General features: G+C 39.9%; 5 protein-coding genes and 2 pseudogenes across 5 annotated transcripts; 6 read left to right on the top strand and 1 right to left on the bottom strand.

The window, feature by feature from the left end:
* LOC125314875 overlaps positions 1–2,133 on the bottom strand; it is a 2,764-nt pseudogene extending 631 nt beyond the window's left edge.
* Positions 2,134–12,060: 9,927 nt separating this feature from the next.
* LOC125314871 (disease resistance protein RPM1-like) lies at positions 12,061–14,925 on the top strand. Its single transcript, XM_048278128.1, has one exon. It carries the CDS (start codon positions 12,061–12,063, stop codon positions 14,923–14,925), a length of 2,865 nt encoding a protein of 954 aa, XP_048134085.1.
* Positions 14,926–21,878: 6,953 nt separating this feature from the next.
* LOC125314870 (disease resistance protein RPM1-like) lies at positions 21,879–24,069 on the top strand. The gene is made up of 3 exons (XM_048278121.1): positions 21,879–22,206; positions 22,305–23,012; positions 23,101–24,069. Exons 1-3 carry the CDS (start codon positions 22,000–22,002, stop codon positions 24,067–24,069), a joined length of 1,884 nt encoding a protein of 627 aa, XP_048134078.1. The 5' UTR covers positions 21,879–21,999.
* Positions 24,070–26,204: 2,135 nt separating this feature from the next.
* Positions 26,205–27,004, top strand: LOC125314867 (serine/threonine-protein kinase CDG1-like). The gene is made up of 4 exons (XM_048278116.1): positions 26,205–26,405; positions 26,522–26,595; positions 26,705–26,852; positions 26,978–27,004. The coding sequence occupies exons 1-4, from the start codon at positions 26,205–26,207 to the stop codon at positions 27,002–27,004; spliced, it is 450 nt and encodes a 149-aa protein (XP_048134073.1).
* Positions 27,005–30,972: 3,968 nt separating this feature from the next.
* Positions 30,973–33,869, top strand: LOC115734065 (disease resistance protein RPM1-like). Its single transcript, XM_030664652.2, has one exon. It carries the CDS (start codon positions 30,973–30,975, stop codon positions 33,835–33,837), a length of 2,865 nt encoding a protein of 954 aa, XP_030520512.2. The 3' UTR covers positions 33,838–33,869.
* Positions 33,870–45,166: 11,297 nt separating this feature from the next.
* LOC125314862 (disease resistance protein RPM1-like) lies at positions 45,167–47,169 on the top strand. Its single transcript, XM_048278103.1, has 5 exons — positions 45,167–45,324; positions 45,513–45,648; positions 45,736–46,313; positions 46,767–46,843; positions 46,895–47,169. The coding sequence occupies exons 1-5, from the start codon at positions 45,167–45,169 to the stop codon at positions 47,167–47,169; spliced, it is 1,224 nt and encodes a 407-aa protein (XP_048134060.1).
* Positions 47,170–47,535: 366 nt separating this feature from the next.
* LOC125314861 lies at positions 47,536–50,377 on the top strand (annotated as a pseudogene).
* Positions 50,378–61,512: the final 11,135 nt, after the last annotated feature.

The following is a 61,512-nucleotide window of genomic DNA, read 5'->3' as shown; positions in this document are numbered from 1 at the left end:
GTTGCTAATTAGTGACAAACTTTTGTTTTCGTCGCAAAATTAGCACTATGAATAAAAATAACAAAGAAAATATTAAAATTAGCGACGATTCATTATTTTCGTCACTAATTTAGCGACGAAATGTATTATTCGTCGCTAATATGAAGGAAATAAAAAAAAAAGAAAATGTTCAATTTATTTAATTTGCGACGAAAAAACAGTGTTCGTCGCTAAATTTGCAACGAAATAATACATTTCGTAGCAATTTTTTTTAATTTATTCTAGAAATTAGTGACGAAATTATTTTTTCGTCGCTAATTATTTTTTTTCTTTTTTATTTAATTTATACCAGCAATTTGCGACGAAATGAGAATTTGTCGCAAATTTTGCGACGAATTTCATCTTTCGTCGCAAATTTTTTTTTTAAATTAGCGACGAAATTATGTGTTTCGTCGCTAATTAGCGACGGATGACTTTATTTCGTCGCTAAATTTTTGAGGAAACTTTTGAAATTTTGCGATTCCCACTCTCTCCTCCCGCCTAATCCCATTCTATAAACTCTCCCGCCCCCTTTCTATCATTCCGCTCTCCACAACATTCAATTTTCCCCACCTAACCCCACTCACCTTCTCTCTCTTCGTCCTTCTCTCTCTTCCCCCCACTCACCTTCTCTCTCTTCGTCCTCTTGGTGTGAACAGACCCCCCTTCCCCCTATTCATCATCTTCTTCGTCGTCTTCTTCTTCTTCTTCATTCGGCAGCCTCCCCCTCACCTTCTCTCTCTTCCCCCCACTCACCTTCTCTCTCTTCCACCTCTTGGTGCGAACAGACCCCCCTTCCCCCTTGTTCATCATCTTCTTCTTCTTCTTCTTCTTCTTCATTCGGCAGCCTCCCTAGCCAATGCCAGCCTCCAGCTGACCACCACCCGCCTTCGTCGTCACCCCGCCGTTGCGGCCATCGCCGGTCGCCCGCCAGCCCCGCGTAGCCGTCGTCGACCTCCACCCTATCGCCTCTCTGTTCCCCACAACTCAGGCCACGACGCCCATAGCCTGCAGCCGTCCCTCCAGCCGTCCGCCCCCGAGCCCGAGCCCGAGCCCCCGACCTCCATCTCCATCTCTCGGTCTCTCTCCCTCTCCTTGTCCCGGCACCCCGACTACCCTCCTGCTCTGCTCCTCCTTTGCCCGCGACGCTCCCTGCTCCAGCTGAGACCCACCCCTCCGCCACCGTCCAGCTTGCCAGCCCCGTCGCCATCCACCTCAGCCCGGGGACTCCCTCGACCTGCTGTCATCCAAGACTCCCTCACCCCTATGCCATTGAATAAAAAGGAACACTAAAAAAAGAAATGCGCTTTTTGCGACAAACATTTGCAACGAATAAAAATTTGTAGCAAATTTGTGACGAATTTTGCGACGAATAAAAATTCGTAGCAAATTTTGCCACGAAAAATTCTGTAAAATTCGTCGCTAATTGGGTTTTACGATGAATTTTGCCACGAAAAAAAATTCGTGGCTAATCTAGTGTCGCAAAATTTAGCAACGAAAAATTATTTTTTCGTCGCTAAATTTAGCGATGAACAGAAAATTCGTCTCTAAATTTAGTGACAACATTTTTTTTTGTGGCTAATTAGCGACGAATAAGTTTCGTCGCTAATTTGCCACGGAGAGTAATTAGTTGCAAAATTCGTGGCTAATTTGCGACGAAACTTATTCGCCGCTAATTAGCCACGAATAAATAGTCGTTGCAAAATTCGTCGCTAATTAGCGACGAACTTTATTTTTTCGTCGCAAAATTTTGCGACGCCGAATTGGCGATGAACATTTTTTCGTTGCTAATTTTTGTTGCAAATTGGTTTAGCGACGAATTTTGGTCAATTTTTCGTGGCAAAATCCGTGACTAAATCCTTGTTTTTTTGTAGTGATCACGTACAACACCACCCCGGCGCTCCACATGTCCACCTCCTCCCCATCGGCACCTCTGGCGCGATGTAGTATGGCATCCCCACGATGCCCTCCACAGGCCCGCCCTCGCACAACCAGGCTTGGAGCCAAAGTCTGCCAACTTCAAGACTCCCCTCGAATCGAACATATATTCTCGAGCTTTACGTCCTGGTGCACAACACTGTGCCAATGTGCAAGGGCGAGGATGAGTTGCGCCATGCACATGGTGGCCTCAAGCTCGGGGAGAGCAACTTAATACGTGTGCCAAATCGGAGAAAAAACAATCACTTTAATGCCACCGAAAAGAAAATCCGGTAAAATTAATATGTGGCATTTTGAATTAAATTTTTAATATATTAAATAATATTATTTTAAAAAAATTAAGTCCATTTGGGCTTCTAAACTTAAAAAAAAAAATTTTAAAAAAACTTTTTTTTGGTACAGATTCTATTTAAAAACAAATTGAAAAGTTAGCTTAAAAATTTAACCACAAAAAAAGCTATTAAAAAAAGGTTAAAATTAAAAACATTAAAAATTAAATTAAATTTAAAAATAAAAATAAAAACTAACGAAAAATTATTAAAATAAAAATTTTATTTAAAATAAATTGAAAAAATTAGCTGAAAATTTTAATAAAAAGAGATTAAAAAAAGGCTAAACTTAAAAAATTAATAAAAAATAGAAAAACTAAAAATTAGCTTTTAGAAAAGTAAAATTAACAAAATATTCTAAAATACATATTTTATTTAAAATAAATTGAAAATTTAGCTTAAAATTTTAACAAAAAATATATTAAAAAAACCCTGGCTAAACTTAAAATAATTAAAAATAAAATTAGATTTGACAATACAAATTCTATTTAAAATGCTTTGAAAAATTAGCTTAAAAATTTAACAAAAAAGCTTTAAAAAGAAGAAGATACAGAACCAGGCGACAAGGGATTTTTTTTCCTTTTTTAAATGTTTAACTTTTTTTGTTAAATTTTTAAGCTTATTTTTATTTATTTTAAATAAAATTTTGTTTTTTTATTTTCTAATATATTTTTCAATATTTAGCTCTTTTTTTTTTTTATATTTAGCTTTTTATATTTTAAACTAATTAATTTGTATTTTTTTAATATTTATTTTAACTTTTAGCCTTTTTTATTGTTAACCGGATCTCCGTCGAGCCACATCGACTTCAAATATTAATAAATAAAAAAATGCCACGTCGGGTTTTCAGCAATGCATATCAGAGTTAGCACTCAAACGTCTGTTTTTTTTTAAAAGAAAATTGATACTTAAGTGATCCGATGAAACTTTTTGTACCAAAATGAGCGCCGTACTCAACTTTTCGCACTTAAATTGTTCTTCCCCCCTTAAAAAATTAGCCAACATCAGTGGCCCGCACAAACTGGTCAACCAAAGTCAAACACCGATTTTGCGCCGAACAGTAGGCCCTTCTATCTTTCTCAAGTTCTATGAGTGAACAATGTTCAACCTTTTCTCCCTTCCAGTCTCTGCAAGTTCTCTCACCTTCATCCTTCGAACTCCACAATCCACTAAAGAACTTGGTAAAAGAAAACTAAACAATCACTGAAAATTTCAAGAACCCAGATAGGGGAACAACATGAACAGATCAAAATTACTAGCTCAAAGGGCTCCATGAACAAATCCACTCCTTTCTCGTTTCAGACCATGTAACAGCAAAAAAATTTAAAAAAGTTTGGAAATTCGGCGCGAAATTAGAAGTATGAAGAAGGGTCCCATAATCAAACCTCGAATTGGGGCAGGCCAAGACCTGCCCTCGATGCGCTTGATCCCGTACACAAGCAAAGAACCCCATGGCTGGTGCATCGTCAGACACGGGTTCCGGTAATTCCCCTGGTTCCGACTCTGCATCGCTGTTTTTCTTCGTCTTTCCGAAAAAACAAAGCTTTGGGTTTTCTCGGGGCTGCGTGATTTTCTCGAGAACCCGAAGGAAAGATTTCCCCGGGAGCCAGGGAAAAGAAGCCTGGCGAACTTTCTGCGATGAGCCGCTAATTCTTACGTTCGGCGTTCTGGTTTCCTTTCTCCTCCCTCTTTAATTGGCGAATCTCTGTTTGCTTCCCAATTTGCTCATATATGCTAAAAAAAAAGATTAGAACTGACGTTGAAGAAACTACGAATTTGCAAAAGAGATGGCAAAAACGCCTAATCACCAATTTCACACGTTGTTTTCTTGAAATTCAGGCATCCAGGTTCAACCCCACTCAAATCTTTTTCAAATTTAGTCTTTTACGGTGTGGGAAAAAGCAGATGGATCTTACGAGGAAGACGGCAACGTGGCAAATCTACCATTCCTGGAGAAACGGGGGCATGTTTCGTTTTCCAGGGCATTGGATGGATTTTGAGCTTACCAGATATTTTCGGAGTCAATCTTCACCGAAACTGCGCAAAAGTTCCAATCTTGGAGCTCCTTGATAGAGGCCCACCATTTTTTGGCTCTGAAAAACGCTTGTAACTCCAAAATGTTGTCCCACAAACTTAGTAAAAGTAATTGACAAGGGACGGAAGACTTCACTCTCGAGTGGTTTAATGCCTCACGGGGACAGGTTCGAATCCCCTAATGGCTCCTCGTAAGCAATTCCAAACTCACTGAGATTGATTTACAGAATTAGTTTTACCAGGCAGTATGTTAGACCGTCAAAAGCCCTTTAAAATTCAAACACTCCCCTAGGAAATCAATTTTGTAAACTGGTTCTAGAGAGCGTTTGTTTCATGAACGATTTGAAAAATGTTTTTCTAGATATAATCTCTTGTACCGCTCGCAAAATTACATGAGTGAAAAAAAAAATTATGGTCTACAAAAATATTTAGACGTAACTTATCTTTCATAATGAAACATGTTTCATTGACCAATTATTTCAAGCAATCAAAAATATTTTTCAAATCATTCATTCTCCGTGAACTTTAACCACGTTGTATTCAAATGATATCTCGATTCAATTTTCGCATGATCGAACTAAATCCGAAATGACCCAACTAAGACAAGGTTAAGTTAACGGATTGGCAGCACCAAATAAAAACGTCTCTTCTTTTTAGTCTACTTGAAAGGAAAGCCAATCACTCGAGAGCAGAAAGAAATAGAATAAAGTATGATAGAACTAGTAGCTTTGAGCTTGAACGTCTCTCGGCTCTTGTTCACGACCCAGCTTGGTGTGCATGAGTTATAATATGTCTTGTGGGATTTAGGTTCACATTTCAACCCCCCTATACAAGGTACGTGAAAGCCAATTTCACAAAATCAATTTGCAAAAAATTTTAAATGGGGATCCTATGAAACACGTTTTAAAAAGTCTGGCGTATTGCTTCTTCAATCAAATTTGTAATCGATCATTATGCCTCTGTTATTGTTATTCAAATCTGAATTTGATATCGTTTTTGTTCCCTTTGGGAAAGCGGCTGCGTGCTGCGGAAAGAGGGTGAGATGGGGTCGCCCCCATCTTTGTAATCCCACCAAGATGGTTAGGTTCGCTTCATTAGAGCGTTCACTTGCAACGTAAATCGAAATCAGCGACATTTTAAGAAGAACGGTTGTTCTAAATAATCACATGGCTCGCTCTTAGGTTTAAGTTACCATGTACAGCATTAAGTTAGTGATTTGAGCATTGCTAATCTTCAGCACGGTCGATTTCAATCACGCGAGGTTGCGAACTTTGCGATTATTAGCTGATAATAACTTGCGAAATCACCTGTCATTAGGAACCAAATATGACTGAGCATTCCAGCTGACCTTGCTGTCCCTCTCTAGTTCAGCAATTAATCCAACCCGGTGAAGCCAATCCTTGGGGAAATAAGATTGTGTGAGACATCATCCTACGATTTTTAATATTCTTGTAAGCCACTTCATGCCTTACGTTAGTTTTAGAGAATAGGCATGGTCGCAATTAATATGAATCTCAATTTTTCAGGACTTGCCTGTATATGTTATATTTTTTTAAATCGGACACAGAGTTCGACTCGCTTTACCGCTTAGTCATGCCTTAAAGCATCAATTATTATGCAGATCTTAGGCATGGCCACGGGCCGTGAACCGCCGGTTCCGATTCATAAACCGGTGGTTCCAGTTCGTGGCCACTATGGAACCGGAACCAGCCCTTGAAGGGGCACTTCCGGTTCTGAGGTGGGGCCCAAAGGGGGGGAGGGAAAGAGCAATGGCTCTTTCCCTCGTTTTTTTTTTTTTTGCCGGTTCCTAATTTTTTAAAACGAGAACCGGCCTGTGAGGGGCCGGGCCGGTTCTGGTCAACGGGCCTATTCCGGGTCCAAACCAGCCCATGACCATGTCTAGCAGGCCACAGTACTAATCCCTTCAAATTGAATTAACTACTACATTTACCATATGTTATACAAAAGAGGGATAAGTATACCGTGAGTGCCATAACTTGTGTACGGCGTTCACTTGAGTACCATAATTTTTAAAACGTTTATTTGAGTGCCATAACTTTCAAAAATCGTTCCCTTGAGTGCTATGTCAACTTTTTCGGCATCCACGTTAGCTTTTCCGGTGTGCCACGTCGGCTTTTCGGAGTGCCACGTCGGCTTTTTGGGGTCCACGTCGGCAATGACATTCAAGTGAACGATTTTTGAAAATTATGACATTTAAGTGAATATTTTGAAAGTTATGGCACTCAAGTGAACGTCGTACAAAAGTCATGGCACTAATAGTTTACTTAACCCTACAAAAGAGGGATGCCAAACTTGATTAGGAACTAGAAAGACAAATATACATCTTCGTGCTTGTTGGGATCTATGTGGGTCTATGTCTTGGGCTCGTAGTTGTAGCGAAATGTAGCCCACCCCAGACCCTCTGGTTACGTAACACGAGATAATTTATTTATAGAACGAAAGTATTATTTTTGAAGTGTATGCTGGTTGATATAATGGACAAGTCGTCCTGGATTTCTAGCGTAATTTTCTAAGACCTTATCCATAATAAGTACAAGAATTCCATGTAGATACTTCTTCCCCAAATTTTTGAAAAATAATATTGAGAGGTTTACTAAATATAAGAATGAAGAATTCTTCTATCTATTTAGGTTCCGTTTGTTTCGTGGGAAATGAACGATTTGAAAAATATTTTGGATTGATTATATTGTTATAAATAATTAGTTAATGAGAAATGTTTTCATTATCGACAACAGTTTATGCCCGAATATTTTCATAGATGATTAGAAAAAAGTTTGTTCACACATCTTTGCAAGCAATGCATCAATCATTTTTTGAAAATTATTTTCCAAAACGTGGATTGTCCCCGAAACAACGGTTCGCATAGATAGACACATTGTTGTTATATGTAGTATATATCATAATTAAATATATGTGGGTCCTGTTACACTCAGTGCACAAAGTACTGTTATTCTAGACATAATTGAAAAGAGATATACAAAAGTACGAATATCTTTACTCTCATTCCATTTCTCTTTTCTTTTTTGGCTAGGTCATACATACAATTTAGTTGTTCATGTTCTTTCCATTATTTCGTGCATAATAAAGACAAAGGCATGTTGTATCGGATAATAGCTAGAGCATATCACATCGAGTTTCGTATTCGATGGGTGAAATTATCATTAAGGACAATATTTGCACGTCTCGGATCGTCGATCCCATTTTCTCATCTTTTCCAATAGATTTCCGACCATTCTCATTTTCATCTTCTCTAAATTCTTCCAACAATCCTAAGGATAATCCTCAACAAGATAAGTATAAAATCAAATGTAACACGAAGTGATTTCATTGTTCTTGGTTTCGATTTCAGTGATGGTATGTTTGATTCCCTGTAGAGTTTCAAGTTTTAACGGATATGTCAGAATATGTGGTATGTAATATGTATGCTAGTTGAGCCCGTTTGTGCTCGTGTTGCTTTCTCGGAAAGGAAGTGCTCTTCTTATTATGTTTTCATGTGGAAGTGTTCTGTCGACAGTGCAAGTCAATTTTTTTTTTTTTTTTTTGGGGGTCTAAAGAGCAAGTCAATGTCACAGAGCATGAAAATTGGAATTCATTGTTTCTATTAGGAACGTAGAGAGACTTAATCAAAATGAATTGGCAGGAGGGAAAACTTAGCACACTTTGAAGCCGATACATGTGTTGGTTCGACCACTAGTTCCGGTTTTTGACATGGTGGGAACAAACAGTGCACGGTAGTCATAGCTTTCTATTATGTTTGATTAGTGAGTGAACTCAGATGTTACAGCCATAGATACAATCAGATATTGGAGGCATAAGGACACCTCAAGTGTCAATATTTGTGCAAAGCGGCTACTTTGATGCTAATTTTTTTGAATTATTTAAGTATCAAATCAAAGAAAAAACGATCACTTTAATGCCAACGACGAGAAATTTCGGCTACCTCACCCGAGTTGGCACTTAAATAATCTTTTTTCAAAAAAATTTGCACTTAAGTGATCCAAAAAGCGATCATTTTAGTACCAAATCAGCGAAAAAAAGATCACTCTAATGCCAATGACAAGAAATTCCGACGACCTCACCAGAGTTGGCACTCACATAGTCGTTTTCCAAAAAAATTGACACTTATGTGATAAAAAAAAATATTAGCATCAAAGTGAGCGCCGTAAATAAATATTAATACTTGAGCTGTCTTTTTGCCAATGTTGTATGACATAGAACGGACTCTAATGTTGATGTTTTACAGCTATGCTTCAAAAGTAATGCTCTTATATTTAGTTTCGAATCGTCTTTAACGAATTTTAAGAGCCTCTCTTTAGAAGAACTGACAAACTTCGGTAAACCCACCAAATACTTCCGGTCAATGGCTAGTGAATCAAGGAAATCGATGGCATTTGGTGATGATTCCAGGAGACCACGGATTTTGCTTGCGGGGCAACAAATCCCAAAGAACACATTCGTGGATGATTGGACAAGTTGGAGAACGATGGCTGATGGTGTCCTCCCCCTTGAAATTCTTGGATGGGCCGAAATCTTGGTTGTTGTTCCTGTATCAAAAATTACTTTGGCCAAGGTAAGTTATCTATGCGATTTTGAGATATTGAAGGATGGGATCGGATGATTCTATGAAGGCCAGATTATTTTCATTAGAAGTTCTCTTTACATAACTTATTAACCTAAAGGTTCACGTTTTGGGGAGGATCATAGGAAGTTGGTGGCATTGTGTTCTGTCCAATCCAGGCCTAGAAACAAAAAGGGAAAATTGTACAAAAAAAATCATAAATCAATTGTGTGGTAGCCGATTCAGTCTTAAATCTTTCGGTTGTGCCAATTTAATTCTAAACTTTTTCAATACTTGCATATTTAATCCTAAACATTTCAATTATGAGTTGCCAATTTAGTCCTAAACCTTTTAACGATTTGCCACTTTAGTCATTCCGGTCATTTTTTATCGGAAATAACTAACGTGGACACCTGCTGGATGGCGCCGACATGGAAAATTTTAGCGATTTTTTCCCTTTTTCCTTTTTCTTTTCCTTGTTTCATTTCTTTCTTTTCCTTTTTTTCCCCTTTCCTTTCCCTTTGGCCAATGGTTGATACACGGCCATGGTCGGCGACCGCCCACAAGCAAGGGCCGCCCTCAACGAATCTGGCAAGGGGCCAACCCGCGCAGCTTGGACGAAGGGCGGCCTCACTAGATCTGTATGAATGCGTACTTTAATATATAAATATTCAAGATAATATTTTCAAATCGTATGTGTTGTGGTTGTAAGATTTGGATTTTTTTTTTTATATCTTCTTTGAGATTTTGCCATATTTCAGTATGAATGTGCGTTCTTTACAAAGTTGAATAAGAGGACATAAAAACTTTCTTTTACCAAAAACAGAGCCCGGCAAATGCTACATGCGCCTTCCGTTTTGGTTGTACTATTTTCTTTTACACAAGTAAAAGACAGCTGTGGAGATAGAGCAGCAAAGGTGACTTCTAAAACCTTTTGTTTATAGCAAATAATTTTGATGAATCTCGAGAATTTAATTAACTCGGACCTCAAGATTCATTCCTAGTAGCTAATTTTTCCCCCCTCTCAACAATTTCTCGATCATTTGAATAGATGTTATTCGCTTTGTGATCTGACATCTCATGTCTTGTCCATGCCTTCCCATCGACTACTAAAGTCGCTCGCTAAATAAGAAAACGTCACGATAATTTGAACTTAAAAATTGCTCGGTTAGCAATTCAATCATTTTATTGGGTTGCAATTTTTCCCTTTTGCATTGTGTAAACTTCTGCAAGACTAGAAATGTTGTCGATTAGGGTTTGTCATCACAAGTCAGATACCCTATCAGAGCATTTGGTCTGACGAGTATTTTGCCTTGGTCACCGCAAATGAATAAAACACGTGATAAGCATTAAGCAGGACAAATCTTTTATCAGCAAGTGAAGGAGACTGCAATTTCTTTAGTTCGTTCAACCATCCATCATTAAGCACCAAGGCACCGATTCTCCACAAAAAGAAGGTTGCCAAATCCAACTCTTCTGCAAATTAATTTACATTATTAATCGAAGGCAAACAATCTTTTTGTAAAAAAAGCAGAAGTAAATCGTTTACCTTGTATTCACATCCTTTATTCTCTCCAGATATCAGCAAAAAATTCGAAAATAAAAGGATCGAAAGAGGTCATAAGCCACTAGTATCTACTGTCTTAGATTCACACAAACCAAAGTTTATGCAATAAGCACAGATAATTTTTCTGGGCGTGGTCGAAAAAAGAGAGAGGGCGTAATGAAAAGAGAGTGATGCGAGAAGTAATTTTTGAGTTGAGAGGTAATTTTTATTAGCTTTTCAAATTGGGAGAAAAGTAACTTTAAAAGTAAAAAGTCACTACAAGAATTTTTTTCAGAAGTAAAACTTTTTAACCAAATGAATCTCCATTTTAAAAGTCACGTTATGGAACAGATTTCTGCTTTAAAAGAGTTTTTAAAGCAAAACAAAATTATTTTTAAAAGTATTATCCTGTGCATCCAAAATTTCTGAGGAACGATGAAGCTGCTGTCACTTTTGGTGGCAGACTCATGTGGCCACTCAATAGTTGCAGAGTCGTACCAAATATAAAGCTTGGTGGGTGTTTGGAGTCATGGTCTCTCTCTCTCTCTCTCTCTCTCTCTCTCTCTCTCTCTGAGTAAATTATTCACATCAATGGCATAATGAATAGGCAACCTTTAGACGCAAATTTTGACATTGACAGTCTCTTTGCGCATCTGACAGATGCATGAAGCTTTCCTTAGGTCAGATCAGGCGATTCCAGAGTCTCCCCGCCACTCAAGATCCCAGGACGTCCTGCTCAAGAACAACAGAGCAATAGGATTACCATAAGAGGCACAAAAAGATAAAGGAGCATCCTTCCCTGGGCTAGGATGACCACTCATTCCTTTTGTCTAGCAAAGAGACTTAAAGGTTTTAAGTTGCAAAGACCTTTCAACACCATTGGCGCTGGAATGTTTTAATACCGAATGAAATCAAATGGATAAAGAAAATGATAGGCTAAAAGGTTGGAAGCACATAAATCGGTTCCCAAGACGCTTCCCTCAGGAAGCAACAGCATTAACCATGCTGCGTTTTGGGCTGAAGTTTTTCGTGGTCGATAAATTCCTTTGTTTTCTCGGTTCTCTGTATTTTTGTTGGAACTTAGAAAATTGCTAGGATGATCACGAGAATTACCAACAACCAGTCCTCTTTTTTTTTTTTTTTTGGGTCGCTCACTCTCACAGTCTCACTTTAGCTCGCCCCGTTCCACAATTCCAGCATCCATCGTTGACTGGATAGTGAGTAGACGAGTCATGGGTCGCGCACTCACAGAGTCTCACAATTCCAGCATCCATTGTTCACCTCTCTCTCCTCTCTGTCTCGCGAAGGGAACGACGACCGCCCTGGTTTGGCTGCCTCGTCTCTCCTCCGGCGCTCGCCGCGGATCGCCGGCTCTCTCCCTCGTCGCTTTCATGGCCTAAGAGGCAGACAACTCCTCAGTCCTCCCCTTCTCCGACGATCTCTACCCTCCAGATCTGTGCCATCCCTGCTCTCCTTCCTCACCGACACGCGTGTCCCCGGCCTGTCGCTGCCGTTGACCTCGCATTGAACGCGTGTAGGAGCGTGTCCGACACCGACACTGCAGCTATTTCCTTCTGGCCTGAGTTTTGCTCACGTGCGATCAGTGAGCAAGAGCAATGGCAGAATCCGCAGTTTCTTTTCTGCTTGGGAAGCTTTCTACGCTCGTCGAGAAAGAGGCGAAACTATTGAAAGGGCTACGTGGAGAAATCGTACTCATCAGAGATGAATTTGAGCACATGAAGGCCTTCTTAGAACGTGCCGAGTCGTTGCAAGAAGATTATCCTGAGTTGAAGGTACGGGTGAAACAAGTCAGAGAGGTTGCATACGATGTGGAGGATATTCTGGATGAATTCACGCTCAACTTGGCAACAGATCATGGACATGGGTTCAGGAAGTGCTTTCACAAGATCAAGTCATCCATACAGAACTTGAAAGCACGCCATCATATCTCCTCCAAGATAGATGATATCAAGTCAAGAGTCCGCAGCATCGCCGAAGGGTATCAGCGACACAATTTGAAACCATATGACGCAGAGCAAAGTGCGAGCGCATCCAGCAGAGGCACCTCATGGCACGATCTCAGGGAGGACATTTTTCTTGTCGAGGAAGGTGAACTGGTGGGGATTGACCAGCCGAGAGAAAAGCTTATTAGATGGCTTGTTGGTGGAGAACCCGGACTTGAAGTTATGTCGATCTTAGGGATGGGGGGTTCAGGGAAGACCACTCTGGCAAAAAGAGTCTACGACGATCGCCAAGTGAAAGCCTACTTCCAAAGCCATGCATGGATCAGTGTCTCCCAGACTCATAATATTCAGAGTATCTTGAGGGACATAATTGCACAACTACATAAAGAAATTCAGCAGCCGGTTCCTCAAGGATTAGAATCCATGAATATCACGAGCCTCAAGCAGATAGTGCAAGACTTTCTGCAGCAAAAGAGGTACGTCATTGATCTCGATGATGTATGGAAGTTGCAAGCACTAGATAGTATAAAAAATGCATTGCCTAATAGCAGCTTCTGTAGCCGAATAATAATCACTACTCGCAAAGCTGACATTGCTACTGTCTCATCCCACCCATCAAAAGTTTATACCCGTATGCCCTTATCTCCAGAAGAATCATGGTCCTTATTCTGCAAGAAAGCCTTCCGTGGGAAGCCGTGTCCTCCTCACCTAGAGCACCTTTCTGTACAGATTTTGAGAAAATGTGAGGGTTTGCCCCTGGCCATAGTGGCAATTGGTGGCCTTCTCTTTGCAAAAGATGACCAAGAATGGGAGATGATTGCCCGCAGCCTTGCTGCAGAACTAGAAACCGATGACAGGATGCAAATTTTCGGGAAAATTCTCAGCTTGAGCTACAGTGATTTGCCTGCTCACTTGAAAAGCTGCTTTTTGTACTTGGGAGTATTTCCAGAGGATCAAGTGATTCGGTGTAGGAGACTCTACCGTCTGTGGATTGCAGAAGGATTTGTTGAGGAAAGAGAAGGGATGACACAAGACGAGGTTGCTGAAAGACACCTGAAGCAGCTTATAAACAGGAGTTTGGTGCAAATCGCAGAAACAAGAGGTGGAAGGCTAAAACGTTGTAGGGTACATGACCTAATGCGTGAAAGCATCCTTTCTAGGTTAAGGGATGAAGACTTTGTTTCATTCGCATCTGGGCAGAAAAAAGAATTGCACGAAAGAGTGCGGCGTCTGTCAGTCCAGTCCACCAACAACAATGCACTAAACCAGCTAAATCTCCCCCGCCTACGCTCTCTGCTCGTTTTTGAGTTTGGAGAATCGTCAACCACAGATGAGCAACTCGTCCCAAGTGGCTCTAAGCTGCTGAGGGTGTTAGATCTGGAAGGCTCGTCCCTTCACAACTTCCCCAGACAAATACCAGTCCTGTTCCACTTGAAGTATCTAAGTTTGAGAGGGACCAAAGTGCGCATCATTCCTAGTTCAATCGGGAAACTCCAAAGTCTGGAGACTCTGGATCTTAGACAGACGTTGGTCTCGGAGCTGCCTGTGGAGATAACCAAGCTCAAGAAATTACAGAATCTGTTGGTGTACCGTGATTCAGAGCTCACATTTCCTCTACCCTTCGGTCCTAGAAAGGGAATTTCGGCTCCCGAGGGCATGGGAGCGCTAAAATCACTGCAAAAACTGTGCTATGTGAAAGCTGGAGGTGGTCGGAGCAAGAATATTTTGCAAGAGCTGGGAGAGCTAAGTCAGCTAACGAGTCTGGGCGTAACGGAGTTGAAGACAGACGATGCAAAGGAACTATGCCACTCCCTCGAGAAGATGACCAATCTTCGATCGCTATATGTGACTGCAGAAAGTGAGTCTGAAGTTATCGATTTGGATATTCTGTCTTCACCTCCCCTGCTCCTGCGGGGTCTATATATGGAAGGATGTCTAAAGGAGCTGCCTCATTGGGTACCTCTGCTGAACAAACTGACCGGATTGCGTTTGGGATGGAGCAGACTGAAATCGAGCCCCCTAATTGCCCTCCAGAATTTGCCCAATCTGGTGGATCTTTATCTACATAATGCCTTTGATGGGGAAACATTGGTTTTTGGAGATGGAGGGTTCCCAAAACTGAAGAAGTTGCACTTTGAAGATCTGGAAAATCTGAGCTTTGTGTTGATGAATGATCAGGCAATGCCTTGCCTTGAGAGTCTCTCCATTGTCGGATGCCGGCACTTGGACTGGCAATCATTACTGGTTGTTATCCGCAGCCTCGCGAACCTCAAGGATCTCAAATTCTTTGGGATGCCAGAAGAATTTGCTCTTGCGTTCTATCCGCAAAGCAGTAGCGGAATGAGGGAGGGTGTTGTGCAAGAGTGCTATGAGGAGGTGATGGAACGTAACCCGAGAGTCTCCTTTATCTGGCAGATAGAGGGTCACTGGGAGATGCATGATCTTAGCATCCAATCCTACAATGTCATCAAGGGTAGGGCGATGAGCCGCGATGAGGTTCTGCCTCAAGTTTCGTAGATCGTAGGGATATGCTGGCCCCCCTGCTAGTCCCTTTGGTCCGTCATTGATCCTAGAAGACCATCGTCACGAGCAAGAAGATCCTCCGCCGCTTTTATGACTCCTTCCATTATCGATATTTTTTATCTAAGAACTTTCATATCCCCGGGCTGCTATCTTGTTGCTGTTGTTATCTTATTTAGTTGTCAGTGCTTTTTGTTCCTTACTTTCTGCATATATTATATTATATGGGTTGTTTTACTTTTAGCCTGTATAGAGTCAAACGAGTGGTTATTTTTTTTTTTTTGATAATCCAGGATCCGCCGGTCGTAATCGGGTCAACTCACCACCACCCGAAAGGCAGCGAAGACCCTTTCCGACGGCGACTATACCTGGAGGGAGGCTAGCCCCGTAGCCCACCAGCAAGGGCCCCCCACTTAAGTTCGAGAAACGCGTTGGGAGGGTTTTGAACATTCGACCAGCTTACGCCTTAAGGCCAAAGAGCTCAAAGCTCACCAAACGCGCCATGCCCGTGGTGGGTGAGTCAAACGAGTGGTTTGACTAAAGAAACGAGAAGAATTACAATTTTGCGTCTTGGAAGATCACATGCCGTGAAAATAGACGGAGGATCGACGGATATGATAAATTGAATAGAGGACACAATTAACGTTCTGTCATGAAAAACAGAGCCAGGCAAATGTTACATGCGCCCGCCTTTCTTTGTTTCGATTGTTCCCATTTTTATTTTATTTTTTCCAAGTATAGACAGCTTGGGGATAGAGCAGTAAAATTGACTTCTAAAACCTTTCCTTTATTGCTAATAATTCAGACGCATCTTGAGAATTAAATAAACTCGGACCTCAACATTGCATTACTCCTGGCTAATTTGTTTCTACCACTTCCAATTTTGAGATCATTTAATTTATTGCTAATAAAAACATCATCGTCCGTTTGATTTAAGTTCTTTTATTTGTCGTCCAGACTGTTTTGCCTTTTCCTAGTTCCAACATAGGAATAATACAACTTTGGTTTTGGTGTGTGTAAGTTCTTATTGTTTTGTGGGATTTAGGTTCACATTTCGATGGGAAAAGTGTCAAAAAAGTCCTAAACCTATTGCATTGGTGCCAATTCGGTCATAAACTTTTTTTTGTGCAAATTCGGTTCAAAACCTTTAATTGGTAGCAATTCAGTCCTAAACCTTTTATTGGTATAAATTTAATCCTACATCTTTTGTCTTGGTGCCAATTTAGTCCTAAGACTTTTTGCATTTGTACTAATTGAATCAATCCAATCAATTTTGATCGGAAATCGCTAACGTGGACGTCGATTGTCCTACATGACACGACCGGCGCCGACATGAAAAATTTTAATATTATTTTAATTATTTTAATTATTTTTAATACTTTTTTAAAAGTTATTTAATTATTAGAATAATATTAAAAAAATCTATGTTGGCGCTAGCCGCTCAACATAGGATAATAGACGTCCATGTCGGTAATTTTCGATCAAAATTGACTAAATTGGTATAAAAACAAAAAGTTTAGGACTAAATTGACACAAATCTAATAAGTTTATGACTCAATTGGTACCAATAAAAGGTTTATGATTGAATTGGCACCAATGTAAAAGGTTTTGAACTGAATTAACGCAAAAAAAAAAAAAATTTAAGGTTGAATTGGCTCCAATATAATAGGTTTAGAACTTTTTTTGACACTTTCCCCCTCGTGTGTTTGTGTGTGTGTGGCATGGAACTATTCCCAATGAATTAGTGAGTCAATAAACCAAATAGACCCAATAATACATCATCATGGCATCAGGATCGTCGAATCCATCCATTTGTGGATATCTTCATCTTTGGCCATGATCCATGAATGTCATGTCATATGTCTAATTTGACGTTTATTTCATCTTCCTCATATGCTATGTTGTCTCTTAATATTTGTACTTATTGTAGCATGTCGACAAGGAACATGGAGGAAATTAAGTGGAAAAACAAATGATCTTAAGGGACTAAACAGTGCCTTCGCAATACTACTTTATGTAAAAAATTATAGGATTAATACAACAAAAAATCTCAAACTAGTACATGTTAACACCTAAATTTTAATTTTCATTTATCATTTCATAAAAATGAGAATTAATAATGGTTCTCACAAAAATAATTTTATCATGCATAGCACATTTATTTTCCGTCAGTCAAAAGCATGTTATGGCATTGAGGATCGGATGTCGGGTCAATTGAGCTTAATTTGATAGGCGGCTGGACCGGACTAGTTTGCAAATTTCGAATGAGGCCCCGAGGGGATGCCGAATTTTTCATCATAATTTTGGACTTAAAACAGCCCGTTTGAGCTCTTAAAATTGCAAAAAGGCCTAAATTAATTATCCATTTGATTAGTTAAGGTCCAATTGGGTCCGAAATGACAAAATGAGCCCACAAAAGCCTAGGATTTTGGTCCAACTTGTGGAAGTCCTCATTTGGACGAAAATTCTAGTTATTTTTAATAAATAGGACTCCTTAAAAGTCAGAATTTTTAATCCGACGATCGATATCTAATAAAGTTTATGAATCGAACGGTCGTCGGTAAACCCTACACTTGCGCGCAACCCTTTGTTCTATAAATACACAATTATGCCTAGGGTTAAGGGAGGAGGAGAATTGACACGTTCAGAAAATTTAGAGTATTCACGTGAGAGTTGAGGGGAAAAAGAAACAGGTTCTCGGCAAAAGCTCCTTCGGCGGAAGAATCACAATTTCTGGAGGGTTCGAGTTGCTATCTAGGAAACGATTTTGCTAATCTTAGGGGGCTATTCTACTGCTGTTTGGAGTGAAAAACAGCACCATTTAGAGACGATTTTCAGGCGAATTTGTTGCTTTTGAAGTACAGATTTACGGGCTCGATTCAAGGTAATCTCCCTATATTTTTGCAGTCCCACTTGATGACTTTTTGAGTTGAAAAGTAAGTTGTTTTGCCACCGTTTCAATGCTGTTTCGTGCTGTTTTCAATGCTGTTTCACGCTGGTTTGCACGCTGTTTCGCGCTATTTTGCATGCTGTTTTGTCTGAATCAAGTCCTTTTTGGTGTGTTTTATGATCTCTAACCATGCAGATTTTTGGGGGAGCATAAAGGTAAGTTTCTTGACTATTTCTACACAGATTTTGCATGAATTCCACGTTGAATTGCTGTTGTCTTTGGACTAAAACGCAGTTTTTTCGGGAATTCAAGAAGCAATTATTTTGTATGATCGAAATATCAAAACCCTAATTTTATCACAAGTTTCAAAAGTTGGATTTTAATTGGATTCATTCGACATGCTTTCAGAATAAAAAATTCTAAATTAGGAAATTTTATTTCGTAATAGGTAATATCCTTATCTCAATATATTCTGGAGATTGTTTGCACTCCTTGGATGTGAACAAATTGTTGATGAATATGGAAATTGATTTTTTCGGATAAGTTATGTTGCTCAATTTTAATTTCTGAACTTGAAATATATCTTGGGGATATTGAGCATATATATTTCTAGATCACTATGAGCATATCCTTGAACAATTTTGTCGCCAAATCTTGTATGTTCGAAATTTCTGAGTGAATCTTGAGATATGATGCTTATCTTCTTGGATCTTTTACATATCTTCCGGTGATGGATTTTGAGGTAATCTGATATCGACATAATTTCGAAATATTAGAACAATATCTCATGGCCTAATCAAAATTTTCGAAAATATTGAAGAAATCTTTAAATTTGGAAGTTATCTCGATTATCTTGAAAATCCTAAGAGATAATCTTTCCCATTTTAAAAGATATCAATCCTACGTGGATAGGAGCTCATCTCCTTGAAAATTTCGAAATCTTGTAGGGATTTTCGAAAATTCAATAAATATTTGCACATCTTTAAATAAAAACAGCCCATAATATATGCTCCCTTCGCTTTGACCCTTGAGAATATTAAATTGCAAGCCTTAACCATGATCTTATGGGATGGGATGGCAATTTAGTATAAGATTTCGTATTCTGCCCTTTGGCGAGAAGGGATGATGACATCTTATACCATTATTTGCATATTAGCTCGAATCCTCGAGAATATAGCAGATGAAATCTCGCTCTAGCCCGGATCTTCGGGAATGAGAAGATTTATCGGAAAATTCGGAAATTAAGGTATATTATGGGCATTTTTGTTTAACTTTGTTCAAATTCAAGCTTAAAAGAAATTCGAAAAAAAATAATAATAAAAGGGAAAACAAAAAAAAAACATTCAATTCACATCATCAATCAAGAAAAGGCATTTTCATGAAATCAGGTACCGAAAGGATGTTAATTAAAAATTAACATAATCAAGTCCCCGAACCCTAAATCTCTGGTTAGCAGAAAATAAAGTATTCTCCCATACTTTATTTAGGTATCTAATCTACCTACCAAAAAAGATTAGTGGCGGCTCCTACAAAAGAAAAAAAATCAAACCTAAGTTGCGAATTGGTTGGGCTTGGGAGAGTCCGTATTAGGTTAGTTAATTCATCTAATTAACCTAATAATCCATTAACCTAAATTAATTTTTTAGGTCGTGACAGTACACATGTGATAAATTTACTCCAAAATATTTTTTTACCATCAAAAACTCCAAACCGATACATCTGTGATGAATTTACCCCCATTCGTTTCCGTTAAATTGGGTTAATATCACGAAAAATTCCAAACTAATAAACATATGACAAACACATAGTAAAAATCTCAAACCGATACACCTCGTCAATTTTTTTTTTTTTTTTGATAACCGAGGTGTCCGCGTGGCCGGCGAGCTATGGCTCAAACCGGTGGTAGAGCACGACTATTCCTCGGGAGACACACCCCCGTCAATTGTTACGTGCCATCAAACTCAATAATTTGATGGTAAAATTTAATGGAAACTAACGGAATGTAAATTTATTACAGGTGTAACGATTTGGAGTTTTTCGTGGTCATAAAAATAATTTGGAATAAATTTGCCACAGGTATTTGAGGTTTTTCGTGATATTAACCCAAAAATGGATGGCCTAGACAGAATATTTGTGTGTGAAAGATTATTCACATGCATTGTTGAAATTTTTACATGAGGGCACGCTTCAATCAATTAAGATTATTCATTGTGATGATTAAGTCATCAAAATGTCTGTTAAGAGGATAATCTGATTTAGGTAATTGATTTTTAAACATATGATCATTGCAAAAAAAAAAATTAAACCTCGTTATTTTGACAATATTTCAGCTACGTAACTCCTTGCAAATGAGTAACTATGCATCATCTCTAGGTTAATTACCAATTTTAGATAATTCAGACATCCCTTCCAAGCATATGTCGCAGCGAGATGCAGAAATTGTTGTATGGATCAAGTGTATATGCCTTGTGACCTTCCGGACTATCATACTTGGCAGGCATCGTGTGAAATTCATTGCGATGCACAAGTTTAGTGGTGCAGATGGATCCGAAGAGTGCAGGCACCGGGCTCATGCCGCGGTGAGCATTATTGTCCTCCTTGTAAACTAGAGTGCCCCCGGAATGCAATATACGTGAAATTTCTCCAATTTCCCAGGGTTATGGGGTGACTTAAATTGGTCGCTATGTCGGATCGAAGTATAACATTTAATAGCTGATTTTAATTATTTAGGAGGAGATACATGCTAACTATAAAACTGTTCAGACACTTCTTCAAACTGGACAACCAACAGCATGGACCTGGGTCAGATCATTAGAACTTATGTACTATATCCATTTCTCATCTCAGGTTCGTCATCCTCCACCATCCGCAAACCGTGATTACGTGGATTTTGGGGTACCTAGGCAGAGCAGGGCGGCAAGGGTTCAGGGATCGGTCACTATGCCTCAGTTCAGGATCAATCGTTCATCCGCAAGGCGTTTTCTGCAGTTGCAAGTAAGGCAATGGCGTTAACAAAGAAGAATTCCACCGTGCGTTTTGGCCAAAGTTCAAGAGGCGTTTGTCTTCGCCCACTTCCACTGCTGAGTGGATTGTGAGCAGACCAGTTACTGAGTAGCAAATTGCCAAGTCCCACTTGTCGGCTGGAATCCTCAATGCAACAGTGCAATGTGAAAATTTGCCCCCCTGGGGACCAATGAAATGCAGCGGGCAACTTGGCAGTTTGCTTAGTATCCTAATCAGTGTTGTAACATCAAAGTGCAGAAGTCATGAGAATACTTCGCCAAATAGACGCGCTCAAGCCTAGTTGGCTGTTCATTTAAAGGATTCTTTCTTTTGGTTCAGAAGGTACTTGCAAACCACCATACCTATTTCCTTCTTCGCTAAGTTTTGATCTCGTGAGATCAGTGAGGAAGAGAAATGGCAGAATTCGCAGTGTCCTGTTTGGTTGAGAAGCTTGCTATGATCGTTGAGAAAGATGTGAAACTATTATTGAAAGGGGTACGTTGATAAATAGAACTCATCAGAGATGAATTTGAGCGCATGAAGGCCTTCTTAGCAAGTGCCCAGTCGTCGCAAGAAGATGACCCTGAGTTGAAGGTGTGGGTGAAACAGGTCAGAGATGTTGCATACGATGTAGAGGATACTCTGGATGAATTCATGCTCAACTTGGCAAGAGATCACGGACATGGGTTCATGAGGTACTTTCACAAGATCAAGTCATCCATACATAACTTGAAAGCACGCCATCATATTTCCTCCAAAATAGCTTATATCAAGTCAAGAGTCAGCAGCATACGAGAAGGGCATCGGCGATACCATTTCAAGTCATATTACCAAAGCAAAGTGCAAGTGCATCCACCAGAGGCACCTCATGGCACGATCTCAGGGAGTATGCTTTTCAAGTCGAGGAAGGTGAACTGGTGGGGATTGACAAGCCAAGAGAGGAGCTTATTAAGTGGCTTGTTGATGGAGAATTCGGACTTGAAGTTGTGTCAATGGGGGGTTCAGGGAAGACCACTTTGGCAAAATGAGTCTACGACGATCGCCAAGTGAAAGCCTACTTCCAAAGCCATGCATGGATCAGTGTCCCACAGACTTATAATATTCAGAATATCTTGAGGGACATAATTGCACGACTACATGGAGAAATTCAGCAACTGGTCCCTCAAGGAATAGAATCCATGAACAGCATGAGGCTCAAGCAGAAACTGAAAGACTTTCTGCAGCAAAGAAGGTACGTCGTTGTTCTAGATGATGTATGGAACTTGGAAGCACTAGAAGGTATAAAAAATGCATTGCCTAATAACAGCTTCTGTAGCCGAATAATAATCACTACTCGCAAAGCTGACATTGCTACTGTCTCATCCCACCATCAAAAGTTTATTCTCGTAAGCCCTTATCTCCAGATGAATCATGGTCCTTATTCTGCAAGAAAGTCTTCCGTGGGAAACCCTGTCCTCCTTACCTAGAACACCTTTCTCGGCAGATTTTAAAAGAATGCGAGGGTTTACCTCTTGCCATAGTGGCAATTGGTGGTCTTCTCTTTGCAAATGATGTCCAAGAATGGGAGATGATTACTCGCAGCCTTGCTGCAGAACTAGAAAGCGATGGCAGGATGAAAATTTTCGGGAAAATTCTCAGCTTGAGCTACAATGATTTGCATGATAACTTGAAAAGCCGCTTTTTGTACTTGGGAGTATTTCCAGAGGATCATGTGATTGAGTGTAGTAGACTCATCCGTCTGTGGATTGCAGAAGGATTTGTTGAGGAAAGAGAAGGGATGACACAAGAGGAGGTTGCTGAAAGATACCTGAAGGAGCTTATAAACAGGAGTTTGGTGCAAAATGCAAACACAGCTTCAGACGGAAGGCTAAGGCGTTGTAGGGTACATGACCTAACGCGTGAAAGCATCCTTTCTAAGTTAAGGGATGAAAACTTTGTTTCGTTCGCATCTGAGCAGAGAAAAGAATTGCACGAAACAGTGCGGCGTCTGTCAGTCCAATACACCGGCAACATCGTACTGAACCAGCTAAGCCTCCCCCGCCTACGCTCTCTGCTCATTTTTGAGTTAGGGAAATCGACTAGCTCTGATGAGCAATTCTTCCCAAGTAACTCTAAGCTGCTGAAGGTGTTAGATCTGGGAGGCTCATCCCTTGACATTCCCCCGACAAATACCAGTTCTGTTCCACTTGAAGTATATAAGTTTGAGAAGGACCAACGCGAGCATCATTCCTAGGTCAATCGGGAAACTGCAAAATCTGGAGACTCTGGATCTTAAGCAGACGTTGGTCTCTGAGCTGCCTGTGGAGATAACCAAGCTCAAGAAATTACAGTATCTAGTGGTGTACCGTGATTCAGAGCCCACATTTCCTCTATCCTTCGGTCTTAGAAAGGGAATTTCGGCTCCCGAGGGCATGGGAGCGCTAAAATCACTGCAAAAACTGTGCTGTGTGAAAGCTGGAGGTGGTCGGGGCAAGAATATTATGCAAGAGCTGGGAGAGCTAAGTCAGCTAACGAGGCTGGGCGTAACGGAGTTGAAGACAGACAATGCAAAGGAACTATGCCACTCCCTCGAGAAGATGACCAAGCTTCGATCGCTAGAAGTGACTGCAGAAAGTGAGTCTGAAGTTATTGATTTGGATCTTCTGTCTTCACCTCCCCTGCTTCTTCGGTCTCTATATATCGAAGGATGTCTAAAGAAGGTGCCTCATTGGCTTCCTCTGCTGAACAATCTGACCAGATTGCGTTTGGGATGGAGCAGATCGAAATCGAGCCCCCTAATTGCTCTCCAGAATTTGCCCAATCTTTTGGTGCTTGAGCTAATTAATAATGCCTTTGATGGGGAAACATTGGTTTTTGGAGATGGAGGGTTCCCAAAGCTCAAGGAATTAGCCCTCGTCTGTCTGGAAAACCTGAGATTTGTGTCGATGAATGGTCAGGCAATGCCTTGCCTACAGAGTCTCGTCATTGCCGGATGCAGGCACTTGGACTGGCAATCGTTACTGGTTGTCATCCGCGACCTCTCGAACCTCGAGGAGCTCCAATTCTATGAGATGCCAGAAGAATTTGCTCTTGCGTTCTATCCGAACAGCAGAAGCAGAACGAGGGAGGGTATTGGGCAAGAGTGCTATGAGGAGGTGATGGGACGTAACCCAGAAGTTCGCTTCTTCTGGGAGAAAGGGGATCGCTGGGAGAAACATGATCTCAGCCTCGATTCCTATAATGTCATCCAGGACAGGGTGACGAGATGAGCCCCTCCGCCACTCCCCTTGCTCCGTCTATTGATCCCTGAGGGAAAGAAGAGGAAATACTCTGGTGCTTTTATTTGTGATTTCTTCCTTTTATCAATATGCTATCTTCTCGTTGTTGTCGTTACCTTATTTGGAGATCATTGCAATTGTTTCTGATCTTTCTTGCATTAATCGACCTAAATAAATAACAAAGAATTACAATTTCCCTATTTGAAAAATCACATGTGGGTACACGAGTACCTGCGAAACATATTAAAAGGACCTGCGAAAATACAGATGTGGAAGGAATTCATCTAAAAGACATTAGTAAAAATCTTTAGATTAGGCAAAACTAAAAGTTTGTCATTAGAAACCACCCACACGGGTGGCGCCGCCGGTTCACGTACTCTTCCTCTCGCAAAAGGTCGAGTGTTCGAATCCCAGGGGCGTTGCGGGGTGACTTAACCGGTGGCACGTGTGTGGTGGCTAACACGTGTTACCCCCAGGGTTTACCTCTCGACTGCCGGCCGTGCGGGGATTCCCTGGGTCATCAAAAAAAAAAAAAAGTTTGTCATTAGAAAAGTTGCGAATACTCAAAATGAAGGGAATGCAGATTAGCCACAAAAGTTAAAAGAGTGTAAAAATTCATTACTAATATCTTCGTAATGAGAAGAGTAAAAAGGATGCTCTCCTAATCTCGTGCATTGCAACGGTCTTCTATTCTTATGGATCCATTTGCGTGCTCTCTCAATTCATGATTTATTCCACGCAACAATTATCAATGGCTATGTTGGGCCCCACTGGAAAGGAACTATTGATTCGCCAGCATCATTGCATCCGACTTTATTTGGCACGGAGTTTTTGTCGAAAGAAAATAAATAAATAAATAAAAGAGACGAGATTGACAGATTTTGTTGGACTACAATTAACTGTTTTAAAAGCGTAAACTAGTAGATGACTTAAAATTGAGCATGAAAATATATAATTAGGAAAGTATAAATAACGGAACTGGATAGATTTGATCTACCGCGAGCTTAAGTTATTAGATGAAAACATAATTTAATATTTAAATATACCAATAATGTCAGTATTTTGTAATAGCAGCATGTATTGCGGCTGAAAGCTGGGGATTTATTTATTTATTATTATTATTGTCGTCGTCGTCGTCGTCGTCGTTTTTGCCATATTTCAGTAGGAATATATGTCTTTCTGCAAATTCGACCAGAGGAGGACTCACTTGACTTTCTCCACAAAAGCCCCCTGTTTCAGTTGCCCTATTTCCTTTTATATAAGTAAAGACAGTCCATGTGATAGAGCGGCAGAATTGACTTCTAAAACCTTTGGTTTATTTCAAATAATTCAGATGTATTCAGAGAATTTAGTGGACTCGGACTTCAAGATTGCATCCCTAGTTGCAAATTCTTCCCCCTCTTCACAATTTTGCCATCATTTAGGTGGAGTTTATTTGCTCCGCGAGGTATCCTCCAGTGTCTTGTCCATGCCCGATGTCAAAATGTCATCGCATTGTTTCTCCACCGAGTAGCTCGATAAGGTATAAGAAAAACATCCCCACATTCTCTGATGATTTAATCTTTTAATTGTTCGGTTAACGATTCTATCAGAAACCCTTTGGGAGCATCTCGTGTGTCTATTGGTTTGCCTTAGATTCTGCAAATGAAGTAAACCACGTGATAAGCAGGACCAATTCTTTTATCAGCTTGAACTTGCAGTGAAGGAGACCGTAATTTCCTTAGTTCATCCAATAACCATTCATCATTAGCACAAGGCACTGATTCTCCTCAAAAGAAGGGGTAGCCAAACCCAATTCTTCTGCAACTTAACTTGGATTCTTAATTGAAGGCAAACCATCCTTTCGTGAACGCAGTAGAAGTAAAGTCTCTACCTTCTATTCACATCCTTTATTCTCTCCAAATATATGGAAAAAAATCAAAAAGAAAAGGACTTGAAAAGCTCTTCAGCCACTAGTGTCTATCTACTAAGATTCTCATAGAAACCAAAGTATATACAATAAGCAGAGTTGCTGAAATTCTCTGGGGGAAGAAGAAGCCGCTGCCACTGGTTGGGGCAGACTCATGGGCCCACTCACCAACTGCAGAGCCGTAAACAAAAATAAAGCTCGGTGGGTCATTGGAGTCATGTTCACCCGAGGAATCTTCAGATGTGCCTTTTTCGTAGACAATCCAACAAGTGTCTTAGAGTGGCACCGGAGACACGCGATAGCCATCGGAACGGCAAAAGGTCTGCGCTTTCTACACGAAGAGTGCCGCGGAGGCCCGATAATCCATCGCGACGTGCGACCTAGTAACATATTGCTCACGCACGAGTTCGTGCCCATGGTAACTATATGCCAATTCGAGTTTGTTCCTATTCACCAAATTAAATCCATGCCTTTGCAATGTGCTAGGTGAATCATACGTTTCTGGGTCTGATCGAACTTCCTGGTTTCACACAGCTAGGAGACTTTCGCCTAGCTAAGTGGAAAACAAGTGATGATCCAGAGCACACCAGGATTCTTGGAACTTTAGGGTGAGGATTAATTTGTCATTTGAGTGGATTATTAGAGGAAGAGTTGCGCGTCTTTAGACTTAGTTTCTAGTTTAAAGCTAAGATTTTTTTTTTCTGCTGAAATTTGCAGGTACTTGGCACTAGAATATGCAGAGAATGGTACGGTTTCGATAAGAACAGATGTGTATGCATTTGGGATGGTTCTCTTAGAACTCATATCCGGGCGCAAGGTAGTTGACCCTAAGAGGGACGAGCCATATCAGTCTCTGAGACAGTGGGTAATGTTCATTCATTAATCAGGTCTTCAAGCTTTCGAGCAATGTTTAATCTCGTCCTAACATTTTATGCATATTCCCGTTTTCTCCCCCCTTACAAGTTCTTTATCTACCGAGTGGCGTCGCAAGCGGAGCCACTCCTCGATAATATTTAATACATAAATATTCAGGCTCATATTTTCAAATAGTATGTATTGTAGCTGCAAGATTGGAACTATTTTGTTTTAGTTTTTGCCATATTTCACTATGAATGTGTGTTCTTTTATAAAATTGAATGGAGGACATCATAACTTCCTTTTATGAAAAACATAGCCAGGCAAATGCTACATGCGCCCTCCGTTTTGGTTGTACTATTTTCTTTGACACGAGTAAAAGACAGCTGTGGAGATACAGCAGCAAAGGTGACTTCTAAAACGTTTTGTTTATAGCAAATAATTCTAATGAATCTCGAGAATTTAATTAACTCGGACCTCAAGATTCATCCCTAGTAGCTAATTTTTTCCCCCCTCTCAACAATTTCTCGATCATTTGAATAGATGTTAGTCACTTTGTGATCTAACATCTCATGTCTTGTCCATGCCTTCCCATCGACTACTAAAGTCGCTCGCTAAATAAGAAAACGTCATGATAATTTGAACTTAAAAATTGCTCGGTTAGCAATTCAATCATTTTATTGGGTTGCAATTTTTCCCTTTTGCACTGTGTAAACTTCTGCGAGACTAGAAATGTCGTCGATTAGGGTTTGTCATCGCAAGTCAGATACCCCATGAGGACATCTGGTCTGACGACTATTTTGCCTTGGACTCCGTAAATGAATTAAACGACATGGCAAGCATTAAGCAGGTGCAGGACAAGTCTTTTATCAGCAAGTGAAGGAAACTGCAATTTCTTTAGTTCGTTCAACAACCATCCATCATTAAGCACCAAGGCACCGATTCTCCACAAAAAGAAGGTTGCCAAATCCAACTCTTCTGCAAATTAATTTACATTATTAATCGAAGGCAAACAATCTTTTTGTAAAAACAGCAGAAGTAAATCGTTTACCTTGTATTCACATCCTTTATTCTCTCTAGATATCAGCAAAAAATTCGAAAATAAAAGCATCGACAGAGGTCATAAGCCACTAGTATCTACTGTCTTAGATTCACACAAACCAAAGTTTATGCAACAAGCACAGATAATTTTTCTGGGCGTGGTCGAAAAAAGAGAGAGGGTGTAATGAAAAGAGAGTGATGCGAGAAGTAATTTTTGAGTTGAGAGGTAATTTTTATTAACTTTTCAAATTAGGAGAAAAGTAACTTTAAAAGTAAAAAGTCACTACAAGAATTTTTTTCAGAAGTAAAAATTTTTAACCAAATGAATCTCCATTTTAAAAGTCACGTTACAGAACAGTTTTCTGCTTTAAAAGAGTTTTTGAAGTAAAAAAAATTTATTTTTAAAAGTGTTATCCTGTGCATCCTAAATTTCTGAAGAACGATGAAGCTGCTGTCACTTTTGGTGGCAGACTCATGTGGCGACTCAATAGCTGCAGAGTCATACCAAATATAAAGTTTGGTGGGTGTTTGGAGTCATGGTCATCTCTCTCTCTCTCTCTCTCTCTCTCTGAGTAAATTATTCACATCGATGGCATAATGAATAGGCAACCTTTAGACACAAATTTTGACATTAACAGTCTCTTTGCACAATCGACAGATGCATGAATCTTTTCTTAGGTCAGATCAGGCGATTACAGAGTCTCCCCTCCACTCGAGATCCCAGGACGTCCTGCTCAAGAAAAACAGAACAATAGGATTACCATAAGAGGCACAAAAAGATAAAGGAGCATCATTCCCTGGACTAAGATGACTACTCATTCTTTTCGTCTAGCAAAGAGACTTAAAGGTTTTAAGCTGCAAAGACCTTTCAACACCGTTTGCGCTGGAATGTTTTAAACACCAAATGAAATCAAATGTATAGAGAAAATGATAGGCAAAAAGGTTGGAAGCACTCACTCAAGGCCTGCTCTGCCCAAATCCTCCGCAACAGAGCAGATCTGGCACATAAATCGGTTCCCAAGACGCTTCCTTCAGGAATCAACAGCATTAACCACGCTGCGTTTTAGGTTGAAGTTTTTCATGGTCGATAAATTCCTTCGTTTTCTCGGTTCTCTGTATTTTGTTTTGTTGGAACTTAGAAAATTGCTTGGATGATACAATGTTCAACGAAGATAACAAGTAAATCCTTGCTTAAGAGAGAAATATCGAATAATCTGATAATAAAAATAATAATCATCCTCCAAAACGTCATAAACACACCTTTTATATGGCGTTAATCCTAATCCTAACCCTAGTAGGATTCTAAACATCAAAATTCAAAATTACAAAACTGCCATTAATAGTAAAATAAATCTCGAAAATACTAAAAAAAAATAGGACAATTCATCGAGACAATCTCAAATCGTCAAAATCCATCGTTAGTCACGGCCGAAGACAATGAATATTGATCAAGACGTCATTTCGCTTCAGCCGACCGAATTTGAGCTCAATCCGATGTCGTCGACCCGATCCGTAGGTTGTTAGCACATCACCATTTCGTATTCCATTGGATTTACTGTCTGTCCAATCGATCCAAAAACGCATTACCAATACATTCGGCATCATAGGATGATCAGGAGAATTACCAACTTAGACATGGCCATCCGGAACCGTGGGCCCGAAATCGGCCCGTTGACCGACCCGGAACCCGCTTGTTGACCGGGCCCACGGTTCCAAACCAGAACCGGAATCGTCCCGGAACCGCTGGTTCCGGGCCGGTTCCGACCCGTTTTTTCTATAAAAAAAAAAAAGAAGGCTTAGGAAGAAAGAGCTGTTGGTCTCGGGAATTGGTGGTTCAGAACCGGAACCGAAACCGGCCCGAAATCGGAACCGGAATCAGCGGTTCGGCCAAACCGGTCATGTCTATACCAACTGCTAGTCCTTTTTTTTTTTTTTTTTGGGTCGCTCACTTTCGCAGTCTCACTTTTTTTTTTTTTTGGGCCTTACTTTCGCAGTCTCACTTTAGCTCGCCCCGTTCCACAATTCCAGCATCCATTGTTGACTGGATAGTGAGTAGACGAGTCATGTGTCGCAAATTGCCAAGTCTATCGATGCAGCAGTGCAATAATTGCCACTGGGGCCAGCGAAATTGCAGCTGGCTTTAATTGGCAGTTGGCTTGGCTCAGCTAGCGCAATTATAGTTGTACAATCAGAGTGGAGAAGTCACATGAAGGATTCGCTGAGTAGATGAGCTGGAGCCCATTTTGATGTTCGTACTAAGGATTCTTTCTTTTGGTCTCAAACAGTAACTTTTAAAAAATAAAAATTTCTGATATGTTAGGAATACGTTATATATTAAATATATAATTACTATTTTTACAATTTTTTAAAAAGTGAAAAAAAAACTACCATTAATGGTCCCGTAATTTGAACTGGAGTCTAGTTTGGTCGAAGAGTTTTCTAGACAATTGATGGACCCCAAAGACAGAACACGCTCCCCCCCGCGCTCCCTTCTTTTACTTTTTTGAAAAAATCTTCCGCACTCAGCCGAGCGAGCCCTGCGGATTTCCGAAAATCTGCCTTCCTCTCTCGGAACCGGATTCCTAACATTGCATTAAATGGAAAAAAACAGAGCTTTACACTGGCTAGCTCCGTACACTGCACAGTTGATTAGACACAAGTCAGAAAATGCTCTCTCTTCCTCTCTGATCTTACGTCTTCTCCCACCACCCCCTTCTCCTCTCTACTTTCGAAAAAAAAAAATCTTTGCTTCACCTCTCTCTCCTCTCTGTCTCGCGAAGAGAACGACGACCGCCCTGGTTTGGCTGCTTCGTCTCTCCTCCGGCGCTCGCCGCGGATCGCCGGCTCTCTCCCTCGTCGCTTTCATGGCCTAAGAGGCAGACAACTCCTCGGTCCTCCCCTTCTCCTCCGATCTCTACCCTCCAGATCTGTGCCATCCCTGCCCTCCTTCCTCACCGACACGCGTGTCCCCGGCCTGTCGCTGCCGTTGACCTCGCATGGAACGCGTTTAGGAGCGTGTCCGACACCGACACTGCAGCTATTTCCTTCTGGCGTGAGTTTTGCTCTAGTGCGATCAGTGAACAAGAGCAATGGCAGAATCCGCAGTTGCCTTGCTGCTTGGGAAGCTTTCTACGTTGGTCGAGAAAGAGGTGAAACTATTGAAAGGGGTACGTGGAGAACTTGTACCAATCAAAGATGAATTTGTGCGCATGAAGGCCTTCTTAGCAAATGCCGAGTCGTCGCAAGAAGATGACCCTGAGTTGAAGGTATGGGTGGAACAGGTCAGAGATGTTGCATACGATGTGGAGGATATTCTGGATAAATTCATGGTCAACTTGGCAAGAGATCACGGACATGGGTTCATGAGGTACTTTCACAAGATCAAGTCATCCATACATAACTTGAAAGCACGCCATCATATCTCCTCCGAGATAGCTGACCTCAAGTCAAGATTCAGCAGCATTGCCGAAGGGCATCAGCGATTCCATTTCAAGGCATATTGCACAGATCCAAGTGCGAGCGCACCCACGAGAGGCACCTCCTGGAACGATCTCAGGGAGGACACTTTTCCTGTCGAGGAAGGTGAACTGGTGGGGATTGACGAGCCGAGAGAAAAGCTTATTAATTGGCTTGTTGATGGAGAACCCGGACTTGAAGTTATATCGATCTTAGGGATGGGGGGTTCAGGGAAGACCACTCTGGCAAAAACAGTCTACGACGATCGCCAAGTGAAAGCCTACTTCCAAAGCCAGGCATGGATCAGTGTCTCCCAGACTTGTGATATTCAGAGTATCTTGAGGGACATAATTGCACAACTACATCGAGAAAGTCAGCAACCGGTTCCTCAAGGACTAGAATCCATGCGTATCGCGAGCCTCAAGCAGATACTGAAAGACTTTCTGCAGCAAAAGAGGTACGTCGTTGTTCTAGATGATGTATGGAACTTGCAAGCACTTGAAGGTATAAAAAGTGCAATGCCTAATAGCAGCATGTTTAGCCGAATCATAATCACTACTCGTATGGCTGAGGTTGCTACTGGCTCATCCAACCCGTCAAAAGTTTATACCCGTATGCCCTTATCTCTAGAAGAATCATGGTCCTTATTCTGCAAGAAAGCCTTCCGTGGGAAACCCTGTCCTCCTCACCTAGAACACCTTTCTTGGCAGATTTTGAAAAAATGTGAGGGTTTACCGCTTGCCATAGTGGCAATTGGTGGCCTTCTCTTTGAAAAAGATGACCAAGAATGGGAGATGATTACTCATAGCCTTCCTGAAGAACTAGAAAGCGATGACCGGATGCAAATTGTCAGGAAAATTCTCAGCTTGAGCTACAATGATTTGCATTATAACTTGAAGAGCTGCTTCTTGTACTTGGGAGTATTTCCAGAGGATCATGTGATTGAGCGTGGGAGACTCTGCCGTCTGTGGGTTGCAGAAGGATTTGTTGAGGAAAGAGAAGGGATGACACAAGAGGAGGTTGCTGAAAGATACCTGAAGAAGCTTATAAACAGGAGTTTGGTGCAAATTGCAGAAACAAGTGGCGGAAGGCTGAGCCGTTGTAGGGTACATGACCTGATGCGTCAAAGTATTCTTTCTAAGTTAAGGGATGAAAACTTCATTTCGTTCGCATCTGAGCGGAAAAAAGAATTGCACGAAAGAGTCCGGCGTCTGTCAGTCCAGTACACCTGCAACAACGCACTGAACCAGCTAAATCTCCCCCACCTACGCTCTCTGCTCATTTTTGAGTTTGGAGAATCGTCAACCACAGATGAGCAACTCGTCCCAAGTGGCTCTAAGCTGCTGAGGGTGTTAGATCTGGGAGGCTCGTCCCTTCACAACTTCCCCAGACAAATACTAGTCCTGTTCCACTTGAAGTATCTAAGTTTGAGAGGGACCAACGTGAGCATCATTCCTAGGTCAATTGGGAAACTCCAAAATCTGGAGACTCTGGATCTTCAACAGACGTTGGTCTCTGAGCTGCCTGTGGAGATAACCAAACTCACGAAATTACAGTATCTGGTGGCGTACCGTGTTTCAGAGTTCACATTTCCTCAACCCTTCGGTCCCAGAAAGGGAATTTCGGCTCCCGAGGGCATGGGAGCGCTAAAATCACTGCAAAAACTGTCCTGTGTGAAAGCTGGAGGTGGTCGGAGCAAGAATGCAATGCAAGAGCTGGGTGAGCTAAGTCAGCTAAGGAGGCTGGGCGTAACAGACCTGAAGACAGACGATGCAAAGGAACTATGCCACTCCCTCGAGAAGATGACCAAGCTTCGATCGCTAGATGTGACTGCAGAAAGTGAGTCTGAAGTTATTGATTTGGATCTTCTGTCTTCACCTCCCCTGCTTCTTCGGTCTCTATATATCGAAGGATGTCTAAAGAAGGTGCCTCAATGGCTTCCTCTGCTGAACAAACTGACCAGATTGCAGTTGGGATGGAGCAGATTGAAATCGAGCCCCCTAATTGCTCTCCAGAATTTGCCCAATCTTTTGGTGCTTGAGCTATGGAATGCCTTTGATGGGGAAACATTGGATTTTGGAGATGGAGGGTTCCGAAAGCTCAAGAAATTAACCCTCGTCAATCTGGAAAACCTGAGATCTTTGTCAATGAATGGTCAGGCAATGCCTTGCCTTCAGAGTCTCGACATTGCCGGATGCAGGCACTTGGACTGGCAATCGTTACTGGTTGTCATCCGCGGCCTCGCGAACCTCAAGGAGCTCCAATTCTTTGAGATGCCAGAAGAATTTGCTCTTGCGTTCTATCCGTACAGCAGTAGCAGAACGAGGGAGGGTATTCTGCAAGAGTGCTACGATGAGGTGATGGAACGTAACCCAGAAGTTTACTTCCTCTGGTGCGTAGAGGATCAATGGGAGCGATTTGATCTAAGCCTCGATTCCCATAATGTCATCCAGGGTAGGGCGACGAGCCGCGTTGAGGTTCTTCCTCAAGTTTCGTAGATCAGAGTGATGTATTGGGCCCTTGCTCCGTTATTGATTCCTGAGGGAAAGAAAAGAAAAACACTCTGGTGCTTTTATTTATGATTTCTTCCTTTTATCAATATGCTATCTTCTTGTTGTTGTCGTTACCTTATTTGGAGATCATTGCAATTGCTTCTGATTTTTCTTGCATTCATTGACCTAAATAAATAACAAAGAATTACAATTTTCCTATTGGAAAAATCACACGTGGGTACACAAGTACCTGTGAAACATGTCAAAGGACCTGCAAAAATACAGATATGGGAGGCATTAATCTGAAACGCATTAATGAAAATCTTTAGATTAGGCAAAACTTAAAGTTTGTCATTAGAAAAGCTGCAAATACTCAAAATGAAGGGAATGCAGATTAGCCACAAAAGTAAAGCGTGTAATATTCATTACTAATATCTTCGGGATGCTGTTCTAATCTCGTGCATTGCAAAGGTCTTCTATTCTTATGGATCCATTTGCGCACTCTCTCAATTCATGATTTATTCCACACAACATTTATCAATGACTATGTTGGGCCCCACTGGAAAGGAACTATTGATTCGCGAGCATCATTAGATCTGACTTTATTTGGCATATAGTTTTTGTCAATAGAAAATAATAATAATAATAAAAAAGACGAGATGGAAAGATTTTGTAAGATTACAGCCAGCTATTCTAAGAGCATAAACTAATAGATGACTTAGAACCGAGCATGAAAATATATAACTAAGGAGGTATAAATAATGGAACCGGATAGATTTGATCTCGAACCTTCTGCTCCGATACCGCAAGCTTAAGTTATTAGATGAAAGTATAATTTAATATTTAAATGTCCTAATAATGTCAGTGTTTTATAATAGCAGCATGTATTGCGGCTGAAAGATCGGGATTTATTTGTATTATTATTATTATTATTATTATTATTGTCGTTTTTGCCATATTTCAATAGGAGTATATGTCTTTCTGCAAATTCGAATAGGGGACTCACTTCACTTTCTCCACAAAAGGCCCCTGTTTCAGTTCTCCTATTTTCTTTTATGTAAGTAAAGACAGCCATGTGACAGAGTAGCGAAATTGACTTCTAAAACCTTTTAGTTTATTTCAAATCATTCGGATGTACTTAGAGAATTTAGTAAACTCGGACTTCAAGATTGCATCCTTAGTAGCAAATTCTTCCCCCTCTCCACAATTTTGCCATCATTTTCAGTAGAATATATTCGCTCCGCGAGGCATCCTCTAGTGTCTTGTCCATGCCCAATGTCGAAATGTCGTCACATTGTTTCTCCACCGAGTAGCTCGATAAGGTACAAGAAAAACGTCCCCACATTCTCTGAAGATTTAATTTTCTAAATTGTTCGGCTAACAATTCTATCAGAAACCCTCTGGGAGCATCCGGTGTGTCTATTGGTTTGCCTTAGATTACGCAAATGATATTAAACCAGCTCTTTATCGGCTTGAACTCCAAGTGAAGGAGACTGTAATTTCCTGAGTTCATCATCCAATAACCATCCATCATTGGCACAAAGGCACCGATTCTCCACAAAAGAAGGGGCAGACTCATGTGGCCACTCAATAACTGCAGGTCGTACCAAACATAAATCTTGGTGGGTATTTGTTCTCCTTATGTTCCTTAGTAGGAGAATTACCCATACGCGTCCACTGTTGACTGGTTGTGACTTTTTTTTTTGGTCCGATCCGGTTCTATACTATCTTATTGTATAAGTCATGCTGCGTGCGCTATATGCTGTGTGCATATTTACCAAAGTAGTTTACTAAGCGGTATGTTAGACCGTCAAAACCCTTAAATACTCCCTCGGTAAATCAATTTTGTAAACCAGTATAAGTCTAGCATTTTCAAACAAAGTTCATGGTAACTACGGGAAAATGAAACTAATTTAGATGACGTGAACTTTGACCACATTGTATTCGCGTGAACAGACCGACCAGCACAAAATAAAAACATCATCGTCCATTTGATTTAAGTTCTTTTATTTGTCGTCCATAATGTTTTGCCTTTTCCTAGTTCCAACATAGGAATAATATAACTTTGGTTTTGGTGTGTGTGAGTTCTTATTGTTTTGTGGGATTTAGGTTCACATTTTGACGAGAAAAGTGTCAAAAAAGTCTTAAATCTATTGCATTGGTGCCAATTCAGTCATAAACTTTTTTTTTTTTTGCAAATTCAGTTCAAAACCTTTAATTGGTAGCAATTCAATCGTAAACCTTTTGTTGGTATTAATTTAATCTTAAACCTTTTGCACTGGTGCCAATTTAGTCCTAAGACTTTTTGCATTTATACTAATTGAATTAATACGATCAATTTTGATCGGAAATCGCCGACGTGGACGTCGATTGTCCTACGTAACATGGCTGGCGCCGACATGAAAAATTTAATATTATATTTAATTATTTTTAATATTTGTAATACTTTTTTAAAAGTTATTTAATTATTAGAATAATATTAAAAAAATCTACGTCAACGCTAGCCGCTCAACATAGGATAACCGACGTCCACGTCAGTAATTTTCGATCAAAATTGACTAAATTGGTATAAAAACAAAAAGCTTAGGACTAAATTGGCACAAATCTAATAAGTTTATGACTCAATTGATACCAATAAAAATTTTCTGATTGAATTGGCACCAATGCAAAAGGTTTTGAACCGAATTGACGCAAAAAAAAAAAAAAAAGATTTAAGGTTGAATTGGCTTCAATATAATAGGTTTAGAACTTTTTTTGACACTTTCCTCCTCGTGTGTTTGTGTGTGTGTGGCATGGAACTATTCCCAATGAATTAGTGAGTCAATAAACCAAATAGACCCAATAATACATCATCATGGCATCGGGACCGTCGAATCCATCCATTTGTGGATATCTTCACCTTTGGCCATGATCCATGAATGCGATGTCATATGTCTAATTTGATGTTTATTTCATCTTCCTCATATGCTATGTTGTCTCTTACTTAATATTTGTACTTATTGTAGCATATCGACAAGGAACATGGAGGGAATTAATTGGAAAAACAAATGATCTTAAGGGACTAAACAGTGCCTTCGCAATACTACTTTATGTAAAAAATTATAGGATTAATACCACAAAAAATCTTAAACTAGTACACATGTGATAAATTTACCCCAAAATATTTTTTTACCATCAAAAACTCCAAACCGATACACATGTGATAAATTTACTCCCATTCATTTCCGTTAAATTGGGTTAATACCACGAAAAATTCCAAACTAATAAACATATGACAAACATAGGGTAAAAATCTCAAACATGTATACCCCGTCAATTGCCACGTGTCATTCGACTCAACAATTTGATGGTAAAATTTAATGGAAACTAAAGGAAGGTAAATTTTGTTGGAAATATGGGACAAATTGAAGGGTGGATGAATGAGAAATTGATGCTCAAAGAACACCCTTGAGTTGGAAGTGGGAAGTGGAAAAACACTAGTCCCACATTGAAAAGAAAGAAGGCTTTAGAGTGCTTTATAGATAGTTACCCTCCTTTTGAGTGGTAACTGTCACAACACAAGTACTATGCCTCGCGCACAGGCGCGGGAGGGGTGCAAATCCCAGGCCCCGACGGAGGCCTAACGAGCTGAAACTTGGGCGCGAGCGCACGACCTGCGTAGACGAATGCAAGACCGAGAGGTGGACCTCGCGAAAAGCCCGATTTATTTTTCCAACTCAAATTGTTACATGTAACGGTTGCCGAAATGGCATTGCCGTTACGAAATCAATATTATAACGGCAGATTTAATTGGCCGTCATAATTCAATTTCCGAAACGTCCCCGCCTGACCCTAGAAGTAGGTGGCTTCCCATCCAAAATTTTTTACTCGTCGCAAAATCCTTTCTCTCTTTTTCTATTCTCAGCATTTGCATTGTTTTCGATAGTGTTCGGTTCCGCTTTGTTCGGGTTCGCCGAAGCCTTGAAGTGTTGTGCTTGCTTCTTCGCTACCAGCCGTTGTATCCCGGGAGACAGACATTTGCAAAACCTCGAGCACGTACTAGAGGGGACGAATCTGTTTTAAGGAAACCGTGTCGAACACAGGCCTCGGTATTATTTGTATCGATTCCATTTCTTTCCAATATTGTTATTGCAATTCAACTTTTGTTCAGATCTGTGATGGTACTATTCTAATTTCAATTTTAATACAATTATCAATTTGTTCACGACATTTATACTATAGCCATATTGAATTTTGCTTCAATCTTAAAACAGACTCGTACTTGAAATTCAAATGGCTACTGGAAACGAAGTTGTTGATGTGCTCGCTGACAACATCAACCAAAGTACTGTCTCTGCCTTGCCTGTCCAACCGCTCGGATCATCTTACGCCCCTGCTGCGGTTTCTGTCCACCATGGTGAGAAACTTGAAAAGTTCAACGAATCGAACTTTAAAAGGTGGCAGCAAAAGATGCTGTTTTACTTAACAACCTTGAATCTTGCGAGATTCTTGACCGAGGAAGCTCCTAAGCTACCCGAGGGACAAACGGATAAGCAAGCCTTCAACGCTGTTGAGGCCTAGAAGCACTTGATTTCCTATGTAGGAACTATGTCATGAACGGTTTACATGACTCGTTGTACAATGTCTATTGTGCAATAAAAACAGCAAAGGAGTTATGGGAATCCTTGGACCGGAAATATAAAACAGAGGATGCTGGAGCAAAGAAATTTGTTGTCGGTCGATTCCTTGATTATAAGATGGTGGATTCTAAGATCGTGATCAGTCAAGTGCAAGAAATTCAAGTGATCTTGCATGAGATTTAGGCTGAAGGCATGATCTTGAGTGAAACCTTTCAAGTAGCTTCTATTATTGAGAAGCTACCTCCCGGGTGGAAGGATTTCAAGAACTACCTCAAGCACAAGCGAAAGGAAATGAACCTAGATGAGCTAATTGTTAGACTTCGAATCGAAGAAGATAACATAGGTTCCGAACGCAAATGGTTCAATCCTACTACGGCTAAAGCGAATGTTGTGGAGCACAGGCATGGCCCCAAGAACAAGAAGATTGCCAAGTCAAAGTTGGGACCAAAAGGAGGAGTTTTCAAGAACAAGTTTCAAGGAAAATGCTTCAACCGTGGCAAGATGGGTCATAGATCCGTGGATTGCATATTTCCAAAGAAGAAGAGTTATGAGACAAATATGGTGAATGACATCGCTTAAGACGTGTCAAACATAAACCTCTCTGCAATGGTTTCTAAAGTGAACTTGGTTGGGTCCAATCCGAAAGAATGGTGGATTGACACTGGTGCCACTAGGCACGTATGCTCCAATAAGGACCTGTTCACAACTCTCGAACCAATTATTGGGGAGAAAGTTTTCATGGGAAACTCTGCCTCTTCTGCTGTCGAAGGCCAAGGGAAGGTATTGCTGAAGATGACATCTGAAAAAGAGTTGACTTTAAACAATGTCCTATATGTGCCGGAAATTCGAAAGAACCTGGTCTCTAGGTCTCTGTTGAACAAGCATGGATTTCGTATGGTGTTCGAGTCAGACAAAGTTATTTTGTCTAAATCTGGAATGTATGTGGGGAAGGGATATGTAACTGATGGGCTTTTTAAGCTCAATGTAATGACAATTATCAATAAAGATAATAAGCGTTCCATTTATCCGCTTGAGTCTTCCAATTTATGGCGTGGTAAACTAGGACACATTAATTATGATACATTGCGTAGATTAATTAACTTGGAACATATACCCTCATTCCAAATTGATTCAAAACATAAATATGAAATTTGTGTTGAGGCAAAATTAACTAGATCATTGTTTCAAACAATTGAAAGAAACACCGAACCCCTTGAATTAATTCATAGTGATGTTTGCGATTTGAAATTCATGCAAACAAGAGGTGATAATAAATACTTTATTACTTTTATCGATGATAGCACGAAATACTGCTATGTGTATTTGCTTAAAAGCAAAGATGAAGCCTTAGAGAAATTTGTTCTCTATAAGAATGAAGTTCAAAATCAACTTAACAAGAAAATTAAAAGATTAAGAAGTGATAGAGGTGGTGAGTACGGAGTACCAATTGGTGAATTCTGTGTACAACACGAAATTATACATGAAGTAACTGCACCATACTCACCTCAATCAAATGGTGTTGCTGAACGTAAAAATCGTACATTGAAAGAAATGATTAATGCGTTATTACTGAGTTCGGGTTTACCTCAAAATATGTGGGGTGAAGCTATTTTGTCAAGCAATTACCTTTTAAATAAGGTACCTCGAAAGAAAGAGGATAAAACCCCTTATGAGCTATGGAAAGGTAGGAGACCATCCTACAAATACTTACGAGTGTAGGGGTGTCTTGTAAAAGTGGTTGTTCCAACACCAAAGAAAATAAAGATAGGTTCTAAAACGGTGGACTGGATCTTTATAGGCTATGCACATAACGATAATGCATATCGATTTCTTGTATATGAATAGAAAATTCCAGATATACACAAGAATACGATCATGGAATCTAGGAATGCATCATTCTTTGAAGATGTATTTCCTTGCAAATCCAATGATGGATCAAGTTCGTCTAAACGAACGAATGAAACTATGAATGGAAAAAGTCATGATTTAGATCATGAACTAGAACCCAGACGTAGCAAAAGAGCAAGAGTGGAAAAATCATTTGGAAATGATTTTCTAACTTATTTGTTAGAAAATGAACCATTAAACTATGCATAAGCTATGAATTCTTCCGAGGGACCTCTAAGGAAAGAAGCAATAAAAAGTGAAGTTGATTCTATTTTGCAGAATCATACTTTGGAGCTAGTGGATCTTCCTCCTGGTTGTAAACCTTTAGGGTCTAAATGGATTTTTAAAAGGAAAATGAAACCAGATGGCTTCATTGATAAGTATAAAGCCAGACTTGTAATCAAAGGGTACGGACAACGAGAAGGCTTAGATTACTTTGATACTTATTCTCCAGTGACGAGAATAAACTCCATCAGGATGATACTTGCAATTGCAGCATTGCGAAATCTAGAAGTACATCAAATGGATGTAAAAACAGCTTTCCTAAATGGTGATTTGGATGAAGAAATCTACATGAAACAACCTGAGGGTTTTACGGTTCTAGGGCAAGAAAAGAAAGTCCGTAAATTGGTGAAATCATTGTATGGCTTAAAACAAGCGCCAAAGCAATGGCATGAAAAGTTTGATTATGCAATGATTACCAATGGATTTAAGATCAATGAATGTGATAAATGTGTCTACATTAAAGAGACAGAAAATGGCTATGTCATTTTGTGTCTTTATGTAGATGACCTACTCATTGTTGGTAGTGATGACAAAACGATCAAATCTACCAAGAATATGTTGAATTCAAGATTTGACATGAAAGATATTGGACTTGCTGACGTGATTTTAGGAATTAAAATCACAAAAACGTCAGAAGGTCTTATTTTAAACCAGTCACACTATGTGGACAAGATTCTTGGAAAATTCAACATGAATGATTCTGGTATTGCTAGAACACCATTAGACAATAGTCTTCATCTGTCCAAGAATAGAGGAGAGGGTATTTCTCAAGTAGAGTACTCTAGAGTTATTGGAAGTCTAATGTACTTAATGAGTTGTACTAGACCAGATATTGCCTATACGGTTAGTAGATTGAGTAGATATACAAGCAATCCGAGTGCCGATCACTGGAAAGCAATAGTGAGAGTACTTAGGTACTTACGGTATACTCGGAATCATGGCACGCATTATACCGGATACCCAACTGTTCTAGAAGGATATAGTGATGCGAACTGGATATCCGATATAAAAGACTTAAAATCTACTAGTGGATATATATTCACATTAGCAGGAGCAGTTGTATCTTGGAAATCCCGTAAACAAACTGTTATAGCCGGATCCACAATGGAATCTGAATTTATAGCTTTGGATAAATATGGTGAAGAGGCTGAATGGCTACGCCATTTCTTAGAGGATATTCCAAAATGGCAAAACCCGTGCCACCAATCTGTATACATTGTGACGATCAATCTGCGATTGGAAGAGCACAGAGTAACATGTATAATGGTAAGTCTAGACATATACGTCGTAGACATAATACCATTAGACAACTACTCTCAACTGGAATTATCTCTATTGACTACGTAAAGTCAAAGGATAATATTGCGGATCCGCTAACCAAAGGGTTAAATAGAGAGTTAGTTGAAAAATCGACAAGAGGAATGGGATTGAAGCCCATGAAAGAATAAGTTGATATAAAGGAAACCCAACCTAGTTGATTGGAGATCCCAATATCTACGTTCAAAGGGACAACCTAATTATATAAGCTTAGTGATGTCACTGTGGGGGTTTATCCCTAAAATCATTCCTATAAAATATCGGTGATATTATAAGGAAAATGATAGCAATTTTTTGCTTTAATGATTCTTAAGTGGAGTAAACAAATTACTCAAAATTAAGTAATCACCTATGTGAGAGAGAAGTGGGGCCGCTTCAAAGGAGAATTATTTAGGGCTAAATTCTTTAGAAACTCTCGCAGAACCAGGTTGATGTTCATGGCCAAAACGAACATAATCATGAGAACCGAACAAACGTTTAGATGATTCTCGTGTGAAGTGTATGGTTCATTTACATGAGAAAGCGGGACAGCTTAAGGACATCATGTCTACTGGACAGCTAGTAAAGTAAATACATTTTCATAAGGGAAGGTTCAAAGGGTAACACCTACCTATCCTATGCGAGTTTCAATTGTTGAACACTATCACAGAGTCAAAACTAAAACAATTTTCATTCATGTGAGGCATTGTTGAAAATATGGGACAAAATGAAGGGTGGATGAATGAGAAATTGATGCTCAAAGAACACCCTTGAGTTGGAAGTGAGAAGTGGAAAAACACTAGTCCCACATTGAAAAGAAAGAAGGCTTTAGAGTGCTTTATAGATAGTTACCCTCCTTTTGAGTGGTAACTGTCATAACACAAGTACTATGCCTCGCGCACAGGCGCAGGGGGGTGCAAATCTCGGGCCTCGATGGAGGCCTAACGAGCTGAAACTTGGGCGCGAGCGCACGACCTACGTAGACGAATGCAAGACCGAGAGGTGGGCCTCGCAAAAAGCCCAATTTTGCCTTCCGATTTATTTTTCCAACTCAAATTGTTATAATTTTTTGTAACGGTTGCCGAAATCGATATTATAACGACGGATTAATGGCATTACCGTTACGAAATCAATATTATAACTGCAGATTTAATCAGCCGTTATAATTCATTAGCAGTTTAATGTTGAAACGGCTGCTGAATTGATTCTGTTGTTACATAATAACGGCAGATTTAATTGGCCGTCATAATTCAATCTCCGAAATGTCCCCCGCTGACCCTAGAAGTAGGTGGCTTCCCATCCAAAATTTTTTACTCGTCGCAAAATCCTCTCTCTCTTTTTCTATTCTCAGCATTTGCATTGTTTTCGATAGTGTTCGGTTCCGCTTTGTTCGGGTTCGCCGAAGCCTTGAAGTGTTGTGGTTGCTTCTTCGCTACCAGCCGTTGTATCCCGGGAGACAGATGTTTGCGAAACCTCGAGCACGTACTAGAGGGGACGAATCTATTTTAAGGAAACCGTGTCGAACACGGGCCTCGGTATTATTTGTATCGATTCCATTTCTTTCCAATACAGTTATTGCAATTCAATTTTTGTTCGGATCCGTGATGGTACTATTCTAATTTCAATTTTAATACAATTATCAATTTGTTCGTGACATTTATACTATAGCCATATTGAATTTTGCTTCAAATTTATCACAGGTGTAACGGTTTGGAGTTTTTTGTGGTCATAAAAACAGTTTGGGGTAAATTTGTCACAGATGTACCGGTTTGAGGTTTTTTGTAGTATTAACTCAAAAATGTATGGCCTAGATAGAATATTTGTCTGTGAAAGATTATTCACATGCATTGTTGAAATTTTTACATGAGGGCACGCTTCAATCAATTAAGATTATTCATTGTGATGATTAAGTCATCAAAATGTCTGTTAAGAGGATAATCTGATTAGGTAATTGATTTTTAAACATATGGTCATTGCAAAAAAAAAAAAAATTAAACCTCATTGTTTTGACAATATTTCAGCTACGTAACTCCTTGCAAATGAGTAACTATGCATCATCTCTAGGTTAATTACCAATTTTAGATACTTCAGACATCCCTCCCAAGCATATGTCGCAGCGAGATGCAGAAATTGTTGTATGGATCGAGTGTATATATACCTTGTGTCCTTCCGGACTATAATACTTGGTAGGCCTCGTGTGAAATTCATTGCGATGCACAAGTTTTAGTGGTGCAGATGGATCCGGAGAGTGCAGGCACCAGGCTCATGCGATAATACACACCGCGGTGAGCATTATAGTCCTCCTTGTAAACTAGAGTGCCTCCGGACTGCAATATACGTGAAATATCTCCAATTTTCCAGGGTTATGGGGTGACTTAAATTGGTCACTATGTCAGATCGAAGTATAACATTTAATGGCTGATTTTAATTATTTAGGAGGAGATACGTGCTAACTATAAAACTGTTCAAACACTTCTTCAAACTGGACAACCGATAGCATGGAACTGTGTCAGATCATTAGAACTTTTGTACTTCATCCATTTCTCATCTCAGGGTTCGCCATCCTCCGCCCTCCACAAACCGTGATTACGTGGATTTTGGGGGTACTTAGGCGGAGCACAGCGGCAAGGGTTCAGGGGTCGGTCGCTATGCCTCAGTTCAGGATCAATCGTTCATCCACAAGGCGTTTTGTGCAGTTACAAGTAAGGCAATGGCGTTAACAGAGAAGAATTCCACCGCGCGTTTCGGCCAAAGTTCAAGAGGCGTTTGTCTTCGTCCGCTTCCACTGCTGAGTGGATTGTGAGCAGACCAGTCACTGAGTAGCAAATTGCCAAGTCCCACTTGTCGGCTGGAACCCTCAATGCAACAGTGCAATGTGAAAATTTGCCCCCCTGGGGACCAATGAAATGCAGCGGGCAACTTGGCAGTTTGCTTAGTATCCTAATCAGTGTTGTAACATCAAAGTGCAGAAGTCATGAGAATACTTCACCAAATAGACGCGCTCAACCCTAGTTGGCTGTTCATTTAAAGGATTCTTTCTTTTGGTTCAGAAGGTACTTGCAAACCGCCATACCTATTTCCTTCTTCGCTAAGTTTTGATCTCGTGAGATCAGTGAGGAAGAGAAATGGCAGAATTCGCAGTGTCCTGTTTGGTTGAGAAGCTTGCTATGATCGTTGAGAAAGACGTGAAACTATTATTGAAAGGGGTACGTTGATAAATAGAACTCATCAGAGATGAATTTGAGCGCATGAAGGCCTTCTTAGCAAGTGCCCAGTCATCGCAAGAAGATGACCCTGAGTTGAAGGTGTGGGCGAAACAGGTCAGAGATGTTACATACGATGTAGAGGATATTCTGGATGAATTCATGCTCAACTCGGCAAGAGATCACGGACATGGGTTCATCAGGTACTTTCACAAGATCAAGTCATCCATAAAGAACTTGAAAGCACGCCATCATATTTCCTCCAAAATAGCTTATATCAAATCAAGAGTCAGCAGCATAAGAGAAGGGCATCGGCGATACCATTTCAAGTGATATTACCAAAGCAAAGTGTAAGTGCATCCACCAGAGGCACCTCATGGCCCGATCTCAGGGAGTATGCTTTTCAAGTCGAGGAAGGTGAACTGGTGGGGATTGACAAGTCAAGAGAGGAGCTTATTAAGTGGCTTGTTGATGGAGAACTCGGACTTGAAGTTGTGTCAATGGGGGGTTCAGGGAAGACCACTTTGGTAAAATGAGTCTACGACGATTGCCAAGTGAAAGCCTACTTCCAAAGCCATGCATGGATCAGTGTCCCACAGACTTATAATATTCAGAATATCTTGAGGGACATAATTGCACAACGACATGGAGAAATTCAGCAACCGGTTCCTCAAGCTCTAGAATCCATGAGTATCGCGAGCCTCAAGCAGATACTGAAAGACTTTCTGCAGCAAAGAAGTTACATCGTTGTTCTAGATGATGTATGGAACTTGCAAGCACTAGAAGGTATAAAAAATGCATTGCCTAATAACAGCTCCTGTAGCCGAATAATAATCACTACTCGCAAAGCTGACATTGCTACTGTCTCATCCCACCCATCAAAAGTTCATTCTCGTAAGCCCTTATCTCCAGATGAATCATGGTCCTTATTCTGCAAGAAAGTCTTCCGTGGGAAACCCTGTCCTCCTCACCTAGAACACCTTTCTCGGCAGATTTTAAAAGAATGCGAGGGTTTACCTCTTGCCATAGTGGCAATTGGTGGTCTTCTCTTTGCAAAAGATGTCCAAGAATGGGAGATGATTACTCGCAGCCTTGCTGCAGAACTAGAAAGCGATGGCAGGATGAAAATTTTCGGGAGAATTCTCAGCTTGAGCTACAATGATTTGCATGATAACTTGAAAAGCTGCTTTTTGTAATTGGGAGTATTTCCAGAGGATCATGTGATTGAGTGTAGTAGACTCATCCGTCTGTGGAGAAGGATTTGTTGAGGAAAGAGAAGGGATGACACAAGAGGAGGTTGCTGAAAGATACCTGAAGGAGCTTATAAACAGGAGTTTGGTGCAAATTGCAGAGACAATTTTACACGGAAGGCTAAGACGTTGTAGGATACATGACCTAATGCGTGAAAGTATCCTTTCTAAGTTAAGGGATGAAAACTTCATTTCGTTTGCATCTGAGCAGAAAAAAGAATTGCAAGAAAGAGTCCGGCGTCTGTCAGTCCAATACACCTGCAACAACGCACTAAACCAGCTAAGCCTCCCCAGCCTATGCTCTCTGCTCGTTTTTGTGTTAGGGAAATGGTCTAGCTCAGATGAGCAATTCGTCCCAAGTGGCTCTAAGCTGCTGAGGGTGTTAGATCTGACAGGCTCATCCCTTCACAAGTTCCCCCGACCAATGCCGGTTCTGTGCCACTTGAAGTATCTAAGTTTGAGAGGGACGCAAGTGCAGATCATCCCTTAACTCCAAAATCTGGAGACTCTGGATCTTAAGCAGACGTTGGTCTCTGCGCTGCCTGTGGAGATAACCAAGCTCACGAAATTACAGAATCTGTTGGTGTGATTCAGAGCTCGCATTTCCTCTACCCTTCGGTCCTAGAAAGGGATTTTCGGCGAGGACATGGGAGCGCTAAAATCACTGCAAAAACTGTGCTATGTGAAAGCTGGAGGTGGTCGGAGCAAGAATGCAATGCAAGAGCTGGGAGAGCTAAATCAACTAAGGAGGCTGGGTGTAACGGACCTGAAGAAAGACAAATGCTGACTGGCTTGTGACTTGACCATGAAGGACAAATGCTGTTGTTGGCAGGAACTATCAATGGAACAATGCAAGATAAAAATCTGCCAATGGGGTAAAGCTAGCCTATATTCCTTACCCCGAAGAGCAAACCAAAGGAAGCTCCAATTCCTTTAGTTTAGGGCCCTTTCTTCAAATGCTTTGCTTGGCAGTTTGCTTCGCTATCAAGTATGGAATAACCATATTGGATGCGTCATATTGATGCCTAATAGACGAACTCAAAGCCTATGTCGATGTTCATTCAAAGGGTGCTTTCTTATGGTCTCAAACAGTACCAGCCAACTGCTATACCCTGTTTCCTTCTTGTCTGAGTTTTGATCTCGTGAGTTCAGTGAGCAAGAGAAATGGCAGAATCCGTGGTGTCATGTTTGGTTGAGAAGCTTTCTATGTTAGTCGAGAAAGAGGTGAAACTATTGAAAGGGGTACGTGGAGAAATTGTACTCATCAGAGATGAATTTGAGCGCATGAAGGCCTTCTTAGCAAGTGCTGAGTCATTGCAAGAAGATGACCCTGAGTTGAAGGTATGGGTGAAACAGGTCAGAGATGTTGCATACGATGTAGAGGATATTCTGGATGAATTCATGCTCAACTTGGCAAGAGATCACGGACATGGGTTCATGAGGTGCTGTCACAAGATCAATTCATCTATAAAGAACTTGAAAGCACGGCATCATATCTCCTCCAATATAGCTGATATCAAGTCAAGAGTCAGGAGCATTGCCGAAGGGCATCAGCAATACCATTTCAAGTCATATTGCACAGAGGAAAGGGCACGCGCATCCACCAGAGGCACCTCTTGGCACCATCTCAGGGAGGACGCTTTTCCAGTCGAGGAAGGTGAACTGGTGGGGATTGACGAGCCAAGAGAAAAGCTTATTAAATGGCTTGTTGATGGAGAACCCAGACTTGAAGTTATATCGATCTTAGGGATGGGGGGTTCAGGGAAGACCACTCTGGCCAAAAGAGTATGACGATCGCCGAGTAAAAGCCTACTTTCAAAGCCATGCATGGATCAGTGTCTCACAGTCTTACGATATTCACAATATCTTGAGGGACATAATTGCACAACTACATGGAGAAGTTCAGCAACCGGTCCCCCAAGGTTTAGAATCCATGAATAGCATGAGGCTCAAGCAGACACTGAAAGACTTTCTGCAGCAAAAGAGGTACGTCATTGTTCTAGATGATGTGTGGAACTTGGAAGCACTAGAAGGTTTAAAACATGCAATGCCTAATCCTAATAGCAGTTTCCATAGCCGAATGATAATCACCACTCGCATAGCTGACATTGCTACTGTCTCATCCAACCCATCAAAAGTTTATACCCGTAAGCCCTTATCTCCAGAAGAATCATGGTCCTTATTCTGCAAGAAAGCCTTCCGTGGGGAACCCTGTCCTCCTCACCTGGAACACCTTTCTCGACAGATTTTGAGAAAATGTGAGGGTTTACCACTTGCCATAGTGGCAATTGGTGGTCTCCTCTTTGCAAAAGATGTCCAGGAATGGGAGATAATTACTGGAAGCCTTGCTGCAGAACTAGAAAGCAATGACAGGTTGCAAATTTTCAGGAAAATTCTCAGCTTGAGCTACAGTGATTTGCATTATGACTTGAAAAGCTGCTTTTTGTACTTGGGAGTATTCCCAGAGGATCATGTGATTGAGTGTAGGAGACTCTTCCGTCTGTGGATTGCAGAAGGATTTGTTGAGGAAAGAGAAGGGATGACACAAGAGGAGGTTGCTGAAAGATACCTGAAGGAGCTTATAAACAGGAGTTTGGTGCAAAATGCAGACACAGTTTCAGGGGGAAGGTCAAGGCGTTGTAGGGTGCATGACCTAACGCGTGAAAGCATCCTTTCTAAGTTAAGGGATGAAAACTTTGTTTCGTTCGCATCTGAGCAGAGAAAAGAATTGCACAAAAGAGTGCGGCGTCTGTCAGTCCAATACACCGGCAACATCGTACTGAACCAGCTAAGCCTCCCCCGTCTACGCTCTCTGCTCATTTTTGAGGTAGGAGAATCGTCAAGCTCAGATGGGCAATTCGTCCCAAGTGGCTCTAAGCTGTTAAGGGTGTTAGATCTGGGAGGCTCGTCCCTTCACAACTTCCCCAGACAAATACTAGTCCTGTTCCACTTGAAGTATCTAAGTTTGAGAGGGACCAACGTGAGCATCATTCCTAGGTCAATCGGGAAACTGCAAAATCTGGAGACTGGATCTTAACCAGACGTTGGTCTCTGAGCTGCCTGTGGAGATAACCAAGCTCAAGAAATTACAGTATCTAGTGGTGTACCGTGATTCAGAGCTCACATTTCCTCTACCCTTCGGTCCTAGAAAGGGAATTTCGGCTCCCGAGGGCATGGGAGCGCTAAAATCACTGCAAAAACTGTGCTATGTGAAAGCTGGAGGTGGTCGGAGCAAGAATATTATGCAAGAGCTGGGAGAGCTAAGTCAGCTAACGAGGCTGGGCGTAACGGAGTTGAAGACAGACGATGCAAAGGAACTATGCCACTCCTCGAGAAGATGACCAAGCTTCGATCGATATTTGTGGCTGCAGAAAGTGAGTCTGAAGTTATTGATTTGGATCTTCTGTCTTCACCTCCCCTGCTTCTTCGGTCTCTACATATCGAAGGATGTCTAAAGAAGGTGCCTCGTTGGCTTCCTCTGCTGAACAATCTGGCCAGAGTGCAGTTGGGATGGAGCAGATTGAAATCGAGCCCCCTAATTGCTCTCCAGAATTTGCCCAATCTTTTGGAGCTTGAGCTATGGAATGCCTTTGATGGGGAAACATTGGTTTTTGGAGATGGAGGGTTCCGAAAGCTCAAGAAATTAGCCCTCGCCAATCTGGAAAACCTGAGATCTGTGTCGATGAATGGTCGGGCAATGCCTTGCCTACAGAGTCTCGTCATTGCCGGATGCAGGCACTTGGACTGGCAATCGTTACTGGTTGTCATCCGCGGCCTCGCGAACCTGGAGGAGCTCGAATTCGTTGAGATGCCAGAAGAATTTGCTCTTGCGTTCTATCCGAACAGCAGAAGCAGACCGAGGGAGGGTATTCTGCAAGAGTGCTACGAGGAGGTGATGGGACGTAACCCAGAAGTTCGCTTCTTCTGGCAGAAAGGGGATCGCTGGGAGAAACTTGATCTCAGCCTCGATTCCTATAATGTCATCCAGGGTGGGGTGACGAGATGAGCCCCTCCGCCACTCCCCTTGCTCCGTCTATTGATCCCCGAGGGAAAGAAGAGGAAATACTCTGGTGCTTTTATTTGTGATTTCTTCCGTTTATCAATATGCTATCTTCTCGTTGTTGTCGTTACCTTATTTGGAGAACATTGCGATTGTTTCTGATTTTTCTTGCATTAATTGACCTAAATAAATAACAAGAATTACAATTTCCCTATTCGAAAAATCACATGTGGTTACACGAGTACCTGCGAAACATATTAAAAGGACCTGCGAAAATACAGTTGTGGGAGAAATTCATCCAAAACACATTAATAAAAATCTTTAGATTAGGCCAAACAAAAAGTTTGCCATTAGAAAAGTTGCGAATACTCAAAATGAAGGGAATGCATATTAGCCACAAAAGTTAAAAGAGTGTAAAAATTCATTACTAATATCTTCGTAATGAGAAGAGTAAAAAGGATGCTCTCCTAATCTCGTGCATCGCAAAGGTCTTCCATTCTTATGGATCCGTTTGCGTGCTCACTCAATTCATGATTTATTCCACGCAACATTTATCAATGGCTATGTTGGGCCCCACTGGAAAGGAACTATTGATTCGCGAGCATCATTGCATCCGACTTTATTTGGCATAGAGCTTTTGTCAATAGAAAATAAATAAATAAATAAAAGAGACGAGGTTAACAGATTTTGTTGTACTACAGTCAGCTGTTCTAAAAGCATAAACTGGTAAATGGCTTAAAACTGAGCATGAAAATATATAATTAGGAAAGTATAAATAACGGAACCGAATAATTTGATCTCGAACATTCTGCTCTGATACCGCGAGTTTAAGTTATTAAATGAAAGCATAATTTGATATTTAAATATCCTAATAATGTCAGTGTTTTGTAATAGCAGCATGTATTGCGGCTGAAAGATTGAGATTTATTATTATTATTATTATTATTATTATTATTATTATTATTATTGTCGTTTTTGCCGTAATTCGGTAGGAATATATGTCTTTCTGCAAATTCGACCGGAGGACACACTTGACTTTCTCCATAAAAGCCCCCCGTTTCAGTTGTCCCATTTTCTTTCATACAAGTAAAGACAGCCATGTGATAGAACGGTAGAATTAACTCCTTAAACCTTTAGTTTATTTCAAATAATTCAGATGTATTTAGAGAATTTAGTAAACTCGGACTTCAAGATTGCATCCTTAGTAGCAAATTCTTCCCCCTCTCCACAATTTTGCCATCATTTTCAGTAGAATTTATTCGCTCCGCGAGGTATCCTCCAATGTCTTGTCCATGCCCGATGTCGAAATGTCGTCGTGTTGTTTCTCCGCCGAGTAGCTCGATAAGGTACAAGAAAGAAGTCCCCACATTCTCTGAAGATTTAGTCTTCTAAATTGTTCGGTTAACGATTCTATCAGAAACCCTTTGGGAGCATCCGGTGTGTCTATTGGTTTGCCTTAGATTCCGCAAATGATATTAAAACAGCTCTTTATCAGCTTGAACTCCAAGTGACGGAGACTGTGATTTCCTTAGTTCATCATCCAATAACCATCCATCATTAGCACAAAGGCACTGATTCTCCACAAAAGAAGGGGGCAGCCCAAATCCAATTCTTCTGCAAATTTAATTTACATTCTTAATTGAAGACAAACCATCCTTTCATAAAAGCAGAAGTAAAGTCTCTACCTTGTATGCACACCCTTTATTATCTCCAAGTATCAGGAAAAAATTCGAAAAGAGAAGGACCAGAAAAACTCTTGAGCCACTAGTATCTATCTACTGTCTCAGATTCTCATACAAACCTTAGTTTATACAATAACCAGAGAAGATAGAATTAAAACCAGTGTTTGCTGAAATTCTGGGGGAAGAAGAAGCTGCTGGCACTTGTGGGGGCGGACTCATGTGGCTGCTCACCAACTGCAGAGTCGTACCGGAATAAAGATTGGTGGTTCATTGGAGTCATGTTCATCCCAGGAATCTTCAGTTTGTCGCATCAGACAAATGCAATGCAAACTTGGCCATCTTCTCAAGAAAATTATTCATGTCATTGGCCTACTCGATAGGCAACATCTATACGCAATTTTTTACAGTGATAGTCTCTTTGCGCTTCTGAGACATACATGTACCTTTTCTTAGGTCAGATCAGGCAAGTCCACGGTCTCCCCTCCACTCAGGATCCAAGGATGTCCTGCTAAAAAAAAAACAGAGCAAAAACAGAGCAAGAGGAGTACCATAAGAGAGGCACAAAAAGATTAAAAAGTACAATTCCGTAAATTAAGATGATTGCTTAATCTTGGAGAGGTTAACACGTTAAATCAAACATGACATTCCTTAAATTTCTGAAAACGCTGAAAAGGAAGCTAACAAATAAACGTCCGTTTTATTCAGAAAAGAACTTTCCTCCAATTCCTTTCGTCTAGCAATAGCAGAATAAAAGTCTATAGCTGCATAAGACCTTTCAACGCCATTTTCAAGGCCTGCAAAATCTACTATAATTGGGCTTTGAACATTTTATCTACTATAATGGGCTTTGAACATTTTAATGCAATGATGGGTGTTAGAAAGTCTTAACACAAAAAACTAAGCTAGTAGATGGAACGAGACCATATGAATGCTAGTGGACACACTTTCGCGAATGGGATAACATATGTTCTAATATCATGTTAAAAAGTCCAAGCCCAAAGTTTAAGCTAGTAGGTGGAAGATGGAAGTAGACCACATGAATATAAAGAGCGCATAGAACCCGTTATCAAGCCATGTGGGACAACAACTTCAACAATGGGCAAACAAATTGAAAGCGCTCACTCAAGGCCTGCTCTCCGCAGTTCTCCTCGAAACATTCCCGCAAATCATCTTCCTCAACAAGTCTTTTGCCGTCGATGACACCGTCCTAAAGGGGGCCGGGAACCCGAGGTTCCCCCTCGGCACCGCCTTGAAGACCTTCGAGGCCGACTCACCTGGGAACGGCGGCCACCCCATGATCATCACATACAACACCACCCCGGCGCTCCACATGTCCACCTCCTCCCCATCGGCACCTGCGGCGCGATGTAGTATGGCGTCCCCACGATGCCCTCCACAGGCCCGCCCTCGCACAACCAGGCTTGGAGCCAAAGTCCGCCAACTTCAAGACTCCCCTCGAATCGAACATATATTCTCTAGCTTCATGTCCTGGTGCACAACACCGTGCCAATGTGCGAGGGCGAGGATGAGTTGCGCCATGCACATGGTGGCCTCAGGCTCGGGGAGAGCAACTTAATACGTGTGCCAAATCGGAGAAAAAACAATCACTTTAATGCCTCCGAAAAGAAAATCCGGCAAAATTAATATGTGGCATTTTGAATTAAATTTTTAATATATTAAGTAATATTATTTTAAAAAAATTAAGTCCATTTGGGCTTCTAAACTTAAAAAAAATTTATAAAAAAGACTTTTTTTGGCCAAAAAAATAAATTAGACTTAGAAAAAAAAATAAAATTAACAATTTTTTTACAATACAGATTCTATTTAAAACAAATTGAAAAGTTAGCTTAAAAATTTAACCGCAAAAAAAGCTATTAAAAAAAAGGTTAAAATTAAAAACATTAAAAATTAAATAAAAATTTAAAATAAAAATAAAAACTAACGAAAAATTATTAAAATAAAAATTTTATTTAAAATAAATTGAAAAATTAGCTGAAATTTTTAATAGAAAGAGATTAAAAAAAAGGCTAAACTTAAAAAATTAATAAAAAATAGAAAAACTAAAAATTAGCTTTTAGAAAAGTAAAATTAACAAAAGATTCTAAAATACATATTTTATTTAAAATAAATTGAAAATTTAGCTTAAAATTTTAACAAAAAATATATTAAAAAAAACCCTGGCTAAACTTAAAATAATTAAAAATAAAATTAGATTTGAAAATACAAATTCTATTTAAAATGCTTTGAAAAATTAGCTTAAATTGATACTTAAGTGATCCGATGAAACTTTTTGTACCAAAATGAGCGTCGTACACAACTTTTCGCACTTATATTGTTCTTCCCCCCTTAAAAAATTAGCCAACATCAGTGGCCCGCACAAACTGGTCAACCAAAGTCAAACACCGATTTTACGCCGAACAGTAGGCCCTTCTATCTTTCTCAAGTTCTATGAGTGAACAATGTTCAACCTTTTCTCCCTTCCAGTCTCTGCAAGTTCTCTCACCATTCACTTCATCCTTCGAACTCCACAATCCACTAAAGAACTTGGTAAAAGAAAACTAAACAATCACTGAAAATTTCAAGAACCCAGATAGGGGAACAACATGAACAGATCAAAATTACTAGCTCAAAGGGCTCCATGAACAAATCCACTCCTTTCTCGTTTCAGACCATGTAACAGCAAAAAAAATTAAAAAAGTTTGGAAATTCGGCGCGGAATTAGAAGTATGAAGAAGGGTCCCATAATCAAACCTCGAATCGGGGCAGGCCAAGACCTGCCCTCGATGCGCTTGATCCCGTACACGAGCAAAGAAGCCCATGGCTGGTGCATCGTCAGACACGGGTTCCGGTAATTCCCCTGGTTCCGACTCTGCATCGCTGTTTTTCTTCGTCTTTCCGAAAAAAACAAAGCTTTGGGTTTTCTCGGGGCTGCGTGATTTTCTCGAGAACCCGAAGGAAAGATTTCCCCGGGAGCCAGGGAAAAGAAGCCGGGCAAACTTTCCGCGATGAGCTGCTAATTCTTACGTTCGGCGTTCTGGTTTCCTTTCGCCTCCCTCTTTAATTGGCGAATCTCTGTTTGCTTCCCAATTTGCTCATATATGCTAAAAAAAAAAAAATTAGAACTGACGTTGAAGAAACTACGAATTTGCAAAAGAGATGGCAAAAACGCCAAATCACCAATTTCAGACGTTGTTTTCTTGAAATTCAGGCTTCCAGTTTCAACCCCCACTCAAATCATTCTCAAATTTAGTCTTTGACGGTGTGGGAAAAAGCAGATGGATCTTATGAGGAAGACGGCAACGTGGCAAATCTACCATTCCTGGAGAAACGGGGGCATGTTTCGTTTTCCAGGGAAGTGGATGGATTTCGAGCTTACCAGATATATTCGGAGTCAATCTCACCGAAACTCCGCAAAAGTTCCAATCTTGGAGCTCCTTGATAGAGGTCCGCCACTTTTTTGGCTCTGAAAAACGCATATGACTCCAAACTATTGTCCTCCAAACTTAGTAAAAGTAATTGACAAGCGACGGAAGACTTCACTCTCGAGTGATTTAGGAGTGAATAATAATCATTCTGTTTTAGAAATAGATTTTTGGCTAGAAATAATTTTTTTTTATTTCTATTTCTAGATGAGTTATCGAGCAAAAAAATGCGTTTGATAATAACGTAAAATTTTTTATCCTAGAATTGAAATTTATTTGACAAAAGTTGAAAATTTTTACTTCTAGGAAATGCGACGGCCGGCGACCGATTGCGGGCTACGACCGGCGGTAGGCGACCGGAGACCGGTGGGTGGTGGTTGGTGACGGCGGGTATTTGATAAAAAGTGAGATTTCTATTTCTATTTTTCGGATAAGTAGAAAATTATTATTTCTCATTTCTTCTTCAAATCTATTTATGAAACAACTTTTTGTTTCAGAAATAGAAAAATAAAATTGCATTACCAAATGAATTTCTGTTCTAAAAATAGGTTTGGAACAGAAATTCTATTTCTGAAACGTTTTCATGCACCCCCTTGATGCCTCACGGGGACAGTTCGAATCCCCGAATGGCTCCTCCTAAGCAATTCTAAACTCATGGAGATTGATTTACAGAATTAGTTTTACTAGGCAGTACGTTAGACCATCAAAAGCCCTTTAAAATTCAAACACTCCCCTAGTAAATCAATTTTGTAAACTGGTTTTAAAGAGCGTTTGTTTCATGAATGATTTGAAAAATATTTTTCTAGATATATTCTCTTGTACCGCTCACAAAATCAAATGTGTGAAAAAAAAATTTATCATCTGCAAAAATATTTATACGTAACTTGTCTCTTACAATGAAACATATTTCATTAACCAATTATTTCAAGCAATCAAAAATATTTTTCGGATCGTGCATTCTCCATGAACTTTAACCACGTCGTATTCGAATGATATCTCGATTCAATTTTCGCACGGTCGTACTAAATCCTAAATGACCCAACTAAGACAAGGTTAAGTTAACGGACTGGCAACATTGAATAAAAACGTCTCTTCTTTTTAGTTTGCTCGAAAGGAAAGGCAGTCACTCGAAAGTAGAAAGAAATAGAATAAAGTATGATAGAACTAGTAGCTTTGACCTTGAACGTCTCTCAACTCTTGTTCACAACCCAGCTTGGTGTGCATGAGTTATAATTTGTCTTGTGGGATTTAGGTTCACATTTCAACCCCCCTATACAAGGTACGTGAAAGCCAATTTTACAAAATCAACTTGCAAAGAATTTTAAATGGGGATCCTATTAAACACGTTTTAAAAAGTCTGGCGTATTACTTCTTCAATCAAATTTGTAATCGATCATTATGCCTATGTTATTTTATTCAAATCTGAATTTGATATCGTTTTTGTTCCCTTTGGCCCCCATCTTTGTAATCCCACCAAGATGGTTAGGTTCGCTTCATTAGAACGTTCGCTTGCGACGTAAATCGAAATCAGCGAGATTTTAAGAAGAACGGTTGTTCTAAATAATCACATGGCTCGCTCTTAGGTTTAAGTTACCATGTACAGCATTAAGTTAGTGATTTGAGTATTGCTAATCTTCAGCACGGTCGATATCAATCACGCGAGGTTGCGAACTTTGCAATTATTAGCTGAAAATAACTTGCGAAATCACCTGTCATTAGGAACCAAATATGACTGAGCATTCCAGCTGACTTTGCTGTCCCTCTCTAGCTCAGTAATTAATCCAACCCGAAGAAGCCAATCCTTGGGGAAATAAGATTGTGTGAGACATCATCATACGATTTTTAATATTCTTATAAGCCGCTTCATGCCTTACGTTAGTTTTAGAGAATAGGCATGGTCGCAGTTAATATGAATCTCAATTTTTCAGAACTTGCCTGTATATGTTTGTTGTTTAATCGGACACAGAGTTCGACTCGCTTTACCGCTTAGTCATGCCTTAAAGCGTCAATTATTATGCAGGTCACAGTACTAATCCCTTCAAATTGATTTAACTACTACATTTACCATACGTTGTACAAAAGAGGGATGCCAAATCTAGAACTTGATTGGGAACTGGAAAGACAAATATACATCTTCGTGCTTGTTGGGGTCTGTGTGGGTCGATGTCTTGGGCTTGCAGTTGTAGGGAAATGCAGCCCACCCCGGACCCTCTGGTTATGTAACACGAGATAATTTATTTACATAACGAAAGTAGTATTTTTGAAGTGTATGCTGGTTGATATAATGGACAAGTCGTCCTGGATTTCTAGCATAATTTTCTAAGACCTTATCCATAATAAGTACAAGAATTCCATGTAGATACTTCTTCCGCAAATTATTGAAAAATAATATTGAGAGGTTTACTAAATATAAGAATGAAGAATTCTTCCATATATTTAGGGTTTGTTTGTTTAGTGAAAAATGAACGATTTAAAAAATATTTTAGATTGATTATATTGTTAGAAATAATTAGTTAATGAGAAATATTTTCATTATCGACAACAGTTTATGCTTGAATATTTTCACGGATGATTAGAAAAAAGTTTGTTCACACATCTTTGCAAGCAATGCATACAATCATTTTTTGAAAATTATTTTCCAAAATGTGGATTGTCCACAAAACAACGGTTCGCATAGATAAACATATTTTTTTTATAAGTGGTATATATCATAATTAAATATATGTGGGTCCTGTTACACTCAGTGCACAAAGTATTGTTATTCTGGACATAATTGAAAAGAGATATACAAAAGTACGAATATCTTTACTCTCATTCCATTTCTCTTTTCTTTTTTTGCTCGGTTGTACATAGAATTTAGTTGTTCATGTTCTTTCCATTATTTCGAGCATAATAAAGAAAAAGGCATGTTGTATTGGATAACAGCTAAAGCATATCACATCGAGTTTCGTATTCCGATGAGTGAAATTATCATTAAGGACAATATTTGCACATCTCAAACAGTCGATCCCATTTTCTCATCTTTTCCAATAGATTTCCGACCATTCTCATTTTCATCTTCTCTAAATTCTTCCAACAATCCTAAGGACAATCCTCAACAAGATAAGTATAAAATCAAATCTAACACGAAGTGATTTCTTTGTTCTTGGTTTCGATTTCAGTGATGGTATGTTTGATTCCCTGTAGAGTTTCAAGTTTTAACGGATATGTCAGAATATGTGGTATGTATGCTGGTTGTGCCCGTTTGTGCTCGTGTTGCTTTCTCGGAAAGGAAGTGCTCTTCGTATTATGTTTTCATGTGGAAGTGTGCTGTCGACAGAGCAAGTCAATTTTTTTTTTTTTTTTGGGGGATCTAAAGAGCAAGTCAATGTTACAGAGCATGAAAATTGGAATTCATTGTTTCTATTAGGAACGTAGGGAGACTTAATCAAAATGAATTGCAGGAGGGAAAACTTAGTACACTTTGAAGCCGATACATGTGTTGGTTCGATCACTAGTTCCGGTTTTTGACATGGTGGGAACAAACAGTGCACGTTAGTCATAGCTTTCTATTATGTTTGATTAGTGAGTGAACTCGGATGTTACAGCCACAGATACAATCAGATGTTGGAGGCATAAGGATACCTCAAGTGTTAATATTTGTGCAAGGTGGTTACTTTGATGCTAATTTTTTTGAATTATTTAAGTATCAAATCAAAGAAAAAATGATCACTTTAATGCTAACGGCGAGAAATTTCGGCTACCTCACCCGAGTTGACGCTTAAATAATCTTTTTTCAAAAAAATTTGCACTTAAGTGATCCAAAAAGAGATCATTTTTTTACCAAATCAGTGAAAAAAAAGATCACTTTAGTGCCAATAGCAATAAATTCCGATTACCTCACCGGAGTTTGCACTCACATAGTCGTTTTCCAAAAGAATTGACACTTAAGTGATAAAAAAAAATATATTAGCACCAAAGTGAGCGCCGTAAATAAATATTAACACTTAGCTGTCTTTTTGCCAATGTTGTATGACATAGAACTGACTCTAATGTTGATGTGTTACAGCTATGCTTCAAAATTAATGCTCTTATATTTAGTTTTGAATCGTCTTTAACGAATTTTAAGAGCCTCTCTTTAGATGAACTGACAAACTTTGGTAAACCCACCAAATACTTCCGGTCAATGGCTAGTGAATCAAGGAAATCGATGGCATTTGGTGATGATTCCAGGAGACCACGGATTTTGCTTGCGGGGCAACAAATCCCAAAGAACACATTCGTGGATGATTGGACAAGTTGGACAACAATGGCTGATGGTGTCCTCCACCTTGAAATTCTTGGATGGGCCGAAATCTTGGTTGTTGTTCCTGTATCAAAAAATACTTCGGCCAAGGTAAGTTATCTATGCGATTCTGAGATATTGAAGGATGGGATCGGATGATTCTATGAAGGCCAGATTATTTTCATTAGAAGTTCTCTTTACATAACTTATTAACCTAAAGGTTCACGTTTTGGGGAGGATCATAGGAAGTTGGTGGCATTGTGTTCTGTCCAATCCAGGCCTAGAAACAAAAAGGGAAAATTGTACAAAAAAATCATAAATCAATTGTATGGCGGCTAATTCGGTCCTAAGCCTTTCAATTGTGCCAATTTAATCCTAAACATTTTCAATACTTGCATATTTAGTCCTAAATATTTCAATTGTGTCAATTTAGCCTTAAACTTTTTTATGAGTTGTCAATTTAGTCCTAAACCTTTTAACGATTTGCCACTTTAGTCATTCCGGTCATTTTTTATCGGAAATAACTAACGTGGATGCTGCTGGATGGCATTGACATGGAAAATTTTAGCAATTTTTTTCCCTTTTTTTCTTTTTCTTTTCCTTGTTTCATTTCTTTCTTTTCCCATTTTTCCCCCTTTCCTTTCCCTTTGGCCAATGGCTGATACACGGCCATGGTCAGGGACCACCCACAAGCAAGGGCAGCCCTCAACGAATCTGGTGAGGGGTCAACCCGCGCAGCTTGGACGAAGGGCGGCCTCACTAGATTTGTATGAATGCGTAGTTTAATATATAAATATTCAAGATAATATTTTCAAATCGTATGTGTTGTGGTTGCAAGATTTGGATTTTTTTTTTATATCTTCTTTTAGATTTTGCCATATTTCAGTATGAATGTGCGTTCTTTACAAAGTTGAATAAGAGGACATAAAAACTTTCTTTTACCAAAAACATAGCCAGACAAATGCTACATGCGCCTTCTATTTTGGCTGTACTATTTTCTTTTACACAAGTAAAAGACAGCTGTGGAGATAGAGCAGCAAAGGTGACTTCTAAAACCTTTTGTTTATAGCAAATAATTCTGATGAATCTCGAGAATTTAATTAACTCGGACCTCAAGATTCATTCCTAGTAGCTAAGGGTCTGCATGGTAACAATTTTGTTTTTGTGATTCTGTTCCCAAAAGCAAAAAAAATGAGAATCATGTTTGATAACACATATAATTTTGATTATGATTCTAGAAGCAGAATCGCTTTTGAAGAAAAAATGACCATTTTTGCAAAACCACAAAAAAGTTGGTTTTGACAAAAATAATCACTTTTGCAAAACACAAAAACCTTTTCTTTCCTCCTTTCTTTCGTTACTATTTTATATTTACATTTTTCAAATTAAAATTTGGATCTTATTTATATCATGCTGAAAAAAAAAAGTGTATTTCAAATTATTATTTTTTGTGTATTGAAAATTGATCTTCAATTTACGAAGAAAATTTTAAAGTAATTACAAAATTAATTGATTTAAATAAAAAAAAATTGGGAAGAGAAAGTATTTTTGGGAACATAAATTTTGTACAGTTATCAAACGTGTTTCTATTCATGAACAGAATCACAATACGCTTATCAAACACATTCCGATTCTCTAAAAACTCATTATAACCATAATCAGAAAAAATCATTATAACCATAATCTGTTTTTGGGAACAGAATTGTTGCCATGCAGACCCTAATTCTTTCCCCCCTCTCAACAATTTCTCGATCATTTGAATAGATGTTATTC

This window comes from Rhodamnia argentea, chromosome 1, assembly GCF_020921035.1.
Source record: "Rhodamnia argentea isolate NSW1041297 chromosome 1, ASM2092103v1, whole genome shotgun sequence".
Classification (NCBI taxonomy): domain Eukaryota; kingdom Viridiplantae; phylum Streptophyta; class Magnoliopsida; order Myrtales; family Myrtaceae; genus Rhodamnia; species Rhodamnia argentea.
This window is presented reverse-complemented; position numbering and strand designations above follow the sequence as displayed.

Bases quoted from the DNA above. Each gene is read 5' to 3' on its own strand.
- LOC125314870 (XM_048278121.1), top strand. From the start codon at position 22,000: ATGAACAGCATGAGGCTCAAGCAGAAACTGAAAGACTTTCTGCAGCAA. The intron at 22,207-22,304 runs GTAAGCCCTTAT...CTTTCTCGGCAG, and splicing joins ACCATCAAAAGTTTATTCTC to ATTTTAAAAGAATGCGAGGG. The intron at 23,013-23,100 runs GTATATAAGTTT...GATCTTAAGCAG, and splicing joins CCAGTTCTGTTCCACTTGAA to ACGTTGGTCTCTGAGCTGCC.
- LOC125314871 (XM_048278128.1), top strand. From the start codon at position 12,061: ATGGCAGAATCCGCAGTTTCTTTTCTGCTTGGGAAGCTTTCTACGCTC.
- LOC125314867 (XM_048278116.1), top strand. From the start codon at position 26,205: ATGTTCACCCGAGGAATCTTCAGATGTGCCTTTTTCGTAGACAATCCA. The intron at 26,596-26,704 runs GTGAGGATTAAT...TGAAATTTGCAG, and splicing joins AGGATTCTTGGAACTTTAGG to GTACTTGGCACTAGAATATG. The intron at 26,853-26,977 runs GTAATGTTCATT...GTGGCGTCGCAA, and splicing joins ATCAGTCTCTGAGACAGTGG to GCGGAGCCACTCCTCGATAA.
- LOC125314862 (XM_048278103.1), top strand. From the start codon at position 45,167: ATGAAGGCCTTCTTAGCAAGTGCCCAGTCATCGCAAGAAGATGACCCT. The intron at 45,649-45,735 runs GTAAAATGAGTC...TATAATATTCAG, and splicing joins GTTCAGGGAAGACCACTTTG to AATATCTTGAGGGACATAAT. The intron at 46,314-46,766 runs GTAATTGGGAGT...TAGATCTGACAG, and splicing joins AACTTGAAAAGCTGCTTTTT to GCTCATCCCTTCACAAGTTC.
- LOC115734065 (XM_030664652.2), top strand. From the start codon at position 30,973: ATGGCAGAATCCGCAGTTGCCTTGCTGCTTGGGAAGCTTTCTACGTTG.